The sequence below is a fragment of the Gymnoscopelus braueri genome (assembly GCF_963280865.1).
Source record: "Gymnoscopelus braueri genome assembly, chromosome: 14".
NCBI lineage: Eukaryota > Metazoa > Chordata > Actinopteri > Myctophiformes > Myctophidae > Gymnoscopelus > Gymnoscopelus braueri.
The window spans coordinates 13,327,372-13,399,460 of NC_137619.1; the positions used below are offsets into that span (position 1 = coordinate 13,327,372).

General features: G+C 40.9%; 1 protein-coding gene and 1 long non-coding RNA gene across 2 annotated transcripts; one reads left to right on the forward strand and one right to left on the reverse strand.

Annotated features, from left to right (window-relative positions):
• The first annotated feature begins 19,213 nt into the window (after positions 1-19,213).
• On the forward strand, positions 19,214-33,977 carry plek (pleckstrin). Its single transcript, XM_080448974.1, has 9 exons — positions 19,214-19,343; positions 21,068-21,223; positions 22,669-22,850; positions 24,037-24,128; positions 28,753-28,937; positions 29,779-29,883; positions 30,380-30,463; positions 31,481-31,553; positions 32,565-33,977. Exons 1-9 carry the CDS (start codon positions 19,302-19,304, stop codon positions 32,702-32,704), a joined length of 1,059 nt encoding a protein of 352 aa, XP_080305100.1. The 5' UTR covers positions 19,214-19,301; the 3' UTR covers positions 32,705-33,977.
• LOC308100075 lies at positions 26,225-27,032 on the reverse strand. The gene is made up of 3 exons (XR_013934403.1): positions 26,969-27,032; positions 26,525-26,614; positions 26,225-26,330 (listed from the first exon to the last, which is right to left on the reverse strand). It is a non-coding gene; the product is annotated as an uncharacterized lncRNA (long non-coding RNA).
• Positions 33,978-72,089: the final 38,112 nt, after the last annotated feature.

Below are 72,089 nucleotides of genomic sequence, written 5' to 3' on the forward strand. Positions count from 1 at the left end.
AAACATATGTGAGGAACAGAAAGACAATTCAACATTTCTACACCGACAGAATGTGGACACAATGGCCTCGCCGGGAGCCAGCCCAGATACACTGGTGTCAGGCACGGCACGATTTGAAGGCGCTTTAAAGGACATGATGTGCCCTCGTCGGTTGTTACCCCAAAGGCCAGACCATCAAACAGGCTTTCTGTGAAATCCACGGCATTAAAGACAAGCCCGGAGGTACTGAGGTTGATCGGCCGGGCCACACACATGAGGCGGGCCTTGTCAAGGCTGCAGTACAATGACTAGTGGACGTTTTCTTTAATAGCCCCCCGGCTGTATCTGGAATCAACTGTGTTTCAAGGGTTTAGAGACCAGACACTTGAGGCTATACCCGCTCAGACCTTCAGAAGTCACTGTTGATGTGATGTCGTTCTTATAGGCTACTACACAGTAAAATCGTGAGTTTGAATTTAACTCAAACCCCTCAAACCCTCAAATGGTCCCTTTCAGGTCCGTCTGAGTTAAAGTAACACTCAGGATTTGTTTGTATACGTGCGTGTCGCACAGTTACATCTGTGGTATCTGAGAACCACAGACTTAAAGGTTTCTATTCCTTTTGTAGTTGCCAACAACGCCATATTGCAGTTAAGTTTGTTGTCCCAGAGATGAGAATGAATGGTTGTAGAATGAAGGAGTCATCACTAGTTAGTGAGGTTTCGTTGCTTCCAGTTTATTCAGACAGTACAGACAGTACAGAACAGCCAACCATCTCCACAGCCCAACGGCCTGGAGTGGCACACACAGTTAGATACACTTCAGTATGGTTCTTTATAGCAGTGGTCACATTTTGAATAAGGGGGTGGGGGTCAGCCTCCAAAAGTGAGACCCACCCAGACAAACAATAGATCCCCCTCTGAGTTCCCTGATTCAATTTGCACCTGTATGAGGCAGGAAGGGGGAAATGGGGAACACATGCATAGAACCCAGGTAAACAACAGAAGGCAAAGCTAAGTGTATGTACCCCCACACCCCTCTCAGACAACCCGGCACCTCTCTCTGACTCAATCCACTTCTTCTGTCTGTATCCTACTTGTACTGTAGACTTGTGAACAAATGTGTATGAAATGTTATTAAATATACTTCATTCCCCCCATGAGAGACATGAAACGTCTCTCACAAACATGTATATTTCAAAAGAACCACAAAGAATCCGCCCCCCATGAAAAGCGACCGGAACACCAACCAGGAAAAAAAGTTAACATTCAGGAAAACTAAAACAGCAAACAACATCACACAGCACAATGCACATACAAAAACCAAGATGACATAGTACAGCGACACGGTGAATTACATCAAATAGACACCCCCAAAACTAATTAGCGTGCAGGATCCCTCTGTTAGCCTTTTAAACTCCAGGATAAAACATCACACAGCCCCCACCCAGTGGAAGCTGACAGCACACAGTCGAATCACGCCCACCAAGCGATAACACCACCCCCCAAGATCAATGTCCCCCTCGCCCAGTCACCAAAATATACTCAAAGATAGCCTAATTCCTATCCCTAAGTTTTACACCGTACCATCAAGCATATTTGACAACTACCACGAAAGTGCCCACACGGAAAAAAGAAGGCAGCGTACCCCCCAATGAAACAATAATCCACAAAGTAAACTCACATTAAACACAGGAGACCAGAAAGTAAAAATATACCCTCGCATCACTCCCCATGGCAGCCATAGCCCCATAGTTTAACCCACGCTTATCACAAAAACATAACCCCAGGTCCCATATGCGCAGTGTCCCGTTCGATAATGTCTCTCTTGCAGTCCCCCCAATGTCATCTTCTCACCCAGCCGTGCTCCAGCGCCGTACCCAGATTTTCCAACAGATAGCTGCATGTTTACAACAGAGCGCTCCACTTGCGATCGCTGAAGATGTGTTACCACACTCTCCACGAAGAACCCCATCATCGCAAGTCCTCCACTCTGCCGGCACCCGCTGTCCTCTCCCCACAACATACCCGCTACGAAGAACCCCTTCCATTCACAGGTCCCCCGCACCGCCGTCTGCACCGCAGCGCGCCCTTCTAGCGATCGCAGAAGATATGTTGAGCAGCCAGATGAGTCGTCCAGCCGTCCTAGATCTGCTCATGAGGTCCTCTCCCTGTAGATTCTCGAAAAGTTGTCGTCATGTCGTCCCGATGTCCCGCCGCACGTTCTTTCGACGCCTGGCTCAGTATCCCTGGAGACTTGCGTCCCCAAAAAAACAAACCAACACGACTGCCGACTTCGACGCCATAATGTGGTATCTGAGAACCACAGACTTAAAGGTTTCTATTCCTTTTGTAGTTGCCAACAACGCCATATTGCAGTTAAGTTTGTTGTCCCAGAGATGAGAATGAATGGTTGTAGAATGAAGGAGTCATCACTAGTTAGTGAGGTTTCGTTGCTTCCAGTTTATTCAGACAGTACAGACAGTACAGAACAGCCAACCATCTCCACAGCCCAACGGCCTGGAGTGGCACACACAGTTAGATACACTTCAGTATGGTTCTTTATAGCAGTGGTCACATTTTGAATAAGGGGGTGGGGGTCAGCCTCCAAAAGTGAGACCCACCCAGACAAACAATAGATCCCCCTCTGAGTTCCCTGATTCAATTTGCACCTGTATGAGGCAGGAAGGGGGAAATGGGGAACACATGCATAGAACCCAGGTAAACAACAGAAGGCAAAGCTAAGTGTATGTACCCCCACACCCCTCTCAGACAACCCGGCACCTCTCTCTGACTCAATCCACTTCTTCTGTCTGTATCCTACTTGTACTGTAGACTTGTGAACAAATGTGTATGAAATGTTATTAAATATACTTCACATCAGCTATTGGAATCATGCAATAATAACACAACAACCAATTTGTGCAAAGCAGTGCATTCTTTCTGCCACTATTTTAAGGTGTCTAAAATAACTTGTCCAGAAAGGCCTGAGCGAGTCCCCTCCTCCTCCCCAAACTAAATAAAAAGCCAGCAGCAAAACAGGTGTGAGGCAACGGATAAGAGAACCTATCCACTTAAGTTCCAATAGAGAAAAGAGATTACATTAGCATAGGCCTCTCGTAAAACTAAAACTCTTGAACGGAGGGGTTATCGGCGTTGGCTGGAGATTAGAAGAACGTTCATGAGAGTAAATAAAGTTAGCTTGTTGCTGGAGGCAGATGGCACCATGAGAGAGGATGTGGTTAAGGTGGTTGATGAAAGAGAAACTGGCTTTGAAGCTAAGAGCACCTCTTCCATCTCTCCTCTCTGCTTGGAGGGCTGTCCTCCACTGAATATATTCTTAGCTGACTGACAAAAGTCGTAGGAATTTGTCGACTAATTGATTAGTTGATCGTCTATTTTCGCTATTCATTGTACGATGAAGTATATACATTAGGGCTTATTAATACCTACCAAATTAAGAAAGATCTATGACATACTGCACTGATCTATGACATACTGTATCTACAGTATGACGTGACTCCAAATTTGGGCAAGGTTTCAGGCCGCTTTTACAGCAGTTATGGAGAACTTTTATCATTTTAAGTCATTTCCATTTACTCATTAAAAAAAGCAACTGATATAATCTGGATATGGACTAGTATGTAAATATCCCACGTTGTCCCTTATCTGTTGCCCTATTAAACCACTTAAAACCTATCATACTTTGTTAACTGGGGTCCCCATGCATTTGGCCTCCTTATTTTCCTCTACACAAGGGGTTCCCAAGCAAGTACTCCAGTACTTTAACTTGAGTACAAATTTTGTCGGAGCAACTTTCACTCGTAATTGAGTAATATTTGACCAGGAGTATCCATACTTTGACTCAAAGTACTTTGTCCAGCACTGGGGTTTACAGGTGCAAGTAAAAGTGGGTCCAATTTACCCGCGGCATGCGCCATTATCCTGGCCTGTTGTTAATTTAGACTTTGAACTTTATGTCTTTGACCGTTCTCTCTCATTTTATTTTAAACCCTCCCCCCTGGCTGGTGAATGCAGACGATTAGGTGGAATTTCAGATTAACTTTCACTTTTTTTCCCCCTGTGACCTTAGCTTGGCCAGCTCAAACTTCAACTGTAATAATAACAGGTAAAACTACAGATAAAGGTCAGGTAGATTAAAAAAGGTGTCTTTGAAAAGACACCTTTGAAGAAACATTGTACACCTAAATATCATGTACTGTTCATATCTACTTTCACATACGCTATCTATCTGTACATAATATATCTTATTTGTTCTTTAACCTGTTTTCTATTTCTTTCCCTCATTAGACAATACAGTTTGACTTTTGGACTCGTTTTCATAGACCTGGTTGCTTGTTGCTCTTGAAAAATCTGGCAACGCTGCTGGTGTCAAAACAGTTGTCCACTATGCAAATAATGGCCTTTATAAGCGGACGTTAATTTGGCTGGACATGATATTTAAAAACAACAATTTGCCTGTGGCTTTTCATGGCGAGATGGAGATAAAATATTGAACTTTAATTTCATTAAAATGAAATATCTCTCATTTATCTGGTGTACCGTGTTTCAAACGAGGGGATTAGCTCAGTGCGGACTGCTTTTAAGAACCTGACGGAAGATTTGTGGTCATGGCTGCCAATCTACCCCATGCAGGGCCTAAGAAGCTATCTGCGTTCCCCACGTGTTTTCTGGTTTCCAGAAGGATACGCAAGGCATACACAGACACAGCACATGCTTACGTACATTGGAGAGAAAAGCTAGTGTTATTGACCTCTCTCGAACAGCCCATACAGCCTAGTTGAAACACTGGCTTCGAATGCTATCCAGTATGTCGCCTACTTCGCCCATTCAATGGTCTAATAAAAGGTGATAATGTCCCATTCAATGCATTGATAGCATCCGAATCAGGTGGTTGAAAGATTCAGAATGCTATACACGCAGAGAATACGTCTATAACAATACTCAAACGCAGTAAAACTGAACTCCTGTGAGGAGCATAATTATCACCGCGGACGGTGGATGGAACCCTTGTATGTCCAAAATCGTTACTTTCAAGAAATGGAAAAAAAATAACCTGTGTTCCAGTGGATTCAGTGCAGCTATTATTTAGTCATAAGCCCTTGTTAACACTCATAGCGTATTGTGCTATACATTTTTGCTTCTTTTGTGTGACACTGTTGTATGGCAAAGTAGGGCATTAACTTTTTTTTCTTTTAAAGGAAAACATTTAAAGTTTAAATATGAATATACAAGGTTTCAGCCAGACGGCAACAATATATATATGTTGTTTTGCTTTCTTGTCATTCAGGGGTCCAGGGGTCCTTGAGGGGGTTCCCCAGCAAAATGTGTTAGAATACTGTTCTGTATGTAGCATCACGATCCTATATTTACTATATCATTGAAATGCACGTCCGGGGTTGGTCAGCACTTGATCACTCCACTTGCCTCCAAACTCAAACTTACCACAGACTATTGATCAGTGCTCTGGCTAATACTTAGGCTTCTTTCCCCAGTGATCAGACTCTCAGCTTTAGAGAGGAGGGAGGGGAGGGGAGGAGGGGCAGGGCTCCTCCCCTCCCTCCCTGGCAGGGCTTCGCATAACGTTTATGCCGGACTTCGCATGATGTGTGTGCAGAGGGAGGAGAGGAGAGGAGAGGAAAAGGGAGGGGCGAGGCGAGGGTACATTTAGATGTGAGGGCCCAAACCTCTAGTCAGTTCAACCACTTTAATCCAATTGTATACGTCGGCAGATCTACTGGCTCGCCACATGTCGCGATGTGACACTTTGTGAGCTTGTAGATCTGCTATTCTATGTAAACATTTAGAAGATTTTTTAATATATATATTTTGGGGGCCCCCTAAAACTAAATATTTTGAGCTGGGGGTCCGTGGCCAAATACATGTTAATTTGGGAGTCCTTGACATGAATAAAGTTTGAGAACCACTGCTGTACAGGCTTGTTTGTATACATAGTTTATTTCTACGCCTCTTGACCTTTCTTGACCTTCCACTCTGGTATGGCCACTGATTGCTCATATTCAACATGCATGAATCATCATCATATGAATCTGTTATAGCTGTTCAAACCACCTCAGCTGTTTATGAGCTGAGAAGCGGGCGCAGGAGCTCTTAATTGATCCCTTTGAACTTCAAAGGGTTTGTGCACTGAGTTGTGCACTGAGTTGATCGGGCCTTAAACGTGTCAAACTTAATTGCTCTCTCTAATCAATTAATGCATCAAAGACAGCCATCACTTTGATGTCTGTCAGAGGGGGGGTGTTTGTACACACAGACCAGAAATCTTACATAGTTTCCCTTTAAGTACAGCACTTAATTACTTTACACCACTGGGATCATCATCATCATATGAATCTGCTCAATCTACCTCAGCTGTTTGTGAGCTCCTGCTGAGAAGCATGGACTAAAAACTGTGTGTGCGTGCGTGCATGCGTGCGTGCGTGCATGTGTATGCTGTCTCTGCCTATTGTCCATGCAGCAGAAATGATAAATAACATTGCAGGGGGTCATACATGGGAGGAGTGTGTGGGCGCATACTGGGAATGGAAGATGGAAGAGAGATGTACCATGGAAAAGACATCAACTGTCCCCCTTAAGCACAGTGCCGTTCTCAGCAGAATTATTGATGTTTGCACATGAGGTGCAAAGGCGCTTAGGGAGGTGAAGATGTCTCCATTCTTACACTGTTAAACAAGAGTTGAGAGCAACAAAGGTCTCAGTGAGAGAGCAGTCTATTCACTATTTATTACAGTCTGTATTAATGTAGGTGTTTGGCAAAGAGGGACCTATCGTTGCTGTCGGGCAGAAACCTCATACCGTATGTTCATATTTAAACTTGGCTGTGAGTCGACTCGTGGCCTACTTCATCATACAAGAGTGTCACACTAAAGTAGTGAAAATAGCTGATCTACAAGCTCACAACATGTCATATCTTGATGCGTTGTGAGCTTATAGATCAGCTATTATCACTTTAAATAGGCTAATAATAATAATAAAATGTAATGTTGTTTTTTTTTTACATTCAAGGTTTCCACCCGAGAGCTACGATATAAAAAGAGACAAGCCAACATGAAGCAACAACAGACAGATGCAACCACTATTTTATGTTGTATCCCTTTGAATTTATTTTTTTTGGTTTAGTTTTTTCTCAGTTCCACCACATTGCCAATTCCTCCCACATGTACTGTGGTCCCTGCCATTGCCAACCCCCTCTGTTGGCCTGTAGAGCGAGGAGGAGACATGTCTCCTCCTCAGAAACAATCACCGGCAGATTCTTTTCACCCGGAGAGAGTATACTAGCGCGTGCAGAGGTTCATTCGGGCCAAGCCGCTGGCACTGCATGCTGCCGGGAAGCGAACACATGTATGTACGCCACTGTGGTGGTAGATGGAAGAGTGTTTCACCTCTATTATGACCCCATCACTGATTTCAGAATGTTAATCCACAGGATGCACAAATGGATACGAAAACCGAACCCTTTGGGTTGTTGTCAAACTGGGCAGCACATGAAAGTGTGTATGGTTCACAGGATTGCGAACAGTGAGGTACCCAAGTATCTAGTCGACTATTTTGTGAAGGTCAGGGACACCCATAGGTTTAACACCAGAGGGAGCGCTACAGACTTTGTACCATGCCAGTTTAACAGCTGTCATGTGGAATGGGCTTCCTAAAAGTCTTAAATCCATGGTCTCAAAGGACAATTTTAAATCTTCACACAGAAGATGGCTGAATGATAGCAGGACCTCGTCACAGGACGTCATCACAGAGCAGAATGCGCAATCTGCGCATGCCCGGGGTAGAACGAACCCGGAAGTGCCCTTCACTCTGTTGTTGTGTTTGGGAGTTAGATAGGCATAATGCTGCTATTATAGGCATAATAGGCATAATGCTGCTATTGTATACAAATAAAAGACGAACAGATCCAACTTCCGACAAATCATTTTTATTGAGTAAACAAGATATTACAAACTACATAATTTAATCTACTTTCATTAAACCCGGTGAAGACCATTTCTTTTATGAATGTAGATTTGACCAGAGCTGCTGCGGGTAATAGCGCCCTCTATAGGCTCACCCCTCCACTGCGCGCGCATATCCTCTCATGTTTACAAACAGGAAACCTGTCTATATACATAATATGCTTGTTCTTTCCCTGGGAAACTCCAAAATTTAAAAATTTCAGGAAATGAAAAAAAGTGGAGTTAGGAGGTTTTTTTCATCATTGATAAGAACAGCTGAATGGACCGCCAAGCTCACAATGAGGCTGGAAGTCAAAAGGGGGTGGAGCCTGGAGTCAGCAAAACCAGCTAACTGGTTTAGCAGAAGTTTTGTCAGAAGCGCTTTTTAATGCTTTTCATTGGTTCAATATGTTTTTTTACCAACACAGACGTAAAGGGTGTTCAATGGCCCTGATTTATGGAAAAAAAATGCAAAAGCGTCAAAATGGAGTTAGCTGGTTCCTGCCGGACAGCAACGATATATAGTTGTTGTGCCGGTGGGGTAACAGAAACCCTAAGGAGCTTATACGAGAACCTCACTGTTTACATTACATACAATTTGAAGGTATTCATATTAAAAACTAAAAAACAAACGAAAAGACAAAAAAAGAAATAAAAGCAGATGATAAAACAAGACAGGATAACAAAACATATAAGTACATACTGAGCAGAAAAGACAAAAAACATTGTTTTTGTTTTTGTTTTTGTTTTTTTCCTTGGACAATGCAAAGACATAATGATACTATACTCATGTGAAAAATGAAAATGAAAAGAGGTTTTAGAATAGGCCTATCCATAACGTGACAATATTATGGATGTCTATCCTCTAATTACCCACTTGGGTATTCAATGTATGTATTAGACTACTTTTGTAGGTAGGTAGGGAGGGTGTGGTAGCCACTAGATGGAAATGGGCATTCCATAACATGGGCATTCCCCTGGTGGAGGGTCAAAAAGGGTGGGTCACTAATACAATTGACCTGAGGAAGGCCAAAATTGTTTGGCTGAAACGTTCCTATGATGTACTGCCACTTTTTCTACAGTAAAAAACATCTTTTGGAACTAAGCTGTTGTGCGTTTTTTTTTCCGTTTTTTTAACACAGACACGTGCGTGTGTGTGACTGTGTTTGTGCGTGCGTGCGTTCGTGCGTGTGTGTATTTACATGCATGTTGGGGGCAGTGAAGACTTCCTGTTTCATAAGTTTCATCATGCTTTCAGTGCCTCTCTCCCTAAAGCCTAGTGAAGTACATCTCTTCTTTCTACTGGCACCATGTACCTCAGCAGACTGCACACTCTAGCTCCCTTATCAGAAGACCAAGACACACAGGGCTAGTTTCAAATTTCGAAAAGAAATTGTGAAAAATGTGGAATGTTTTTATTTTTTTCATTTTATTTCCCAACACCACGTATCTTCTCTTATGTTCTATGCCAGTGGTCCTCCAAGTTCGGCTCCGGAAACCTCCCAGGGGTCCTTGAGGGGGTTCCCCAGCTAAATGAGTTAATATAGCATCAAAATCGGTTTAACCACTTTAACGTTATTTTATACTTAGGATATTTGAAAATAGGCCATCTACAAGAGCTTGTAGATCTGCTATTTTCAAATGTCAACATCACAAATCTTCTCCTATGGGGGTCCCTGGCACAAAATCTTTTCAATCTTTTCCGTGGCCAATATGGGGGGTTCCTTGATGTGAAACTGTTTGGGAATCAATGCTGCATTTGGTTTGCCCATGTAGCCTAAGTTGTTTTCCAATCAAATGTCATGGAGAGCCGCGCGGTCTGCATAGTGACAGCTAATGAACGTCGGTCATCCAAGACGCATCAATAAACCCATCAACATCCTCCGCCATGGATGTTTATCAGCATGAAAGCAAATGAATCACATGGAAGTATTATGGTCTACATTCTGTCTCTGCCTTTGAAAAGGTGACATTGTCGTGGAGGACTGTCGTGGAGGGCATCTCTGTGATCTATGTTTATAAGCATGAGATCATCATCATTGCAAGGTGACTTCTTTTTCTTTCTTTTTTTTTCTCACAAGGTGACTTTTAAATGACATTTCCATTTTCATAAAATCTGTAGGAATACCAAACGGGCAGAGTGGGTTATCGATCATCATAATATGCATTTGTCCACACGTTGTACACTAACCACTTGAACCCGCACCATCCATATTCTGGGGGGGGAACATCAGCCAAAGAAACAGCAGAGCTTGTAGATCGGCTATTTTTGGCAAAGAGATTTGGCGTAGACCAGGGGTCTTCAACAGGGGGTCCTCAGAGATACTTTAGGGTGGCCGCCAAATCTTTGTGTGATAGGAACTTTATTCATGTTTTTTAACATTAACCACTTGAACTCTCGCATCCCTATTCTGAGGAGAACATTATCCGAAAAATAGCAGATCTACATACAAGCTCACAACGCGTTGCAGTTGTGAGCTTGTAGATTGTCTATTTTCTGCGAAGAGGTTTGGTGTACAGGAAAAAAAAAGAGCAGACCAAGTACAGAGCCATAGGTCAAGTTTACAAAGTATTGAGGGTTTAAGTGGTTAGATGTATGATATGAAAACACACATTTAACATGAATCCAATATGTAGTGGTGGGGGAGGGGGGGTCCCTGCTTCCTCTCTTTCTCAGCTAAGGGGTCCTTGGCCTGAAAAACATTGAAGACCCCTAGTGTAGACCAAAAAAAAAGCGGTCTAAGCACAGAGCCGGTTTACTATGTCTAGAGGGTTTAAGTGGCTATTGGCTAAAGGCTTCATTGGTTTCAATTGGATCACAAGTTCTTACAACGTTGCACTGGTAGAACCCTGACACTCATGCCTGCTGTAGCTCTTCCCTAGAGATGTCTGTTTTATGCTCCATGGGCTTAGCCTGACACTCAGCCTGAATTAGCATTTCCTTTCACTCCATTAGTTGTGTTATCATTGAATCGCAGCAAAGACATGTTTTTTAATGGCCATATACGTGGTAGCGATAGGCCTGTTATAACAAAATCGCCCGATCACAATTATTTGATACAATCGCAATAATTGGCATAATGGTCAATCACTTCTATGTTGAAAAATGTTCATACATTTTTTTAACATTTTCAAAAAAATATTTTTGGGAGAGCCCGCTGATCCAACCAGCTTCCCACTTGGCGCATCGCGCACTCGGGTCCTCTGCGATAAGCACGCCAGGTTTGAAGTCGGTCTGGCCTATATGGGCATTCCCATATATGGGCATATCTGTCAGATCGGCGGTTCTGGACAACTAGATCTCCATATATATACACATATATATATGGGCATATTGTTTGGACCGGCAGTTCTTAACAACCACCGATGAACTAACTCCCTTGGACCTCGGAGAAGCACGCGCCAAGTCGATCGGTTCTCGAGTTACGTGAATTACAGACACACAAGACGTACAGAGACCATTTACCATTTATAGTATAGGATTATGTGGTCAAATTGGACTTGTTGGTCTCTTGGCCAGAGCTTCATTGTAGAAGAGACATCGATATCAATCATTTCCACCTGGTTAACCACAGAAGCCTGGTTAACCCTTGCATCCCCATACAGGGCATGTCATAATAGGGGAAAATAGATTGGCTATTTTCGGGCGAAGAGATTTGGCATAGGAGGAAAATTAAGGAGGGGGGCAAGTACATGACTCCAGGGGGACCCCAGTCAACCAAGTATATAGGGATTACGTTGTTATATAAAGGAGGAAAACAATGATAGATTTTCAATCTGACAGATACTGGTCATTAGTGTCATCTCATCTTTCTTGTTCATATATCTTGTCCCTTGAAGAACACTAGTTTTAACACATTTTTTGCTCATTTGTCATAATAATAAAATAAATAGTAATCATTAATCATAATCACTTTGTTCTGTCCGGTTATTTGTTTTTGTACAAATGGGAGCTGCAGCCTAGCACCAGCCACCACAGTACAGTGCAGACCACCCTTCACCTATTTCAGCTTTCATCGTTTCCGTGTGTTTGTAGGACCCTCTAGTGGTGTGTTTGCAACATTACACACATGCAGACATGGGGAAAGGACACGTTAGACCCACATCAACTGCTTTATACTCAAGTTATATTAACTATAATACATTGTTGACCTGAGTACCCAGGGCTCTATCCTTGTCAACCTCCCTTTTCCACTCTACACCAAAGCTCGTCACTGAAAATCTACAAGCTCACTGCTTGTAGATCTGCTACTATCACAGATAATTGGCCTATTAAGACAGGACCAGAACAGGGATCCAAGTGATTAAAAGTACACAAGTGTCATTATGTTTTGAATAAGAACAATTGATCAAAGTGGACTGGCATGTATTATTCATCGGGCGGCAAACATACTGAAAAATTAATTGGCTCAAATCTCCAAAGCACTCTTGTTCCACACAGAATAGATCTTGTAGTGCAGGGGTCTTCAACAGGGGGTCCGGGACCCGTAGGGAGTCTGGGACCCCTAGGGGGTCCTCAGAGTTAATACAGGGGGGCCACCAAATCTTTGTGTGATAAAAACTTTATTTTACATTAACACTTGAACCCTAGTAGTCCATGAGCCAGAGCCCCAAAATTGAGCAATTATTATCGAAAGAGTGGGCAAAACCAAACCTATATTAAATTGTTCAGAGGGTCAATACGAGTAAATAAATGTATGATAACCTCACCACAGGAGCAGCTTTTTCATGGTTATCACACATTTTGTCATTTTCCCCATACGTACATGACAGGTGAAAAAATGACAAAATTTAAAAAAGAGTTATCATAATGAAACTTCCTGAGTTGATTACTTACATGAAGACAATGATTTATCGTATTACAAGTTTTCTGAAATTGTATATTTAAATATGCAAATTAGGCATTAGGAAAATATGCCCACATTTGCATAACTTTCCAGAATCAACATTGGAACATTGGACAAAGCCAGAGTCAACATACTTATTTCATTTTGTTAAGATGTTGGAGTCAAAGGTTTTTAACGAGGGAATATTCAATATCTGGCTCAATTTTGGGGCTCTGGCTCATGGACTAAATGCCTAATTTGCATATTTAAATATACAATTTCAGAAAACTTGTAATACGATAAATCATTGTCTTCATGTAAGTAATCAACTCAGGAAGTTTCATTATGATAACTCTTTTTTAAATTTTGTCATTTTTTCACCTGTCATGTACGTATGGGGAAAATGACAAAATGTGTGATAACCATGAAAAAGCTGCTCCTGTGGTGAGGTTATCATACATTTATTTACTCGTATTGACCCTCTGAACAATTTAATATAGGTTTGGTTTTGCCCACTCTTTCGATAATAATTGCTCAATTTTGGGGCTCTGGCTCATGGACTCATCCCTTTTATGAGGGGAATATTTGCCAAAAATGGCAGATCTACAAGCTCGTTGTGAGCTTGTAGATCGGCTATTTTGGGCAAAGAGGTTTGGTGTTGGGGAGAGGAAAAAGAGCAGGCCAAGTTCAAGTTTTCTAAGTATTGAGGGTTTAAGTGGTTAACTGTCTGAAAATACACATTAATCCAACACAACGCAACACAGGTCTATGAAGCTATGAAAAAGTTTAATCTGCAACACAATTTAAACAATACGTAGTGGGGGTCCCTGCTTCATCCATCTCAACTAGGGGTCCATGGGCTGAAAAACGTTGAAGACCCCTGTTGTAGTGCATCGTCCCTCTCAGCTAAGTTACCTCCAAATGTCCTCTTTCAGCCTCAGTTAACTCAGCTAACCCTTTTATTGTTTCCCTTCTTCAGGTCTGGTCCCAGTTTGGAGCACATTTTTAATTCAATATAGTTTTTCAATCCACAGCCCTGTCTATCTCAACCACCTGTTCATTCCGGCACACGACACACAAGCCTCCTTCTGTGGCAACAATACACCACACCTACAATTGTTGCCTTCTGTGGCAACAATACACCACACCTACTTTTGATACATTAAATGTATCAAAAGAAAAGAAAGAGTCCGCACTAAAGGTTTAAGGCGCCAGCAACTAGGAAGATGTGCATAACACTACCATTTGTTTGCACAATAAATGGAAACATAGAAATAAATTGTGGCTGGCCCTGCGGTCAAGTTTAGAACTACACAAAATAGCAAGCTAGTGTGCAGGAAAATGTTTATTGATTGCTTGGCAACAGTCCAGTCCCAGTCGCGGAACTATTTGTGTTGGCAGAGCCGACCAACGATAAAATAAACAAACAAATCATAATCTGTTGCTGCTTATTATACAGTGAACCAATAAATGGTGCTTGTAGAAGTGTTGCATAAAATCAATATCACACTTGAGATTGTGCTGTTGTACTGTATACACAATCAGCACGGCTGATATACAGTACAGCAGCCTCCGACCGAACAGCACTCATGTGATTATTATTGTCGATTTGTATGTATTTATTATTATTATTATTATTTAATTTCATCTTTATTTATACAGGGAAAGCCAGTTGAGGGCAAGCTCTCTTTTTCAGCGATGCCCTGATTACAGGAACAACAACAAACTCAATTATATATACACAATTTATAAAAGACGACAGATATGACATAGTCCATAGGACACAAGTACAGACATATGTCAGTGTTATTCAGTTATTCAGTTCTATGAGTAAAACCCATTAAGACCTGAGGCCAATTCTACAAATGCCCTCTAAATCAGTATTTCTCACACTTTCCAGATTTTTCAAAGATGTTCAAGAATAGCAGATGTACAAGCTTGCAGAGCTGTGAGCTTGTACATCTATTATTTTTGAGCCAATGCAAAACATTTAAATGACACAGAAGCTTTCCCCGTTTTAATGGATTATACCATACCGTACATACACTGATGTACGGCCCATTTATTGAGCATAATACTGAAATGCAGTATTCCCTAGATGAGTCTTAACAGTAGGAATATTTAAAACCAAGTCATCTTGTGTGCACGGGTATTGGTGCTTTCAAACTCTAAGTAAACTGGTGAGATAATCAGGCAGTTTATTAATCAAGGCTTTGTTGATAAACGCTTAATATTGCTTATAATATCCAGAATCCTTGACATTATAACACCGACTGTCTCTGTATCTGGTGAGAAAGTCAAGAAAACAACCTGCATTTTTCTTCCCACGCACACCCCTCATGTAGCAGCGCACACACACACACACACACACACGCTAGAATTAGAACATGTGCATGTGTATGGCGTGGGAAATAAACTAAATCAATATGCTCTCAAGAGGGGTGTGTGCGGTCATGCAATACAGAGTACAAACTACAACGTGTGAAAACCACTTCCTGTTTCAGTTTAAGAGCTTCAGTGACTTTTTGGGCACAGCACGAGCACGTGCCACATACTGCAGGGACAGACCTAGTCATTTGAGTTTGGGTAGTATTACTGTAGGGCAGGGGTTTTCAACTGATTATGAACCAGGGACCACCAACCTGACTAAGAACCTGGGGACCACTGATCTATTCCTATTCCAAGGTTACCCTAACGGTGCGTTTTAACAGCGGGCGATCAGGATAGTATTTTCCGGAAGTGCATTATATGTCTATGAGAGCCGGCGACTACTGGCGATAGGGCGAAGTGGGCGGGGGGGCGATGAAAGATGGATTTTCTTTATCTTTTGGACGATGTCGCCGGCGATCGCCCGAGAGTCGCCCGCTGTTAAAACGTACTGTCAGTCTGTTCTCTTAACCTTCTATAATATAAACTCCTGTTAACTGATATACTGATGAGCATACTCTGGCACATTTCCTAATAATGATGACTCAAGTTCTCAACCAGACAATCCAGTACACTTTCCCTTCTTGAGATTCTAACTCCCTTTTCTGTGGAACTTATTGACCTCCGACTTCCAAGTAACTGACGACATTGACGACATGACACGTCAATGATTGACGTGTCATCATTTAGTGCACTGTTTCTCAACTAATCTTCACTTTCCTACTGTAACTGCCCCTCGGCCTTGTAAGTTTGATAATGATGAGACAGTGGAGTTTCAAGCAGATGCTGGTTTATTTTCTCCGTAGCACCGTGAAAACTATTGAAAAATGACAAAATATACATGGCCGTCAAGTCACAAAATACAATAGTCATTAAACTGTAGTGAACCTGCACTATGAGTGACGTTGACAATGACGCGTGTCAATCACAGGCTGATAGAACGCACCTGATTGTGACTGACAGACGCTGATCAATCACGGCTGGACATGATTGTGTTGAGTGTGACGGGACACTATAAAACTGTGAACTCAATAGAGACAGGTTGTGTCTGGAGAGCGGAGCTCGTTCAAGTTTAAAGGCGAAGCCAGCGTAGCTTCTGTCTTGCACTCACAGCGGGGGGTGGTTGCTGCTCGCATGCCGGTTAGGGCTGCCGGCAGTGAAGATAGATAGGAGGGCTAGGGACAGGTTGCTGTGCTGGGCAGGGCGAGATATTAGTATAGCGGTGACGAAATAGGAGTGCTTCATCCCGCTCTCCAGTTGTGCGAGTGGTCTTCTAAAGCCAACGGAGGCTGCTCACGGCGTTGGACGGGCAGACGCAACTCACACAAAACTGTCAATCAAAGTCTGCTGACCCAGCGCCAAAGCCCAGACCCGTTGGGGGGTCTCCTATCCTTGGAAAGTTAAGTAGTAGTTTTAGAGTTTCTAGTAAATGTGTTGATTATGTCTAGGTGTTTATGAATTCATGCTCGAGCTGTTTTAAATGGGACAATCTTTAGTTATCTGCTGATTTAATGAATTGTAATGAGATTTGCCTATGTTATGGTTACCTATTAGCCCCTTTCGGGACCCTGTTTACCTTTTTTGTATTTGGGAAGGCGGTATACCAGGGTCCCTTGTTGGTTAGAACATGCTCTCTCGTACCGGCGGCTACCACTGTCTGGTCTCGGGCCTACAGCTCGTCGCTTAGAAGTTGCAGAGATTTCTCAAAGGTACCAACAAGAGCAATACTAACACGCGAGAAAGCGGGGATCGGCGATGCCGTTTAACATTTTTAATAATTTAGTAAACCTTAAGCTCCTTTCTCACACTCTGCTCCACTGCCCATGTTCCGCCTCCCCGCGGTGACTGACAAGCTGCGCGTTCTACGTTACTGCCTCTGATTGGCGAGCTCCTACATGCTTGCATGACAATCACAACGCCGGGAGGCGGGACATGGGAAGTGGAGCTGCAGGAGCAGAGTGTGAGAAAGGAGCTTAAGGTTTACTAAATTATTAAAAATGTTAAACGGCATCGCCGATCCCCGCTTTTTGATGCCGCTTTCTCGCGTGTTAGTATTGCTCTTGTTGGTACCTTTGAGAAATCTCTGCAACTTCTAAGCGACGAGCTGTAGGCCCGAGACCAGACAGTGGTAGCCGCCGGTACGAGAGAGCGTGTTCTAACCAACAAGGGACCCTGGTATACCGCCTTCCCAAATACAAAAAAGGTAAACAGGGTCCCGAAAGGGGCTAGGTTACCTATCAGTATTTTATTGTTTCTGCTTTAGTATAGTTAAATAAAGTGTCCTATTAATGTCCATTGGAAGTTCTGCCTCCGTTATTAATGCTTACAGTAGAAATATTCTGTGGGCGGACTCTTTACATTTCTCATACCTGAGACGAGGTTTATTACACATTAAACAAACAGTAGCCCAAAATAAGCTTAAACTTGACAACAAACAAATAATATACTTCTTAAATGGGGCAAATAAGTCGTCTTAGGACAATAAAACATTAGACATGAAATTAACCTTTGTAAACAAAGCCTATGCCTTAAGAAGACATAATACATCTGATGCATTCATCCTGGTTGGCATTGAAGTGGTTACATTAAAGCAACAAAAAACGACCTTTTAAGCTTAGACTAAACACACTCTCTTGGTACTAAATATTCAGCTTACAAACCTCATTCCGCCTTCCAAGGGGTGTTAAAACATGAATTAGAACTTATTTATTCTCCAACAAAAGTTTGTTTGGAACTACCTGTCGCCATCTTGGTTTTATAGAAACTCTCGCGAGATTTCCACAACGTGACTATGTAGTGACTGAATGTACAAAAGAAATGGGGAAACATTGCCACCCATGGACCTTTTTTTGTGAACCACACGTACACAAAACTCAAAACGTATCAATAAAACACAACCCATCATGGCATCACAAAGGTAGATCAACAACTATCAATCAATAAAGATGAACAACTATAACTGTATAGCAAGTATCGAAAACCCTTTGGTTGGTGGTCATTTACACCTACATTACTAAATGCATAGTCAGGGACCACATGCACTACCTTCACGGACCACCAGTTGACAACCCTGTAAAAGAACTAAGAATTGTGGCAGACCTGTAGTTTTCTGGAAGTTATTCCAGGTATAATATATGTATACCGTATAGCATTAGGGGTACCTATTGTCAGAGTACTTAGTGCAGTACCCAGTATGGGCACTTGGAGGCCAGTCAATGACCTCAACATCAGAATTATGATGTAATTTTGATGAGCGAGCGAGCGAGCGCGGACACACACACACACACACACACACACACACACACACACACACACACACACACACACACACACACACACACACACACACACACACACACACACACACACACACACACACACACACACACACACACACACACACTTTATAGAAGGATGCCCTGTAGCTAATAGATGGAGAACAAGTTATGAGTCATAAGTTTTGACTTAAGTATTTGAGTTGAGTAACAGCTTTCAGTAGAAGTAAACCTTCCCAGTCTGCTGCCAACTTCTCCTACTACTGTAACATCATCAGTACTGCATGGCTGCTCTTGACCTTTTCCTTGGTTGCAATACACTGATGACTCAAGACACTACTGATTTTATACCGTAACTGACCTTGTTCCACCCATTTGCTGTTCTGACATATCAGATGAAATCATGATTTATTTTATTTATAAATTTATTTTGGCTTTTTAACCCTTTTTCTCGTTATGCCAATTAATTCCTCCCCACACACATTTCTGTGTTGTCACTGCTGTTGTATCCTACTGACTCACCTGCCAGTGAGGAGCCCCCACCAGGAGGACGACAACAAGTGAACTGCATACTGTACAAAAATGTTTTGCGTACAGTAAGGTATTTGCTCACACAAACCAGGCCAACTAAATATAAGTGCAGAATGAGTGATAGCCAACATGTATTTATACTGCAGACAAGAGGAAGCTGGGCTCAACCGCCCACATTGTGTCATATCATACCCCCACAGCACAACAGCAACTTCCCCTTAAACCACTGCATGTGTGTTTGCTGTATGTACCCGCTTGTGTTACAGTATCCAGACGACCTGAACCATGGAACCAAAACAGATCAAAGAGGGATACTTAGTCAAAAAGGTAAGACAAATAAGTGTATAATTATTATATCCGATCTTGGGTCACTAATATAAGGACTCTCTGACCTTTCCTGGAGGTGCTTGGGCTTGCCAGTGAACAATACGGATGTGGTCTCATGCTCAAACTGATCAAAAATGTATTTTAACAGGATGACAGTTCTTCAGAGCTGGATGCTAGGGTCTTGGGTATACGGTTGACTGAATCAACAGCAGGTTGATCAGTTTGCGCTCTTGCTTTGCCCTTAATTGCCAATACACTACCGTATATATCAATGTGTCTTTTTGACGACTTAACTAAGTGAACCGTGAACCTTCTAACTTATTTCACAGGTTGTGGTTTTGTTTCCGTACGTTTTAAGTCATGGAATTGGTTCTGGGTTACAGTAGTGATTCATAAGTAAGTAAGTACAGTACAGTAGGTTACAATGGTTACAGTAAGTCAGTTAGTAAGTAAGTACAGTACAGTACAGTAGGTTACACTGGGTTGCACTTTTTGTCAATAAGAGCAAAAAAAAAAAGAAGCTTTTTGAGACTGATTCCAGGTTGAAACCATACTGTGTGCATCACACTATGTATGTTACACTAAACCAGCAGTTCTCAAACTTTTTCGTGTCAAGGACCCCCAAATTGATATATATTTGGCTGCAGACCCCCATCTGCCATTGTAGATCTGCTATTTTCATTCGTTTGGGTCCAGGGCAAACGTCTAATTTATCTTTTGGGTCTTGAGCTAAAACGTTTGGGAACCACAACCATAAAGTAATGATAAAATAAATGTAGATAAAGAAGATAATCCAAACAGAGAGCAAAAAAGAGTGGTGGATTCAGAGAGTGGGTGGATGAAGGGGAAACTATTACAGGTTGGATACCCAGATCATATGGGAGGGGGATGACCTCATCAGCGAGGGATGACACATTGTTACTGTCGGTGGAAACCTCATACGTATGTCCAAAACTGTTACTTTTCAGGATTAAATTTTTTTTTAATTGCATAACAAAATAGCATATAAGCTCATGCGACACATTTTGAGCTTGTAGATCTTCTATTTTTGCTACATTTGTGTGACACTGTAGTATGATAAAGAAGGGGATTCATTTATGGGAGGGGGGAGGCAAAACTTGATTGAGTCCAAGTGAAATGGAGAGAGAGAGAGAGAGAGAATGGAACAAAAGACAGTAGCTCACAAACAGCAGATGTACAAGCTCGCAGCACGGCACAAAGTGACACATTGTGAGCTTGTCGATCTGCTATTTTTTAACAGCCAACATATAAATGGATAAAGTGGTTAAAATGATTGTGACGTTACTTTTTACTTCAATATAAATATTTGAAAACTTGAGTTACTGGATACTTTGTAGATTTTGATTATTATTAACAAAAACATACATTAACCACTTCAGCCCTATGTATACTTAGGCTATACATTTTAATATATAGTCTGGGTACTATAACACACGTGGATACATACAGTATAACGCAAACACACATGCAGTGGTTTAAGGGGAAGTTGCTGTTGTGCTGTGGGGGTATGAGTACTTTTACTTTCAGTACATTTTGATGCGAATACTTTCGTGCTTTTACTCAAGTACATTTTGAACACCAGACTTTTATTTGTAACAGAGTATTTCTACATGAGTGGTATTGGTACTTTTACTTAAGTACACAATGTGAGTACTTTTTCCATCACTTTCTGTTAACCATCTGTGCGATTAATCCCCCCTCAGGGTACAGTGCTGAACTCCTGGAAAGCCGTGTGGGTGGTGCTCTCAGAAGATGGGGTGGAATTCTTTAAAAAGAAGACCGACAACTCTCCCAAAGGAATGATCCCACTGAAGGGTGCAACCCTCACCAGTCCATGCCAAGCTTTCGGCAAGCGAACGGTAAGAAAAAATTCTCAATGGTTTATGTGGATGATGCGTATTTGTGGAAGCCAAGGACAGGGAAATCTGAATAGAGTAGATACAGTACCGCAGGGGTCATCAAGCAGGGGGTCCGGGACCCTTAGGAGGTCCTCAGAGTTACTACAGGGGGCCGCCAGATCTTTGTGTGATAGTTTTTTCTTTTTGTATTGCATTAACCACTTGAACCCTACAGCATCCCTAATCTGAGGAGAACTTTAGCCAAAAATAGCAGATCTACAAGCTCACAACGCCTCACGGCATGAGGCGTTGTGAGCTTGTAGATCTGCTATTTTCAGTAAAGAGGTTTGGTGTAAAGGGAAAGAAGAACAGACCAAGTGCAAAGTGAAAGGTCAAGTTCACTGAGTATTGACAACACAACTATAGATTGATCAAGCAATCTATGAAACCTATGAAAAAGTTTAATCTGCAACACAATTTTATACAATATGTAGTGGGGGGGTCCCTGTTTCATCTTTCTCTCAGCTAAGGGGTCCTTGGCCTGAAAAACAATGAAGACCCCTGCTGTATTGTATGGCAGAACGCATTGACAGTAAAATACAGTTGCATGTAAATCCTTTACTTTTCTCAAACGAGGAGAAGAATTCACATTTCTTGGTTTGTTTTTCATCATATCTTTGTGAAACCTCAAGGCAAACCCTAAATAAGGCGACTTATAAAACATCTGCTTTTGCAATACCATCAGATGTTACATCCTACTAGGATGGGGATTGTAAATTTTCTTTTATCGATTTCGATCCTCTTATCGATCCTGCTTATCATTCCAATTCCTTATCGACCCTTTTCTACTGTTGGTACCGGTTGTACGAATTGGTACTTGGTATCTGGGGCACTCTATCACTTTTATTTAATTTCCACAGACAATCAAAGGTAGAGCATGTTGTCCACTGATGCGCAACATTGAAGCGATATGAACATGCAATAGCCGTCAAGCTTAACAAAGCAATGTTGTTATTTCCAGTGGTGGAAAAAGTATTATTCACATTTTTTACTTAGTAAAAGTTTGTAGAAATACTCTGTTACAATTAAAAGTCCGGAATTCACAATTTACTTGAGTAAAAGTACAACAGTATTGGTATCAAAAGTAAAAGTACTCATTATGCAGAAAGTCGTGAGTCGTCAGAAGTTGTGAGCTTGTTGATCGGCTATTTTCAAATGGCTGAAATGTATATAGGGCTGAAGTGGGCAATATATGTTTCGTAATAATAAGCAGAATGTACAAAGTAACTAGTAAACAAAGTTTTCAAATAATTGCAGTGGAGTAAAAGTACATTATTTGCCTCTGAGATGTGGTGGAGTAGAAGTAAAAGTACAGAAAATCGGAAAGACTCCAGTAAAGTAAAAAATACCTCAAAATTGTACTGAAGTACATTACTTAAGTTACTTTCCACCACTGGTTATTTCAGATGGTGTTCAAAATAACCACGGAGAAGAAACAGGATCATTTCTTCCAAGCCACGCACGTGGAAGAGAGAGAGTCCTGGGTCAAAGACGTCAAGCGGGCGTTGACCTGCCTGGCGGGGGGCAAGAAGTTTGCCAGGAAGTCCACGAGGCGCTCCATCCGTCTGCCTGACACAGTCAACCTGAGGTACTGTAGGTTCTGTCAAATGTTCCTTGGCTGAGGAAGCAATATATCATTTTTTTACTTGTTGTTTTTTCTTAAATGAACGCCCTACTCGATCATACTACAGCGTATTATACAGCCATTTTTTTATTTGAATCCTGAAAAGTAACAGTTTTGGACATGAGGTTTCCACTGAACAGAGACGATAAAGCGTTGGACAGAAACCTCGTATCTCCATATTTCAACTTTTTCTGTTTTTCCGTAAATTAATGCCCTTCTTCATTATACAAGAGTGTCGCACAAAAGTAGTTGTCACGTTCTGAGCTTGTAGATCTGCAATTTTCACTATTTTGAAACATAATAATAAAAACTGAACGGTTTTGGACATACAAGGTTTCCACCTGACAGCAACAATATACTGTATAATACAGATGAATGAAGTGTGGCTACTTTAAAAGTGCCTCATAATAAACTGCCAGTTATGCAAGTCTCTAAAAGTTGCAACGTACGCTCACGCTAATTATCAGATTTATTAATTTATAATTTATATAGTAGTATATCATATTCATGTTTAGGCAGGTGCTGGATCCTTAGTTCGATAAATGTGTATTCCAAAATAAAATAAAAAAACCAGCACAGAGTGTGGTAAAATGCACAATAATTATTACCACTCTCGTCTTGATTTGTACATGATGTGTTTTGTCAGGACAGCCAAACTTTCATCCAATGTGTAAATGTCACCGTGGATTTATTGTTTATTATGGATCCCCATTAGCTGCCGCCTTAACGACAGCTCGTCTTCCTGGGGTCCAGACATTAATATTCATTAATCACAATATAAACATATTGAAAACAACAGAAAAACCAACAGGAATACAGCGTATTTAAAATGGCACTGTCAATCCGTTATGTAAGTTAAGAATAATGTATAAAAAGTTATAATATAGAATGTTTAAGTTTCCTTTTAAAACAAACTTTTCCTTTGATGCTACGCACATCGCCTGGAATACGATTCCGGTGTGCAATTGACCTACAAAATACATAGCCCTCTTCATTGAATTAGACTTAGGCAGAGGTAAAGTTATCAATCCACCTCCAGCCCCACGAGTGGAATATGTATGAGTATCAGGGCAGTAAGTTATCTTATTATTAAAAATGTAGGAGTTTGAGTGATAATGACTGGAGTTTGAGTGCTGCTTTTCTTCCTCAGCGAGCTGTACCTACTGATGAAAGACCAGGATAACGGAGTTAAAGAACTAAAACTGGAGAAGGAGAAGAAAGTCTACAATCACTGTTTCACTGGTACTACACACACTGCGCAAAAAACAAGGTTTCCGGTTATGAAAACAGATGAAAATTAGATGTAAATTCAGTGAAAATTCCTGTATTTACATGAGCTAAACCACTCGGAAAACTCAAAGTTTTCTGAGTCAGTAAAGACTGGTATCGTACCAAATTAAGTATGCGTGACCCCCTGCTGGGGCTGCTGCCAGAAAATCACACCTTCAGCCCTAACCTGGATTTCCACAATTTGGGAGGGGGGAGATCTCCCCCCTCCTCCCTATCTAGAGTAATGCTACTGAGCATGTGCAATAAGCCACCTATGATTGGCTGTGACCTATACTAGGTGGGCAATCATCCCTCCCTTATTTTGGGGGTCACATTGTGAGGGGGGGGGGGGGGATGGGGGCTCACAAGGTGACCCCCCTCCTAGGGATCTAGGGGGGTGGTGCCCCCCCTTATTTTATTTATATATATATATATATATATATATATATATATATATATATATATATATATATTTATTTATTTATTTATTTAGTTATATACACACACACACACACACACACACACACACACACACATATATACATACATGATTCTGAAAACAAATAGGCAACAATCTCAGTCAGGTAAATTGTGTTTATTGATAAATAAATAAACAGTATACAGTATACTTTGGCTATTCAAAAATAGCAGATCTACAAGCTCATAGTGTGGTACTGAGTGCAGCGCTGTGAGAATGCCCGACTTGCGGTTGGAGTTAGAACAGAGGCCTTGATAGGGTACAACCAAAAAGGTGTATTTATTTTGATTGTTCACCGACAATACAAACAATACATGAACACAGGAAGCTCGCCACACAGGTGACATGGTGGTGTCCAGCTCTCATCCTACCACCCTCTGCCCTTCTAACTTGGTCCAGCCCAATTACTCTGGCCACAGGCACAACTTACAGGGACATGTTAAGCTTTCAATAATCACCCAGCATTCCCTATATTGCACTACTCAAACATATTGCTCTCTTATCACACTCATACCCATTACACATTGCACTTGCCCTTCATGATTATAATTCAATAAATACTTAAAATCATTGTGCAAAATTCAACTGTGCAAAACCTCAGTAACAGAGGACCTCAGAACAGAGAGCTGTTACATTTCCTCTCTCCTCTCTCCAAGCTCTTCAATCCTCATGGTGCTGGCCAGGCTATGGGAGAATCTCAGTCACAACAGTCCTCTCCTCTCCAAGTTCTTCAATCTTCTGGACTTGAACAGGACACTCTCACACTTTCCCCCTCTCAGGCTATGGGAGGAGGAATGCATATAAATACACATATATTACCCCTCTCCTCAAGACCATGGGGACACTCGCACCTCCCCCCCCCCCCCTCTCTCCAAGCTCCTCAATCAACATGGGCTTGGTAGAGGCTCTGGGAAACATCTTCACACTTGGTTGTAGTTCTCGTTCACTTTAGTTCATAGAGTCAATGTCCATTAAAATAATATTAGGCACGTGCTGCTGGTGAGCGGGGGAACCAGGCTAACTGCCCACTCATCTGTCCTGCTGACATCCAGTAGGCCTATGTGCAATTTGCTCAGATGTGCTCACCCATTGTTCAATGTCATAATTGTGTGGCGATAAAAGCAGCCTGGGCTCTGTGGAGTGGTGGCTCCCCACCCTGGTCTCCTCAGCTCCTTCTCGACACTGCTCTCGACACACGGACTCTCTCCCCATGTGCTGGTCTTTGGCTGCCCGACGAGAGGATTCTTTCTCCATGGGCTGGTCTCTGGCTGCCCATGTCTGGAGTGGACCACAGACCTCCACATCTCGGCACGCTCCTCCAGCCTTCCCTCTGGCTTCGCTGCTGCCATGGCCCCTGGTCAGCTGATGAGCCCACTCTGTCCTCTGGCACCTCCGGCTTGTCTCCCTCCTCTGAACTTCTTAGCATGGCCTTTCTCCATCAGTCTCCAGACATGCAGTCCTGGTGGTCATCAACTGTAAAACATAGAATAGCAATTAAATTATGTATTAAATTACCATTAGTACAGGAACACAGAATGTAAAACAAAAAACATCTTACAAACAGTTCCATATAACTTACCCTCAATCTTCTCTGTCGGCTCTTCATTGAGGCATTCATCTTTTTCTTCTGGTCATTATTCTCTGGCTGGTCCAGGCGATGGCTTCTTTTCAGAGACTCAAGTGAGTCCTGCAAGCAGCTAAAATACAAGGAAAATACAATTAGGATCTATTTAGTTGTTTATCTACACAAACAACACAATTCCACATCTACACTGCTCTAAAAGAGAACTTACATGTGACTGCAATTTTAACTGGCCCCTGTAAAAGTCTACGCTGGTGGAAGATGTACTTATATATTTTACTTAAGTAAAAGTAGCATATATTTTCTTACCCGTTATAACGACACGGTCTACGTCAGGGAAAGCAATGCCGACCTGATCCAACATGGGTCATCGCTGCAAGATTATGTGGAGAATTGATACTGAAAATAGAAAAGCAGCATGTTAGTTGATTCCAGAGCAGACACACTGCCACCAGTTGCAGAGTGCAGACTGCAGCCACCCCCATTTGGAACTCACACCTCCACCCCCGTCCTGTTCAAAGCCTATATCAAACCCCACCTTCCCCCTCCCCCTAATTCAAATCTCCCTTAGTCTTAGCTTAATGTTTTCTTTTTAGCCTTTTTAAGAATTTCTCTCCTGATAAAGTTGTTTGTTTTGTTTTGTTTTGTTGTAAAGCGACTTTGGGTACTAAGAAAAGCGCTATATAAATGTTATGCATTGTTATTATTTAGCTGGGGTAAATTACACAGTGATACAAACAAACAATTCATTACCTTTCTTGTGAATCAAGTCTCAGGGCATTGTTTTCAGAGTTGTGTAAACGGCTCACAGTCTCCTGCAAACAGAATGATTCACAAAGTTAGTTGGGACTATAAAAGCATAAAGGCCTTCTCTCCTTGGGTGGACACACACAGCATGCATGAATCAGTGGAATTCTCAGTCCTTAGTTCTGAAGTAGCCTAAAAACTAAGTAAAACCCAAAGGAAATGTATGTATTAACTCAAAGATAACAAAGGGGAAACTGTAAACTTAATACATGTAACAGAGGATTTTTTCTTTCAAAAAACAAATAATCTGACAACTCTGCAGACATGTAATTGATAAATGCAAATTCAGTTAGTTTGCAAAAACAAACAAATTTCACGACATAAAGTGTTCCAGGTTTCCTGCTACAGTAATCCATGGCATATAATATTATGCTCTTGTGATACTAGTGCAATACAATATAATGTATCCTACTAACAATTTATAAATACGTCATGTAGGCTTGAAGCTTACCTTAATTCAAGTATGTTGAGTCAGTCAGCTAGTCAAGTCAAGTCAACTGATTTTCATCTGGCTGCAGTGGATGGCAGTTAAGATTTCAAAAATGTGATAACCTGATTGGCCAAACTGAGAAGGAAAGTCATTGGTTGTGAATGGCTGTGCTGTAGAGAGACACTGCAGCATTCACATGATAATTAGCAACTTTGGTCAAAGCTGTCTGGAATGGGAAATGTTGTTATACTTTATAACATCTCAGAGGCAACTATTGCACTTTTTACTACAATGTAATGAATTAAAAACTTTAGTTAAGATACTTAGATTTAGATTAAGAGTATACATAAAAAAACATAGATTAACAAATTAAGCCCTACATTATACAAAGCATTGCAATGTGATTTTTTTCAAAAGACCATAGTTAAGATTTAGACAAGTTAAATTACTTTTTAGATTTAGATTATTTAAAAAACATAGATTAACAAAGATATTGAAAAAAATATATATTGTTTTGTTCCATTTTTGCAACGTAAACCTGCCAAACCTGTGTTTTATTGCTGATTAAGCTCATTTGGGGAGAGAGAGAGAGAGAGAGAGAGAGAGAGACTCTTTATATGGCAACATTCCAACAGCAATACACATCTTCATGTTCATTAAAGACAAAACTAAGTGAACCCAAAAAAAAGAGGACCCAGCACAGCGAAGGAACCCAAAGTCAACACTCTGCACCAATGTTTTAAACCTGAAAATCTCTTGCTTGATAAAACACCCTCTTCCTGTTAACCTGTCCTCATCACCCCTCATCCCGACATCTACATTACTATTGTATTCTTGGGAACAGATATGGGAAATGTTCTTATTCACTTAGATTATACAAAAAAAAAGATTAACAAATTAAGCCCTTAACAAAAATATTTTTGCTTTGGCAATGGGGAGAGGGAGAGGGAGAGAGAGACCCCCTCTTTAAACAAAGAGTGAATTTGGATGTCAAAGGAAATGGCCAGTCTCCTGCTGGGTCTTTGTCTGGCAGAGGAACGGTAAATCACTGATTTCCAAATGTATATAGACAAATTTCACAGTAAACATTTTCAACTGTAAATTTCCAATGACATACAAAAACACCAGCAAACTGCGGGTTTACTGAGCAACTGCAATTGCCAGAATTTGCCCATTAATGCCTCTTTTCATGCAGTGACACCACTTCTCCCTTTTCTATTCAAAGCACTTGTTTGTGGTCAAAATCATTTACAAATCACTTCTCTTCCCCCCCCCCCCCCTCCCCACCTTGCACACACAGGTGCCACAGTGGTGGAGTGGCTGATTTCGAAGGGGAAAGCGAGGAACAAGCCAGAGGCCCTCATGTTGGCTACAGGCCTCATGAACGAGGGCTTCCTCCTGCCGGCGGGGGACCTGTCCAAGCAAGGAGCAGAGGGAGGAGCAGAGTCTGTCCTATTAGATGAGCCAGATGCTCTTTACTTCTTTGTAAGCATGAGCTGAAATCTATTACCAATAACATCTATCAACCGGAAACGTAATTTAACGACACATGAAGTCTCTGCAATTCATCACAGGGAATGTAACTTCAAATCATGACATAGAGGGATGTGTACCACTAACATTTATCACAGGGTACATCCTTTTAACAATGTAAAATTAGTGTACCACTGACGTTTATGAGGGAATGTAACTTCATCACACAAAATGAGTATATACAGTACCACTAACTTTTATTACAGGGATAAACAATTGTACATTGTATGTAAAGTATGTACGTATGTATGTACGACAATGTGAAAAAACCCAGGAGGGCCCTGTTCAGACTGACCCAAATCCAGTCCCAAAATCTGATTAGTGGCCTATCCAGATTGTTTAAATTTTTTTCCCCCAATCATTTATTCTTGGAATTTTCCGGTTTACATTTAGACAACAGACTACAACAACAGACTACAACAACAGACTACAACAGACTCAGACCTACATACAAAACAGTGTACGTACAGAAAATCATAAGCGTAAGACAGAGAACAAAAGCAATAAAACAAAAGGTAAAAATAAAAAAGATCAAGTGGTAAAGCTTCAGAAGTACTGTAGGGGAGTATAGATCGCTTTTAAGCAGTCTGAACAGAAAAGGGAAACCCACATGGAAAGAAGTTTTGCTAATCAGATTTGAATCACATGCCTTAGCCTTGTTCAGACTCCAAAGAAAACAATCCGACTCCAATCTGGGTAGGAAATCAGATCAGAGTTGGGCTGCAAGTCTGAACAGCTACCTGTAGGGCCTATAAGTGCAGAAGGTCACATGGCTGTCTATCTGGTGTCACAGGCGGACAGTGGGTTTTTCTGCGAGGGTTACTCCAGTGACGAGGACGTGCTTCTGAAGGAGGAGTTCAGAGGAAACATCGTAAAACAGGGCTGTTTACTCAAACAGGTGAGACAGAGCAAAACCACCGTCAAACTATCGTTCTATGAAGTTGGATTTCTGTCTCACACTTCTAGCGACACGTCAAAGTGTGTAAGAATGGAAGGGAAGCTTTAGCCATGTTCAACCTCTTTTAACCCATTTAAACCTGTGGCCGATTCTACAAATGCCTTCTAAATCAGTAGTTCTCACACTTTCAAGATTTTTCAGAAATGTTCAAAAATGGCAGATGTACAATCTCACAGTGTGGCACAAAGTGACGTGCTGTCAGCTTGTATGTCTGCTATTCTAAAATTACACGTATCCTTTCCCGTTTTTTACTGAGTTGACAGCTGTGCACGCTTACACAAGAGTTAAACTATTTGGTTTCGGTTCCTCAACCTTTGTAGCAGCAATAACAACACATGTCGACAGCGCCAAATTTGAGGTCATAAGTCATAACCCTTCCACAAACCATGGCCTGAAAATGCTAAAATATAACAAACTGCTATCTGGCACCTCACAGGGACATAAGAGGAAGAACTGGAAGGTGCGGAAGTTCATACTGAGAGATGACCCCGCGTACATGCATTATTATGATCCTGCAAAGGTAAAAATACATGTCTTTGCAAATGCTGGAAATATGCTGTTTCGCAATTAAATATGCTGTATGCAATGAAATGTTCTGTATGCTATGAGATATACTGTATGCAATGACATGTCTTTGCTGTCGGGTGGAAACCTCCAAATATGTCCAAAACAGTTAGTTTTCAGGATTCAAATTCAAAAATAGCAAAAGCTCAAAGCTCAAAACATGTATGCTTCGCGTCGCGTTTTCGAGCTTGTAGATCTGCTACTTTTGATACTTTTGTGTGACGCTATAGTATGATCAAGTAGGTCGTTAATTTATTAAAAAAAATCACACAAAGGTAAAATATGGAGATAAGAGGTTTCTGCCCGACAGCAACGACATGCTGTATGCAATAAAATATGCTGTATTTTAAATTTGCTCGGGTGGCGCAGTGGTAAAGTCACTGCCCACCACCACGAAGGTTCTGAGCCCGAATCCACCGTGGTGCATCCGGCTTTGTCGAGCGTCTACACGAACACAATTGGCCCGTGTTCGGGGGAGGGAAGCCGGGCGGGGAGGGTGATATCGGTGATTGCATGTACTCCTATGGGCTGGGGCGGCACCTGTCAGTGGGGAGTGTTGGGCGGGAGGAGTAGGACGAAGGCTCTACGTCCTCCTGGTGGGGGCTCCTGACTGGCAGGTGAGTCAGTGAGGAGTAGTCAGTAGGATACAACAGCAGTGACAACACCCAAATGTGTGTGTGGAGGAATTAATTGGCATAACGACTAAATTGGGGAGAAAAAGGGGTAAAAAGAAATTGGCTACTCTAAATTTTAGGGGGGGGGGAAGGGGAAAAATGCTGTATTTAATGAAATATACTGTATCTGATGAAATGTGCTGTATGCAATTAAATGTGCTGTATGCAATGACATACTGTATGCAATGAAATATGTTACTGTATATGCAATGTCTGAAAGAGATGGCTTCAGTACATTTCCTCTTTCTCTCTCTCCCACACTTTCTTTCTCTCTCAAACCTCTCTCTCTCTGGTCTCAGGGTGAGGAGTACCCTCTGGGCTCCATCCATCTCCGTGGCTCTGTGATCACAGCAGTGGAGTTTGTTCCAGATGGTGAGTGATTCTGTTGCTACGAGATACTGCACATACCCAGCTACCATGTCCTCCCACTGTGACAGACAGACCGTGACCAGGAAATACTATAGCCTACAGTATGACAAGTGGTTCATATCAGATCCCTAAACGTCTTGGTAAAACTGTAAAAGGGATATTTCACTTTCAAACATGTTTTAACGTCTACTCAGGTTTTTGTGAGCACCCCAGACTGTTTTTAATTTGCTTGATTCAGTATATAGTTATTTAATATAAATGTTATCAGACACGACCCCTTCCTATATAAACCCATTGTAACTTTAAACTTAGATTCATTGAAAACACCTGTCCATGGTTCTGGGGACTGATATTGTCATTCTAATGCATGGGGAGACCATGTTTTTTCAATTACTTTTTCATTTTTTTCTCCATAGTTTTATAGAAAATTTAATAAATATATATAATAAAATAAACGAAAAAAAATATTGAAAAAACACGGCCCCCTCACAAATAAGGACAATATCAGTCACCAGAACCAAGGACGGCTTTCAATTAATCTAACATGGTTAAAATGGAGCTTGAAGTTACAATGGGTTTATATAAGAAGGGGGCATGTCTGATAAAATATCAAATATCTAAACTGAATCAAGCAACTTAAAAACTGTCTGGGGTGTTCACAAAAGCCATGTTAAAATTACCCAAACATGTTTGAGAGTGAAATATCCCTTTAAGGTCAGTTCTATAATGCATTATAAGCAAATTGCATAACAACTTGTAAAAGACACTTTATAACTGACTAAGATATGGTAGTTATATGTTGTTCCACTGAGCTAATAATGCATCCAGAACATATAATACTTCATAAACGTTGTTATAAGTTGTTAGGCATAATTATAAACATTCATAAAGAGTGTTACAAAGCCTTATACAGTAAGTGCAGTATAACGCATTATAAATACGATTATAATGCATCCAACCTTTAAGTAAAGTGTAACCAACGTCTTCAACGCAGTCCCTTTTATCTGTTCCCAGCTAAGAAGTACGACGTCGATGGCAATCTCTTCGAGATCATAACCTCAGATGAGAGACACTACTTCGTCCAGGCCGCAACAACCGAGGAGAGGAAGCAGTGGATCCAGGCGATACAGGCTGTGTCGAAAAGCGGGAAGTAGCTCACATGCAGTGAGATGCCAGCCATATAATGTTGTGCGGTACGCACAAACAAAACGGCTCGATTAAATGTAGGGCAACAGATAAGGGGAAACTTTTGATATTTTCATATCGTCGCTGTCGGGTGGAAACCTCATTCTGTCCAAAACAAAACAAAAATTGTCATATTGAGACACGTTTTGAGTTTGCAGATCGGCTATTTTTACTACTTTTGTGTGACACTGTGGTAAGACAAAGTAGGGCATTAATTTATGAAAAAACAGATACGAGTTTTCTGCCCGACAGCAACGATATAGTCCATAATTATGTAAACACTAGCAGTTTATTTATTTCATATACTTATATATGAAAATCACTTAATGTTTTTGAAAAGTTTTTGAAAAGGTGACCCTCTACATGTAGCAGAATAGAAGTGCACAGTGACATCACCAGTGGAGGAGGCTGATAGATGTACACTGTATTGACAGTAAGAGGTCAAATACTGGCCTATCAATGAACATACAGTAGTAAATGTCTAGTCTAGCATTTAAAATCAGATATATTTGCAATGCTCTGGAAGCCTCTCTGCTGTAAAAAAAAAAAAAAAAAAAAAGGAGAAGATGAAATTAAATGCATATTTATGACATAAGTGTGCTTATATTTGTTTATAGGGAGTTTAGGTGAGTTAACCAGGCTGGACTCCTGACCTCACAAAACTGCTCAACTGAATGTTGGGGGCGGGGCAGATTTACCTGTTCAAAGACCCTTTTCCAGAATTTATAAAACAATGTATTTTTCTAGATTATTTAATGCTATTATTATGTTAATTATTAAGTACATATTTTCCCCTTTCACATCTTTTTGAGCATTTAAAATTATCTGTTGCCCTGCCTTTAAAGTTGATGTACATTACATGAACATTTAATAAACTTTCACTTTTTCACTTCAAAGTGGGTGAAGTTAACTGTAGAATATTTTGTTTAATAATAAACTTTTGAGTGATAATTTTTCTCCAATTAATCCGTTCATGAAACAAACGATCAAAAAAAATGCCCTACTTCATCATGCAAGGCAAAACTACTTTCACTATTTAAAAATATTTACAAAATAATAATAAAAAAGGGAAAGGTTTCAACACGACAGCAACGATATGAGCAACAGTGCTACAGACAGTACGAGGCAGGAAGCGTGTGAAGAGAAGTTAAGCAACGTGGCTTTCATTATGTCCTCCATATTCATCAGTTTTTGCTATTAAACATAATCATTGAAGCACACGCGTATCCACAGTTCCTGTGACTAAACTAGAATCATATCCTGGCTTTGACTTCTGCTGTCACTTTGTGGGTTTTTCACAGTGTTTCCATTTGTGTCTGCATTTAATACTGACACTCATGTTTGTCTAAAATGAGCATGGACTGCAGAGGTGTCGATATTTACCAGTGACAGTCGGGTGGAAGGAAATCTTGTCTCCAAAACTGTCACACAAGCTGCTATCTATATACTTTTCTATAAAAATAGAAGATCTACAAGCTCGCAACGCGTTGTGAGCTTGTACTGTAGATCGTCTATTTTCTGCCACTTTTGTGTGACACGAGTATAAGGCATTAATTTACAAAAAAAAAAAAAACATAAAAAGTTGAAACACAGTATGGATATAGGAGGTTTCTGCCCGACAGCAGTTAAGGCAGTTTGTCTAAAATGAACATGGACATGCAGAGGTGTCACAGCCATATTGCAACATTTCATTCTGTCACATCCACAGTACAGAATATACATTTAACTCTTGTCTTGAGTGTAAAGATTGACCAGATTTAAAGGTCCAAGTCCCTTTTTCACACCCACTTTCAATGGGCATGTCATCATTGGCAAACATTTTCAAATAATGTAAAGAAAAAATCTAATTGTATTATTTGTTTCCTGCAGGGGGTCGCCAGCTAAATTGCTCTGAGAGCGTATAAATGGAACCAAATGGACCCTTACGTTTGGTACCCTAAATTAAAATTGCCTAATGGGTTGGTGGTGGGCGGATGCCACAAACATAACATCTGGACTTGCGAGGGGCACCCTTGCTCCGATCCACACCAAACCTGGCAAAAACTCTGTTTTAGGGGGGTCTACCATGACACAAACACTGCTCAGGAGACTGCCATGAGAATAGTCACACCAAACCAAAATTGCACACATATGGGGCACTATAGCAGTGTTACAGCAGTGTTTAACACTTTTAATTGGCCATAACTCGTGACCATTGCTCTGATCAGATCAATACAGGACTGCAGAGTAGCTAGATATGACATTAATTAGGGTGTTAAATGTACATTTGTACTTATATCATCACATTGCTTGTGAAATGGTTTAACATAATCAATCAGGAATGTGTTTGAGTGTTTTTTGGCTGTTTCAACACAAGAGGGCAGTATAGGTCAAACTATGCTTTGATTGATTGAATTGATTGATTGAAATTTTTATTAGGCAAAAGAATGTAAAACAACACAGTTACATGTCCTACACAGCTTACTGTCCTTTTCATTCATGACATAAGCCCATGCTGTAGGTACCACAGTTAAATACACAATAGACACATTTCTCTAATGTGGTACGTGGTGAGGAGTAGGTCAGACCAATACAAACGTGCTGCATAAATATGCTGTTGAATTACATTCAATTAGAGCTCCCTAGAGGGATTCACTCTAAAGCTAATCAATCGCTAAACACAAATCAGTGGTGGACAGTAACTAACTAAGTAGGCTACATTTACTTGAGTACTGTTAGTAGGCAAGTACATTTTTTGAGAAGCTGCACTTTACTTGAGTATTTGTATTTTTTGGATACCAAATGACTTTCACTCCACTACGTTTCAAACAGAAAGAAAATAAAAAAAGTACTGTACTCAAGTAAATGCACTTTGTTACGGTCCACCACTGGGGGCCCATTAAAAACATTTTGCCCCCCATACAAGAGTTGTGTTATGTTTTGAATCGATGAATCAATCACTATTTCGGGCATTATAGGTGAAAAGAAAAAAAAGAAAATCTAAAATAGTGAAAATGGCCAATCTGCAAGCTTACAATGCATTGTGACATTGTAGATCTGCTATAGCCTACTCACTATGTTTGCATAGTGGTTAATCGATTAGTTAATCGAAAAAATGGAAATATGAAGAAAAAAAATACGCTTCACGATTATTCGATTGATGGACAAAGTCATGTTAGAATAATCTCTAAGAAAGTGATGGATAGTTGCAGCCCTAAACTGCACAGTGACAGACGGTCAGGCCTGGATTAACGAACGCACAAGCTCATGGGGCAGCAGCCCGAGGGGCTAGAATTTCAACAGGGCACCTACAGTATGCACTCTTTGCTGCGCTATGCGCTTGTATATCGGCTATTTTTTAAGAGCCAAAGTATAAAATATGGCTAAAGTGGTTAAAATTATTGTGACACTATATTAATTAATTTAGCTGGGGACCCCCTGGCATCCCCCCCCCCCCCAAGGACCCCACTTTGAGAACCAATGTTCTACAACAGTGGGACACAACTTTGTTGCATTGATCATGTATTACTCTACAACAGTGGGACACAACCTCGTTGCATTGATCATGAGGGACATTGCCAAAAACAACCTTTGCAAGAAGAGCCACAACAACTCCCAGGCTGCCCTCACAATCCAGTAGCCTTGAATTACTGGTTATCAAAGTGACGCACACGGAAATTTCCCGAGGGAGGGCGGAAGCTGGTGCGCGCCCGAGATACTGTACAGACGCCTCAGAGCTGGAGGAGGCGTCTACCTTTATATGTCTATGGAGTTGCTCACATAGATATAGAAACCTAGATACCTCATTGGCCTCTGCAGTTCATTGGAGCGACCTGTATCGCAATACCTTGTATTGCTTCCACCTTCCCTCGGGAAGTTTCCGTGTGCGTCACAGAAGGGGACGTTCGGTAGGCCTCTGATTGGCCTACCGAACGTCCCCTTCTGTGACGCACACTTACAGCGCGTCACTTCATGCCGTGCTGCAAGCTTGTATATCTGCTATTTTTGAAGAATCTTGAAAGTGGAAAATGTTGAATCATAAATTTTATTTAAAGGTAGGGTAAGTGATATTTTGGGGTTAAAACAAAAAGTATTTTGTTAAAAGGTTAAAGCACTATATTCTGATAGTAATCATTGCTACAGAGTGTTTGTTCAGTGACAGGAGTCTCCCCGTCTCTCCAGCTCTTTAATAAACAGAAAATAAATGTTCCGGTAGGTGTCAAAATCTCAGCCAATGAGGAGAAAGTACCCATTTTTAAGCTTCATTGTCTCCGCCAGGCCGAAAGGCATGGCGAGAGAGTATGTTTTGCCCCCTGTCCGTCCGTCCGTGTGTCCGTCCGTGTGTCCGTCCGTCCGTGTGTCCGTGTGTCCGTCATTCTGTCATTTTGTGTACAGCTAATCTCCGGCACCGTTGGCTTGATCGCAGCGAAACTGTGCACACACACTCCCTGGATGCCAGAGCAGGACCTCTGCCCCAAATTTTTCAAATTAGCCTTTTATAGCACCACCAGGAGGCCGCTTTTTGCAAAACACATTTCTTGACAGTACTCCTACAGATATTATCCAAACATCACGCAAATCAGTACACAGTATCTCTATAGTCATGTGATCAACACAGATCTGTCCAATTTTCCATATTTCATCCTGATTGGCTAAGGTTGGCTTCCAAAGTGCAGGATTGCTCCGTTTTCAACAAAATGCCTCAAATCATGAACGCAGCTTGCGATTTCCGTGAGATTTCAAACGCACATTCCCACTAGGGCCTAGTGACTAGGCCGAGGAAGAAATGCCACTTGAAAATGTTCAAATCAGCCTCATGGTGGCGCTATAAATGGACGATTTGTGTTTTTAACTATAACTGCACCGATCTGCATGAAACTTTGCACGCACACTCCCTAGAGGCCAAGGAAAAACAACTGACCTGCATTTTTCACATTTGCCTTTCATAGCGCCACCAGGAGGCCGACTTATGTAAAACACATTTTTTGATATTAAGCCTTCAGAATGTATCCAAATTTCACGCACATCTGTACACTTGATCTCTATAGTCATGTGATCACGATGGATCTTTTAAAATTTTCATATTCCATCCTGATTGGCTAACATTGACATCTAAAGTTTGCAGGAGTGGCCCATTTTGAACAAAATGCCACAAATCATGAATGCAGCGTCCGATTGTGGTGACACTTTGCACGCACATTCGCACTACATTGAAGAACAAATGCCACCCTTTTAACATTGCCCTATTATAGCGCCACCAGGAGGCCAATTTTGCAACATTTTTCTTTTTTATATTACTCCTACAAATTCAAACATCATGCAAATCGGTACACATATAGTCAAGTGATCAAGATGGTTCCGTCCAATTTTTCATATTCCATCCTGATTGGCTAATTCCGAACATTGCTGCCCCACAATAACCTACCTGACCTGGCGGAGACCTGTGCTCCGAGGAGCACTTTTTCTAGTTTTTATAGTGTTCCAGTTCCAATTTTGCCTGCTCATTTCTTAGTGTCATCACTTCCAATTTCACTTGTTTAATCTATATCCTGATTGAATTCTCTATCCTGATTGGATAAAATTGGAAATGAAACTGAAACTGAAACGAAAATGCATTTTCTGTTTTATAAAGAGCTGGAGAGACAAGGAGACTCCTTTTACTGAACAAACACTCTATAGCAATGAGTACTATCAGAATATAGACCCATTTTGCAATTATTTGAATAATTGCAAATCACTTACCCTACCTTTAACAAAAATCTTCTGGGGGTCCCTCCCTGGCACAAAACCTTTTCAGATGGGGGTCTGCGGCCAAATATATCAATTAGGGCATCCTAGGCACAAAAAAAGTTTGAGAACTAATCGAATGTACTTATATTTTGATTGGTTTAATATTTATAAAACTCAGATACACTTAACTACTTTTACTTTCAATGTTTTTCAAAAATAGCTGATCTACAAGGTCACAATGAATCACAATTATTTTAGTTCATTATAAGTCTCCTTCAAGGTCCCCGAGTCTCTCTGTCTTAACCCATTAAGACATGAGGCAGATTATAAAAATGTCTTCTAAATCCTAGGCTGCCTAGCGAGTCTGATATCATGTCTAGAGGGGCGGGTTCAAAATCTCCGTCAGCCCCCGCCCCGCCCCCGCCCCGCCCACGCCCCTCCTCCTCCCCAATGTGCAGCATTGAGAGCCCTGACGTCACAACATTTGGAGTGACGCCCACTGCACTCTGGTTGGCTGGGGAAATGAAACACTTCCTATTCCAGGAAGGTCAACAGGCTGGTCAAAAAATAAAAGCCTGGAGATCGAGGCTATCTAAATCCTAACAGGATTATTTTCCTGAAAAACCTATACATAATATGTATTTTATTATCGTTTCTGTCGGGTGAAAACCTCATGTCCAAAACTGTTACTTTTCAGGATTCAAAAACGGCAAAATTAGCCAATCTCCTAGCTCAAAATGCATTTCGAGCTTGTAGATCTGTTTGATGCCTTGTGTGACACTGTAGTGTGATCAAGTACACAAAAACACAAAAATTCACGAACATTTGTCCAAGTGTTTAGCTTCACTTTGAATTGTTTGGATTCATGGCTTTGAGATCCCATTTAACACATTTTATCACACAGGGATGTTTTGACAGAGGAGTTGAGTTATTAACACAGTCTTGTGTTTTTAAATGCAACGGCAATAAACAGCTATCTATCTATCTGTTTTAGCTCTTACTCTGTTACGCAGTGTTACTCAATCAGACCGATGGAGTAAATAAGGAATGGTTTATGCAACAATGACATTCATCAAAAGTAAGAACGAAACAAACGAGCTCTCGCTTCACCTTGGCAAACCAATGTCAGTCAACCTCTTCTCCCTGCTGGCCTCCAAACTTGTGGAACAAACTCCCCCATTGCAGTCAGAACTGCAGACTCACTCCCAATTGTCCACCTTAGTCTGAACACTATCACTCCCTGGCACTTCTCTCCCTGCTGTGCTGTGCCCCTTCCATTTTTCATGGGCTCATCCCACGGTATGTTAACCTAAATGCATCCCCCAGTCATATTAATACTCACCTTCATCAAGACACGTTGTACTATACCGCCTCCCCCATGACAGCCGGGGCGCCTGATGGAGGGGAAGGGAACTGGTTGGAATAACGTGTTCCTTCCACGCGCTACGTCCAACCAGGGAAACTCCCCCCTGTCAGGTGACAAGAAGGTCAGTTGGCTCTCATGCCTGAAGGAAGCATGAGCTCGGCCCTGGCCTCCCTACTGTGGGGTGACAGGTGTAATACTGGTGTAGGGCTGGTGCAGTGCCCAGGATCACTTAGGAAATTGGCACCGGGTGAAAGAAAATGGGTTACAAAAATCGCGGGATAAAAATTAAGAAAAAAAAAAAAAAACACGTTGTACTGCACTGGGCTGGCCGAGTACAGTAGGTGGAATTTCATCCATTCTCAACTCAAGTCTATTAATCATCAGCCGTGGAAAGTAAACTAAGTACATACTCAAGTACTATACTTATACTAAGTACAATTTTGAGGTATTTTTTACTTTACTGGAGTATTTCCAATTATTTATTATGTATTTCCACTACATCTCGGAGGCAAATATTGTACTTTTACTCCACTACAATTATTTGAAAACTACTTTGTTACTTTGTAGATTTTTTAAATTATTATTACAAAACACAAATTAACCACTTCAGCCCAATATATACTTTGACTATTTGAAAATAGCTCACAGCGCCTTGCTTTGCGAAACGTTGTGAGCTTGTAGATCAGCTATTTTCAAAGGATTTCTATACATTTGAAAACTTGTGAAATGGCACCTTCTGCATAATAATATACTTTTGGTACTTGAAGTATATTTTGATGCCAATACTCAAGCTGTGGTGCAGCCAGAACGCTAGTATAGGCTGGGCCTAGGCACTAAAATGACGTGCATGGGTGCCCGACCCGTGCACGGAGCCTCAGGTCTTAATGGGTTACACCTTAATGGGGAAGTTTAAACTCTCAGGGCTGTTGATAGAGCATTCCTGAAAGTTTTAACTTCCATAAAACAAAGCCATGTTGTTATACGGCATCTTTGGAGATCTCATCAACGTACAGTACAGTACAGATGTACATGTGGACATACAAGACACGTATCTACACATGGAACCATTCCCACATCATCTACTATTGTCCCTTATCTTCTCCACCAGCCGTTCACAGTAAACAGATTCAGTCTGAGAGAAAACAAAAGGTCAATTGAAGGACATTGAAGGAGTAGTTTGAAGAATTCAATCTTCCCTGCAGTCGGTGTAGGAGCCGAGAGCGCAGGGAGACAATACAATTACAATTTACTCACAGGATCCAACAGACAATGCTTTGTAAATACAAATAGCCAATCTGTGGTAATTTAGGCTTCTTCGCTTAATAACTGCCAATAGCCATTCTGTGGTAATTTAGGCTTCTACCTGTTGATGTGTATTCACCCCCAATCACCTACAGTAAATTAAACATTCACTTGCTCTTCACGTTCCCCCTTTCCCCCTATTGCATCTCCTCCCCCGATATCTCCCTCCTTTAGGCCTACTTTTTGCTTTACAGTACAAACACATACACAAACATGCGCGTTATGATTTCCTTTAGCTCCTCTGCTCGCACAAAGAAAAGCGCGTAGAACTGTGACGGGCTCAAGATCTTTGGCTTATACTAATAAATATAAGCCAAAAATCATTCATAAATGAATGTGCCATATTGTCGCTGTCGGGCAGAAACATTTCAACTTCATCATACAAGAGTGTTGCACAATAGCAGATCTACAAGCTCACAATGCCTCGCACTTACTGTCGATCAGTAGTTCAGACTTTTTATACGTAAAAATGTATACCTATTTGGCCGTGGACCCCTATCTGAAAAGGTTTTGTGCCAGGGACCCCCGGAAGTTTACAAACATTTTCAATATTTTTCAAATTTCAAAAATAGCAGTATAAACTCACAGCGCGGCACGATAGTATACTTTAAGTTCCTGTTACAAAAAAAAAACTATGACAAAAAATTGTCTTTTAGTATTAATATTATATACTTAAAACCCACTTGACCCACTTGCAGAATCCTCACGGCCCACTAGTCGGCCCCGTCCCAAAGGTTGAGAATCCCTGGTCTTTAAGGGTTTAAGTGGTTAAACATGATAAGAACTAATTAACCATTATGAATGACCCAAAGTCAATCCTAGCTAACAGACTATAATATATAATCCGTGCTCTCAGGCAGCCAGACTACGTGTGATTTGCATCATGCTTATTTTCTAATTGAATGCATGGCCGAATTTCATTTATACACGGTGCTTTGTTTGCAGTGTCATCGACATCTCATATTTTATGCCCTCAACTCATCCATTGGAGTCCAGAGCGGCTTATCACCGTTGCCTGCAAACAACATCGAACCAAACGCAATTAATTTGTGCAGGGGTGACATTTTGCAGATGGGCCCATGTATTATACCATCTGCAGTCTGTACTCTCCACCGTGCACTTAGCCTACAATGAAATGGTCAGAGTTTTATGGAATCAATCTGTTTACAACCAGAGGCTTAGGTTACAAGCCTTTCAGCTCCTCTTGAGAAGTGGCCCTGTCCTTTTTATTTCTCAGCCATTAACCCATTAAGACCTGAGGCCTTAGAATGTCTTCTAAATCAGTTACACAGTTTTCTGAAAAAACGTATGTTGCTATATCAGTGGTGCTCAAACATTTTCATGTCAAGGACCCTCAAAATAATATGGATTTGGACGCGGACCCCCATCTCCAAATATTTTGTCAGGGACACCCAGAAGCAAAGATTGGAGTAAAAATGTTTCAAACATATACAGATTCAAAGATCTGCAATCATTTTCTTGATGCCCTACAGCTGCCTCTATTAATTAGTAGCTTCATCACTGCTCCACCTGATGCCAAAAGGGGAAATGTATACTGTCTCTGTCCTACTCATCCCATGCACTGGTGTAGTGGATTTGAGCCCCTAGACCAGGGGTATTCAACTAGATTAGGCAGGGGGACACAATTGTAAAATGACTTGAAGTCGGGGGCCACAAAACCGTGTTAGTGGTTAACCGTTTGACTGTTTGTTGTGTGTGCTATATAGGACACAACAATGGACATATTATGTCCATTATGGTAACTTAATAGGGCCTGCTTCATACTGCACTCATGGCTTTTGATGTTTGATAGGATCATTTCTGTGCCAGTCCTTTATAATGCACAGGCTTTGATTTGGATATTGAGAAAATAGGAAGTAGATATGTCAGTGTTCTGTGCGCGGGTCCCTCGTCTTTGTGAGAAGAGAATTGGAGCCAGGTTGGCAAGGTGAAGTGTTTACATGTTCGTATGAAGGAAAGGTTCTGGCTTTTTTTGTTTTTGAGCATCCGGCTGATAAGAGCACAAGCTCTTATGACGCATTTCATTAATAGTGGACAGTTAGACCATCATTCAGCCCAGGGCACTATTGAGGATGAATGAATCATACTGTGTAAAACCTACAAGTGGATGGAGATGTAGAAGATGGAAGATCAAACAAAAAGATCGAACAAAATCCACTCAAAACTAACCAATTCATTGATTTGAAAACCACTCAAAGCCACTCAGAAATAGCTACAAATGGATGCCATGTGATGGATGAAATGGACTCAAAACTCATCTGTTGTGCTTTTTTATGTTGATATGCCACTGAAATGTAGTGATATAGCTACTTGAAAAAACAGCCGAACTACTTGAAAGATTATTCAGAAAGTAGAGAGAAGTAGACAACATTTCTGGCTGTTTGGTTTCATTGTACCCATGAAAAGGTTTTTAATACTTCTACTTTTGAAACTTAAATACATCTTAACACTTTTTCTTAGTGCATACGATGAGCTACCTGAACACTTTACAAGTGATTTTCTTAGGGGTGACTTTAACTTTTACTGGAGTAAACATATCTTTCAGGTAAGATACAGTATCTGTACCTTTGCACCAAAAAATTAATAAAATGATAGCATAATAAGTGAACCCTTTAACACATTGAATGCCAAAAACGGTCCGGACCGTTTTTGAGGGTCCAAACGAGAAGTGCCGAAAACGGTCCGGACCGTTTTTGACCCAATTCTATTTTTATACATGTGGGCCACGTGGGGCGCTAAAACGAAACTTTGACATCACCCAAGGAGTTTCTGAGAAGAAGAGGCTGGATGAGGCTCCATGTCAAAAATCCTTCCGGTCGGCGTTTTCAATGTTATCTCCTTGACTAAAAGCTTAATATCTCCATTTCTTTTTAATGTGGTGGAAACGAGCCGTTTCCGATCGGCGATCACGCTGCAATGGAGGATCGCGTTGGAAATATTATTGTTCCAGGCGTTAGTCGGGACCCTCCGCCGTCTCGCACGCACGCTTTGTTTACATGCACTTCCGCGTCGGGGCTTCTGCAGCACGAAACGTATAACGCAAGTGGATGGAAGAAATGCAGGCACTCAACGTATAATATTTTAATAAACCTCTGGCACCCAATGTGTTAACCAACCAGTTATAAATTCCTCAATGGTCTCGTTTAACTATGAACATTTTTTTTCATGTGTGTTGTCACGGTCTTGTGGCCCACAACTTCAAGTAATTTGTGGCCCCCTGCCTAATCTAGCTACCCCAGACGTGCTACAACAACACGCAGCACAGCAGATCTACAGTAGTATATTAGGAAACATACCGCCCAGAGTGGTGGATGGTCTCCACAATTTACTCACCAAAGATAAAGATTACATTTACCCGCATTTGGGTTCTTGTACCAGTGTCTTGACTGCAAATAAAGTAGGTGGTGGGTGTTACTGTAATTAACCTGAGTCACCCTGAGTGAGTCCCAAACCTTTCTAAACAGTAGCCTACGTTTTATTCTTATCGGGCTATTGGTTGGATTAACTATTAACGAGCTTCGGTTAACGGTTATGAAAAACATTCAAAATGGTCATTCTGTACAACCAACCATCTAATAATAGTTTTGTACTGTTATTTTTACATTGGAATGTGTTCCAGGGGCCACAAGAAAGCTCAGCTGGGGCCGGATTTGGCCCGCGGGCCGCCAGTTGAATATCACTGCCCTAGACTCTGTTGTGGTCTGGTGGGCAGGTACTTCACCACCTGAGTGCTTCCCCATGTTTAGATGGGTGTCTAATATAAGAATTGCATATGTTGCACTGAGATATAAGATTGTGTAAGGGGGCCATGCCAGTGCTCAGAATGTCATTTGATACATTTGGGATATACGTGATTCAGAGGGAGGAAAAAAGAGCAGACTTGAACTTGAGCATTAACATGAATCCAACATATTATGATGTGTAAACAAACAGACAAACAAAAAACATGATTGAACATTGATGATAGTGCCGTCAAACAAGTCTATGAAGATGATCTATATGAAAAAGTTTAACCTGCAACCCAATTGTATACAATATGTAGTGGGGGTCCCTGCTTCATCTCTCTCGGCTAAGGGGTCCTTGGGCTGAAAAACGTTGAAGACCCCTGGTAGCTATATCTTATTACATGAAATACTTGTGCAGGGCATATTGCTGCAGCTACTGGGTGTGGGCTCTTCCAGGCTTAGTGCTCTGCGACTGTGACAAACCTGTCATGTTCTCTGTTTGACCAGAGCAGATCCATCCCCTCCGGGAAATGCACTACATTTTTCCTACAGTATGTGCAGTGGTGGAGGAAGTACTCATATTGTTTTACTTAAGTCAAAGTATCAATACCACAATGTAGAAATTACTCTGTTACCATTAACAAGTCCTGTATAAATTTTTTTACTTGATTAACAGAACAAAAGTATTGGCAATTTGGCATCAAAATATACTATACCAAAAGTAAAAGTGTACTCCTTATTCAGAACGTCCCCACTTCGCAAGTTTTCAGATAATAGTAAAAAGTAATATTTGCCTCTGAGATGTAGTGGAGTAGAAGCATAAAGTATTAAGAAATGGAAATATAAATATAAAAATAACTATAAATTATACTTAGGTGCAGTACATGCCTACAGTATGTGAACAAAGTGCTCCCAGAAGGAAACCAATGAATAAAATAACTTTTTGAATTAGGCGAGTCCCAGGAGACCAATTATATACTATCTGTTTCATACACCTCTCACTAAAGAAAACTAGTCTAATTGGCAAAGTGTCAATTTGCCTCGTAGATTAACCGTAGAATTGTGTGACATGTGAAAATGTGACGTAACTCTTCACAGTAGGGTGACCAGATGAGAATAGATGAAAAGACGAGGGCGTGAGCTCCAGTAATTACATTCAGTGTCACTCAGTTGCAAGATGTGTGAAAGTTGAAAGTCAATTATAAAACTAAATTATACAGTCAATTTTATTCATTATAAAGTCAACTGTCGACTGATAAAGAAACACAATGACTGATGTTGTATGTAACAATGAGTAAGTATCTGTTATATCAGATTCATTTAAATTTTATGCATGAGTTTTGCGGTGCATTCTTCATCTAGAAAACAAAAAGAGAAAAATAACATGCATGCATGTATTTGTTTATCAATTCACCGTCCTAGTGTAAATATGGTCAAATTATCATGTTGTTAAAATTATATTGCCAGTAATAATTCCTTTCTGTAGTTTTCTTTGTAGAGTCCAACAGATGCCAGATTTTTGGGTCCGTTCCCGATTTTCCAATGCTGATGGTAGAGTTTTTTTCCAGTTCAGACAGATACAGAGATCTCCATACATTGCCATAAAAGGCAGACAGACACAGAACCAAGTACAAAGCCAAAGGTCAAGTTTACTTAAGTATAAATGTCTGAAAATATGCATTCAGCCTAGAAGATATCTACGGCATCTATGAAAACGTTTAATCTGCAACAATTTGATACAATATGTAGTGGATCTCTCTCTCTCTCTCTCTCTCTCTCTCTCTCTCTCTCTCTCTCTCTCTCTCTCTCTCTCTCTCTCTCTCTCTCTCTCTCTCTCTCTCTCTCTCTCTCTCAAGGGGTCCTTGACCTGAAAAACGCTGAGGACCCCTGGTCTATGCTGTCTGTACTGTACGTATGGCCATAGGAAGGGTTGTATAAATCGCAGAGTGGGTGGTCTGGGTCAGGTGTGATTGTGAGTGCTCTGTAAGGGTCAGGGATGAGTTGACACAATAACGGTACACAGACATGTAACACATCTATCAAACCATCCAGGGGTGGCCAAGGTCAACGCAGCCTGGCCTTCCATTAAACCATTAAGACCTGAGGCTGATTCTACAAATGCCTTCTAAATCAGTGGTTCTCAAACTTTTGTGTGCCGCGGACCCCCATCTGAAAATGTTTTGTGCCAGGGAGTAGGGACCCCCCAGAAGAGAAGATTTGTGTTAAAAAATTCAAAGTTATTCAAGATTATTTTTTCTTTTTCTCACAAATAGCAGATGTACAAGCCCGCAGCTTGTAGATCTGCTATTTTTGAATAGCCAAAGCTAAAATCTAAAATGACACAGACGCTTTCTCGGTTTTAATGGATTATCCTGTACAACAAAGATGGGATGGTGGATGATGGTAGGTACCTTAAAGAGATATTTCACTTTAAAACACTCCTGGGGTCATTTTAACCCATTCAATCCAGGGAACGCATCTCTGTCATTTTAGATTTATTTTTGCTATTCAAAAATAGCAGATATATAGATATATACAGATATATCTTGAAAATTCGCGCAAATCTTGGAATATGTATTTTTTAAAGCGAACATTTGTAAAATATCTTATTCCAGGGACTCCCCAGAAGCAAAGATTTGAGTTACAAATGTTCGCTTTAAAAATATATATATTCAAAGATTGCCATGCTATGAGCTTGTAAATCTGCTATTTTTTAATAGCCAAAGAAATCTAAAACGACAGAGATGTGTTCCCGGTTTGAATGGGTTAACATCTACCCGGGCTTTTGTGTGCATATATTTGATATTTGTGAGATATTTGATATTACGTTTTGCGGCGCACCCCCCTCCTGTATAAAAAAAACGTTTTTTAATGTTTAAGAAAAGAAAAAAAAAGGAATTGAAAAAACACAGCCCCTCACGCATCAGAAGTACATATCATTCAACCAGAAACAAAGATGTTTGTTTTCAATGAGTACAACATGGTTAAAATTAAGTTTGAAGTTTTATATACTGTAGGAAGGGGGCATCGGGCATGTCTGATAAATGAATAATTATGAAATCTAAAAAAATTGAAGCAAGGAATTTAAAAACTGTTTGGGGTGAACACAAAAGCCGCATTAGACATTACATTGAGCCCATACTGTAAGTGTATGGGCTGAGGGCTCTGTAAGTTAAATAACCCATTAAAAGGAGTAGTTCACCCAAAATAATTCTTATTTTCAATCAATCACACACCCCATGCAGCCTTGAATTAATGTTTTATTTTTTGGCGCATTCCTAAGCCAATAATTTCAAATGTTTAGCCATAATCTAGTCAAGCTTCATCAAGTCAAGTGTTTATCACACACACAGCTGAATATTTTTTCACTGCTAAATTAAGTAGTATTACACAAGAGGGTGTGCTGTACCATCCTTATTGGCACGAACAGTGATGCAAGCACCACTGAAGTGCCAATAATGACAGTAAAGCACACCCCGAGTGTATTATTAATTCATATTGTGGTGCAATTTGCTCTCAAAGAATCAACCGAGTGTAACCTCTTGATATCCTGGAAATGCGTGACAGAGATAACTAGAAAAATGCACTCTTCTGAGCAATAGAAAACTCTTATATCCATATAATAACCTAGGGTCCCTCAAACTCTGGAAGTCAATCATAGCTAATCGGAATGGAATATGTAAAATCTGACTGACACATCAGGTGCGTGTGTGTGTGTGTGTGTGTGTGTGTGTGTGTGTGTGTGTGTGTGTGTGTGTGTGTGTGTGTGTGTGTGTTGTTTATTAGGATCCCCATTAGCTTTTGTCATGACAAAAGCTAATCTTCCTGGGGTCCGACACAGAGAAGCATTTTAACAAAAACAGTAATTACATCAACTTTAAAACACTATAATACAAAAAAAGAAAATAAATAAAGACAATAAAAGTAGTACAATTAAAACTAAACCAAAATCACATACAACACATGAAACCACGTGCCTCTGGGAATTAGTACAGGCTTGTTTGCATATGGTGTTATTTAAACTTTTTCTTAGGTGAATTTTGTGTTGGTATTATGCAATTGTGTGTGTGTGTGTGTGGCAGTGTGTGGCAGTGTGTGTGTGTGTGTGTGTGTGTGTGTGTGCGTGCGTGCGTGCGTGCGTGCGTGCGTGCGTGCGTGCGTGCGTGCGTGCGTGCGTGTGTGCGTGCGTGTGGTAGACTGTGATCTCAAATTGAGTTTCTGTTCCGTCTATAATGGATATATGATGTACTGTATTAGTAGCTTGGCATTGGCCAGACTGATAACGTGGATTCACTTTCACGTTCCCCCCCGGTATCAGTCTGGACTTTGGCCCATAGGGAGCGAGTATGAGAAATCAGAAATTTATTTTGATGCTTTTCACTGTTGAACGGACAGCAGTTGAAACGCAGTCACTGAATATTTTCTAATTTCTCATTCTCGCTCCCTATGGGCCGAAGTCCAGACTGATACCGGGGAGGAATGCGAGAGTGAATCCACGTTATCAGTCTGGCCAATGCCAGGCTACTGTATTAGCATGATGATGATAATCAACATGGCAATGTTGTGTTCCCATACGGCATTAAGAACACAGCTGCTTGCCATATAGCTCATACATATACATTTACATTATGATTGGGACACAGTGCTCTTTACCCTCCGCCTTGCCGGTGCAGTTAACGAACCCGTTCATTCTTTACCAGTGGTGGAAGAACTACTCACATTTTGTACCTGCTTAAGTAAAAGTACCAATACCACAATGTAGAAATACTCTGTATTCCGGTATTCAAAGTCCGGCATTAAAAATTTACTTCAGTAAAAGTACAAAAGTATTCGCATTAAAATATACTTAAGTACTGAAAGTAAACATTTTTCAAAATGCATATAATCTTTTGAAAATACCAGATCTACAAGCTCACAACGCATCGCAATGTGAGCTTGAAGATTGGCCATTTTCAAATAGCCAAAGTATATATTAAAGGTAGGGTAAGTGATATTTTTGGGTTAAAACAAAAAGTTTTTTTTTTAAAGGTTAAAGCACCATATTCTGATAGTAATCATTGCTATAGAGTGTTTGTTCAGTAACAGGAGTCTCCCCGTCTCTCCAGCTCTTTAATAAACAGAAAATACATTTTCTGGTAGGTGTCAAAATCTCAGCCAATCAGGAGAAAGTACCCATTTTTAAGCTTCATTTTTATAGTGTTCCAGTTCTAATTTTGCCTGCTCATTTCTTAGTGTCATCACTTCCAATTTCACTTGTTTAATCTATATCCTGATTGAGTTCTCTATCCTGATTGGATAAAATTGGAAATGAAACTGAAACTGAAACGAAAAAGCATTTTCTGTTTTATAAAGAGCTGGAGAGACATGGAGACTCCTTATATGGACAGGACACTCTATAGTAACGAGCACTATCAGAAAATAGACCCATTTTGGAATTATTTGAATAATTGCAAATCACTTACCCTACCTTTAAGGCTGAAGTGGTTAATGTATGTTTTGTAATGATAATCAAAATCTACAAAGCAACTAAAGTTTTCAAATAATTGTAGTGGAGTAAAAAGTACAATATTTCCCTCTGAAATGTAGTGGAGTAGAAAAACTTAAAAGTGTACTTAAGTACAGTACTTGAGTAAATGTACATACTGTAGATACTTTACACCACTGTTCTTTACACACCAATTTCAGCGCAATACAGCTTCATCTACCATACAGTGGGGTTGGAGCTGACACTTCCTCTTTAAAAAAATGTTGTTGAATAATTGCAATTATCTCAAATAATTGCAATTAGGCAATTATGTAATAATTGTGACAGGCCTATAGTAGGCCAAGGAAGACGCTCCACCCAACCCCTGGTTATCCCTGGGGAGAATATGCAGCCACTTAGTGATGGACTGTGTTAGTAGCAGAGGTTTCTTACCCATCACCGTAGGCTTTATGACAAGGTCGGTTGGCCATCATTGGCTATGAGACGAGAACAGCACTGCACTGTTTGTATCTACAAATCCTTACTTAAGATATTGCCTAATTATCTTAACAGCCTATTAGAACCTAGCCTCGTCCCCAGCCTCACTCATCTGCGAAGAGCTAAACGACCTGGACACGACCTAAAGCAGAGAGTGTCTTGGAAGTCCTGAGTTGACAGGATTTCCGTCGAACGCGTTTCCCACGGAAACAATCTTTTTTGACCAATCACAACACTCCTTTCATTCACGGAGAATGTTAACAGATTTGTAAAGCATCAACGTCATTTCCTTGGGCGGTACTTCTGCCAAATTCAACCACTTCCGCCAAGACAACCAACAGCCCAGGTCTTGCCCAGCGTGATTAGAACCTAAAGTTGGCCATCACCACACCCGCTCTCAAGATTACTTTGTTTTCGAAAATTAGAAAGACGGCCTTTTGTTACTATGCCCCTCACATGTGGAACTGTCTACAATCAGTTCTAAAACCGGGGAACTTGATCGCTTTAAAATACTTGTGAGGAATACTCTGAGATCTAACTGTAGGCTACTTGTACATTCTGAAACGTTTATTATCCTGTAATATATGTGTTTAAATTGTATGCTCTGTCCACTGTAATCAGGGCATCATTGGAAAAGAGAGCTGTCTCTCAATTGACCTTCCTGAATGAATAAGGTGAAGGTGAAAGAAAGAGGCGACGTACCAGAACAGTGCATTACTCTGAGCTGAGGACATCTCAGGGACACCATGTATTTACCTTGTCTGTCTGGTCCAGTGAGTCACAGCCCACCAGATGACCACTTTAACCAAGGAAGTGATGTAACATAAATATCACTGCTGTCGGGCAGAAACCTGCCATCTCCATGTTTTAATTAATTTTCTCGTAAATTAACGCTGTACTTGATCGCACTACACCGTCACACAAAAGCATCAAAAGCAGCAGATCTACAAGCTCAAAACGCGGCGCGAAGCGACGCACTTTGAGGTTGTAGATCTGCTACTTTTGAAACCTGAGACATATGAGGTTTCCATCCAACTATTTACAAGGTGCATAGCCACACAAAAAAAACGGTGTGCTTCTCGGAGTGCAGATCTCCGCCAGGTCGGGTTGGCTACCATAGGGTCCGGCAAACTCTGGAAGTCAATCATAGCCAATCGGAATGGAATATGTCAAATCTGACTGACATCTTAATCACATGACTCCAGAGATAATGTGTACCGATGTGTGAGATTTTTGGACAAAAATGACATTGTTTCCCCGATTATGCTCATTGTCATTCAGATGAAACAAAAAAATAATCTTCGACCTTTGGCCGCCCGGCCTGGCGGAGATTTAAAAAAAACTAAATTTACAGTGTATAGTATAATGTGTGTGTGTGTGTGTGTCTGTGTGTGTGTGTGTGTGTGGTAGACTGTGATCTCAAATTGAGTTTATGTTCCGTCTATAATGGATGTATGATGTAATGTATAGCGCATGATGATGATAATAATAATCAACATGGCATGTTGTGTTCCCATACATGGCATTAAGAACATGGCTGCTTGCCAGAGTAATAGCTCATACATTATACAGTACATTTACCAATTTATTATGATTGGGACACACAGTGCTCTTTACCCTCCGCCTTGCCGCTGCAACGAACCTGTGTTGTGGTGGAAGAACTACTCACATCCGGTATTCAAAATGTACTTCAGTAAAAGTACAAAAGTATTCACATTAAAATATACTTAAGTACTGAAAGTAAACATACTATTTTTGCAGAATGATCCATTTCACAAGTTTTCAAAATGCATAAAAACAATCTTTTAAAATACCAGATCTACAAGCTCACAACGTGTCGCGATGTGAGCTTGTAGATCGGCTATTTCCAAATAGCTGAAGTATTACATTAAGGTTGAAATGGTACGTTTTATAATGAGTAAAAAGTACAATATTTCCCTCTGAGATGTAGTGGAGTGGAAGTATTGAAAATTGGAAACACTCCCGTAAAGTAAAAAATAAAAAAAAGTGTACTTAAGTACAGTTCTTGAGTAAATGTACAAAGATAATTTACACCGCTGTTCTTTACCCACCAATTTCAGTGCAATCCAGCTTCATCTACCATACAGTACATAGGGTTGGAGCTGGACTCCCTGACAGTAATGTCTGATAGGAGGATGCTGTCCAAGCTCCATGCCATCATGGACAATAATGTCTCCCATACATTATCCATGATTAACTGCTCAACAGAAGGAGCACGTACGTTCAGTGAGAGACTCATTATACCAACAAACATGCACCACCGAGAGGTGGTCATTCTTAACGATATGCTAGTATGTTAAAGAGTTACAGATGCATTTAATCGAGGGGATTGAAACTTACGAAAAAACACAAAAAGTTAAAATATGGACAGCAACGATAAGCTATGTTAAAGGGTTACAGATGTGCAAACTGACATGTTTTAATTGATTTGATCATTATGTTTATTTTTGTTTTATTATTATGTATTGCCTTGGTGATTTGCTGATGAGTGGCTGTGGTTCTTAATTTCCCCTTGGGGATTAATAAAGTATTTCTATTCTATTCTTTATACTGAATGCCACCATGTTTGTCCCGGGACCCAAACTAGTGAAAATAATGGAATTTCTCCATTTTTTTCAATGTATTCATGAAATTCATTTGAAAAGTTTTTTTTTAAAAATATATTATATATTTAAAAAAAAAAGAATATTTACTTGCGAGGCCATAAAAATGGGTCCGTGACCCACTGTTTGGGAAACATGGATGTGATTGATGAAGGTCATATCATGACTCATGGGTGGCTGAACTGATGCTGGTAAAGATTGAACAACAGGAACTTGATGTCTAGCTATAGATGTGTTTTTCTCACGCCTCCATTTCCCCCTCTCTCGGGGTCCAAGGTTGATGAGACGGCAGCTTTGACAGACTGTCACCAACATGCAGCGGTCTTCAAGGGGAGGGAGGGAGGGTTGGGTCAACCTGACAGCTTTATTGATTTCAGGACTGTTAGGGGAACGAAATTAATGCTCTTTTGAAAAGGTTCTTTTTGGCAAACATATTATATATGAACTGGTTCTCTTATCGCGCGCGCACACACACACACACACACACACACACACACACACACACACACACACACACACACACACACACACACACACACACACACACACACACACACACACACACACACACACACACACACACACACACACACACACACACACACACACGTTGTTAGCGCTGATCCCATAGAAAACAATGGATTCACATGAGCACATGTTTGGAACTATTTCTAGCTACATGAACCATGTGACGTGTATGTCTTCTGACCCAGAAATTGGGTGGGAGTCTCAGGGAGTGCCCTGGAATGGTTCAAGTCCTATCTCTCTGGTAGATGTTTCTCTGTTGCAGTAGGCCCTCATGTGTCTAAGTCTGTCCCCCTTTCCTGTGGGGTCCCCCAAGGCTCGGTACTTGGTCCAATTTTATTTGCACTGTATTTGCTCCCACTAGGACACATTATAAATTATTTTAAAGGCATCTCCTACGGTCCTACCACCTTTACGCGGATGATATCCAGCTGTATTGCTCGTTTAGCCCTGACTGCCCTGATAATTTTAATTATAATATTACTATTTTAAACAAGTCTCTGTCTGCCATTAAGGCCTGGTTAGCAAACAACTTTCTGCAGTTAAATGAGGCCAAAACCGAGGTGCTCATTGTGGCCTCTGATGGCGTTGCATCCAAGCCAAGGTGGCTGATTGTATTGGGTCCCTCAAAAGTAATGTGAGCCCCAACCTCAGGAACCTTGGGGTCATTTTTGATCAGGCCATGCACCTTGACACGCACATTCAGTGACCCGCACCTGTTTTTTCCACCTCAGGAATATTGCGAAGCTCAGGTCGATTGTTTCGCGTTCTGACCTAGAAATGATCATACATGCCTTCTTTTCCTCTCGCCTTGACTACTGCAATTCGGTTCTCACCTGCCTCAATAAGACGTCAATAGACCGCCTGCAATTCATTCAAAACACTGCTGCAAGACTGTTAACGAGATCAAGCAGAAGGTGTCACATTACTCCAGTTTTGGCATCTTTGCACTGGCTTCCTATAATTTTTAGAGTTCAGTTTAAGGTCCTGGTGCTCACTTTTAGAGCTCTGCACAGCAGGACCCTGAGGTCAGCGGACCAGGGTCTATTGGTCATTCCTCGTACCAGGTTAATCAACAAAGGTGACAGAGCCTTTCAGTCTGTAGCACCTAGACTCTGGAATGCCCTTCCTCGTGGCTGCAGCGTCTGCGGATATTTTTAAGAATCAGCTAAAAACACTACTGTTTCAACATGCTTTTGGGTAATGTCATTAAGCTTCTCCTCCAATGGTGAAATATGTCTGCTGTATTGTTTTTCTCTGAGATGCATCGTGTTTTTGTTTCTGTTTCTATCATTTGAATGTGTTTTGCTGTTTTTATTTCTGCTGTATGTAAAGCACTTTGTGAGTCCTCTCTGTGAAAAGTGCTATACAAATAAAATGTACTTACTTACTTAATTACCCCCTCAATCCTCAATGACAGCCAAATACAAATCATTTTGGGGTTCATTGACACGAAAAAGTTTGAGAATTACTGATTTAGAAGGCATTTGTTGAATCGGCTTCAGGTCTTAATGGGTTAACCTCACTGATTCTTCTGAAAACAGAACTTAACCCCCCCCCCCCCCCTTCCTCAGACCAGGTGAGTGGTGCAAGCATGGAATTGGCTACGTCAACTCCTCACAGCCCCAAAGGCATGAGGCCAGAACTATTTGAACTATTTTAAGGGGGATTTATTCAATACAGATTTCCCTCTTTTTTATGTACTCTTTTTTGGGCGGTGTAGCCGCCCCTATAAGTGGGGTTGGGACACCTCATTAGCTGTATTGTGATTGGCTCATTAGTACACCCCTAGCTGTACTGTGATTGGCTGACTCTATTGGCTGACTCTATTCAGCACTGTGATTGGCTAGCGAGACACATGATGACATTAATAACCTATAAATAGGATTATGCACTTCAAAAAATATATATATTTTTTAAGTGAGCTTCCATCACTATGATGACCACTGTGATGACCACACCGCCCACTTCACACTGGGTGTGATTTTTGTATTGTCAGTTGTGTTGCAGTATCATTTAGCATCACATGCTGTATATGAACAATGCCCTTTTTTATGAAAGTTGACATTATGCTGTCCATTGACATTAGGCTGTGAAATTATTCTGAATTCACCCTTCCTATGGTGCTGTATGTACTGTACCGATGCACACATTAATCACAATGATGAGAAATTGACATTTTCTTCATTTAATCTGGTGAAAGAACATATTATGTCATTGGTCCCTATAGTGAGGACTAATTGTGTCTGAAAGCCGAAAGCATTATTCATGACCACGCATTGATTTGTTGTCACAACACAGCATCTTTGGCTTTCCGAGGCTGTTGGCTATCGGTGTGGGAAAGTGCAACAGACATTGCATTAAATTGGCAATCAGAGAGGCCATGCTGCTCTTAACACCCTGGGTTGTGTTGCACACAACCATTCGTCTCCCAAGTTTGCCATTTCCCTTTACTGCCACTAAAAGCATTTAGCCTGTTCTTGAGAGGCTTCTGATGCCCTTTTAACAGCAAAATATCCTCTAACCCAGTGGTTCCCAAACGTTTTAGCTCCCAAAAGACCCAAAAGACCCAAAAGTTTGCATGGGACCCAAACTAGCAAACATAGCAGATCTACAAGCTCACAACGCGACGCAAACTGCTATTACTCACGTAACTTCTTAAACTTAAAAAAAAAAAAAATGTATTTATGTATTTCATTTTATGGAATACTTTTGAAAAATGTTGGTCAGTTGATGAAAAATTTGTGAAAATCTTATTTTTTAAAGTGAACATTTGTAACTCAGATTTTTGCTTCTGGGGGGTCCCTGGAACTAAATATTTTGAGATGGGGTCGGCGGCCAAATACATATCATTTTGGGGGTCCTTGACATAAAAAAGATTGAGCACCACCGATTTAGAAGACATTTGTAGTTCCCGGATTGAGTGGGTTAATGGGTTAAACATACCACTGGCGGATGTGTGCAGCATTTCACTTGATCTGAACAAAAGCCACAGGTGTCTATAAAAATAATAGACAGGAAGAGAGTGCAGAGGAAAAAACTGTTGCTGTGGTAACCGTTGAACTCATCCTGATGTGCGAATGCTGTCGTCTGGGATGTCGGGGGGAAACCTTGTATGTCCAAAACTGTGACTTCAGGAAACGGAAAGATAACCATGTGTTCCAATGGATCCAATGTAGTTATTGTATTATTTAGTCAGAGGCTCTTGTTAATACTTTTCTTAGGTTCAATATTTATAAAACCCACAGACAGACTTCACCTAACCACTTTCACTTGCACTTAATTTATATGGCTTTTTTTTCCTTCAAAAATTGCAGATCTACAAGCTCACAACGCGTCAGCTATTCTTGCTACATTTGTGTGACACTGTAGTATTACGAAGTAGGGCATTCATTTACGAAAAAAAAAACCTAAGTAGAATATGATACTAGGTTACTACCCGACAGCAAAAAAATCTGAGACTGACTGAACTCATGAACTAATCCTTATTTCCGTGGACCTTATATCACCATTTCTATTGATTCCCTTGCTGGCCTGGCCTTTGGCCTTTGTGCCCTAAAAAAATATTGATAATAGAAAGGCCATGTGGCCTAAAATGATTAAATTCCAGGTCTGGAACTGACCTTGATTACCGGTTCCTTTCACTTCACTCTGCTGCAATATGTACATTATGCAAAATCAATGAGGAGCCGGCGATTATCACCCTATATCACGATGAACATATGGCTGAAGAATGTCAGCCTTATGTTATTCGTTAAAAAAAAATTCACCAGGGACAAAATAGCAATAAAATAATGGCTGTGAGTCTCTTCTTAAAACACACTTTTATAGTCTAACCTTCCCTCGCCATTAGTTTTATTATGTTTGTTGCTGTTAATTGTTAACGTTTATGTTTAGATGCCTTTATTTTTATTGCTTTATTTCATTTATGGTTTTATTGATGGTGCCATTGTTGACTTTATGAATCCCGTTACATGTCGTTTCTACCCTGTACAGCCTAGAAAAAAGCCTAGTTCAGACCAAATATTAGCAAAAAGCATAGTTCAGACCAGTGTGACAATTAAGTTGATCCTTGAGAGAGTATAGAGAGAGAAATGCCTCATAATTACTATGATCCACAAATATATTGTCCATTTTATATATTATATATTTTATCTTATCTTAAATTATTTTCCTACTATATGCATTATGGATGTCCTTCTTATGAATTTTTGACAGGTGACTATGGACTGAACTGACTGACCTATTGAACAGACTAAGGGTTTTATTGCTCGAGCAGTGTTTTATATTTTATATTTATCCTTTTTTCCCTTTGTTGCTGATGCTGTTGTTATGGATGTACCAAACAACATTTCGCTGTATGTTGATCATGCAATGACAAATAAACATCTTATAATAATCTTATATTGCACAATTTACACATTTTGCTATCGACAAACAAAATTACTTGTGACTTAAATAAATGTGCTTTAATTTGTACAAATATCTCAGAGGAGGGCTGTGGACATTTTCACGCTTATCAGTGATATTTTTTTAAGGCAAGCTTCCATTTCAGCATGCTAACTTTCCAGGAAGAAAAAGGCTGTAGTTTTGCTTAGAATCTGCATCGATGATGTCTCTGGTAGGGAGGTTTCTGAACTGTCCATAGCCCACCAATGCGATGCAGAGTGAGTTGATGGAAATAGTGCCATCTTATTATGAGCATTAGTGATGACTAATGAAGATAAAGTTGAAAATGGGTGAAGTGCTCCTTTATAACACTTAATTAAAAAGGGGGTAATTCTGAGCTTTCATATGAAAATGTAAAAACTCTGATACAATGAAGGTACTTTGTGACACATCACACAGACCCCAGAAATGTAGTTGAAAACACAGAAAAAGACCTTGAAGACCTATAAGATGTGTTCATTGCATCAGCCATTTAAGTAAAACACATGTGCACACAGAAACACACTGTTAAATTAACACTGATAGCTTGCCTCCAGGTCATTGTTCTGATGCTGCCCAATGTACCAGTGATGTTATCGTCGGTATCTAACCTTTCTATTGAATGCAGGCTGTTCCAATTCAACAAAGCCCTTTAATGGCATGAATGGGCCTGTGGATAATACCGTACACCATTACTTATGTAAGGAGAGATGTTCTGTAATGTCCTTCTATGTCTAGACATTAAGGAGATAAGTATAATTCTTATTGTTCTCATAACACTAGCTATTAATGCCATCAGTAGCCTCATGTTTGGTAGGTGTATCATGGGCATATTGGATATGGATGGGTTTATTTATTTATTTGGAGGAAATATATTTTTTTAGCACACAAGATGCTCAGTGACACTTTATATTAAAACTGGAGTAGATGGATGGTATAATCTTCAGAAATACTGTATAATGAGTCACGACTTGAGGCACATAATGAGAAATCGCGGTACCAGGAAATTAAATGCTTCTGAAGATGTCGTTGCTGTCGGGCGGAAACCTTGTATGTCCAAAACACAACATCCTTCATGCTCCACCGGCTTCGGATGCTGTCAATGCACTAAATGGGACATTATCACGTTTAATCAGACCATTGATTGGTCTAAGTAGGTGAGATTTATTTAGTCACGCGCTCTTGTTAATACCTTTATTGGTTCAATATTTATAAAACCCCCAGACAGACTTAAGCACTTTCACGTTCAACTTGAAAATAGCCGATCTTCAAGCGATGCAACGCCTTGTGAGCTTGTAGATCGGCTAGTGTTGCTGCTTTTGTGTAACAATGTAGTGTGGCAAAGTAGGGAATACATTTACGCGGGGGGAAAACAACAACATGAAAAGTTGAAATATGGAGATACTTTACGAGGTTTTCTGCCCGACAACAACGATGTGTTTGAGTTTGTTTGTTTGTGGCTGCTTCTCCAGGAAAGAAGAGGTGCTGAAAAGGTATAGCAGCGCCCATTAGACGTCCTGTGCTAACTGACACGCTGCCCACAGGGGGCCAGACAACAGAGACTAATGTCTGTAATAAAGCAGGGGCTCATGATCTCGGTAGATTAAAACAGATCCCAGTGTCGAACAACAACCTTGTAAAAGTATTAGCATGAGAAGTGGCAATCCCCAGGTAGCCGTCAACAGATTAAATACCATTCTAAGGCAGCAGTGGTTCTCAAAGTGGGGTTTCCAGGGGGTTTGTAGCAAAAAATTAGTTAATATAGCAGTTTAACCAATTCAGCCCTATAATATATACATCAGCGATGAAAATAGCCAATCTACACATTTTGATCTCGTAGTTATGTATACATTTTAATTATTATTATTTTTTATTTTTTCAATTCAGGACCTTCTAGCTGTGAGGCGACAGCACTACCGACTGTGCCACTGTGCCACAAATAATGTATTTATTTCCACATAAGAGATACATACAAATAATATACAAATACAAATATTTACAAGGTGCTGCAAACCCTGGACAAACACCCAAAGACCCTTCAAGGGTATAAGTAACAGTCATATTTGCCATTGTTGCCAGCTACCAATAATATAAGTTGTTGGAAGCCTCTTACGACCAACAGTCTCACTGAGACTTTTCAAAAGCTCCCAATCAAGGTTGTATCGATTAACGTGTGGACACAGACAGTAAGTAGACTGTCATAATGAGGAAGACGACTGTGTGTTGATTGTCGAAACGTTGATCAATAAAACCTTGATTGGGAGCTTTTGAAAAGTCTCAGTGTGCAGACTTCTATTTTTTGTCTGTGTGTCTGAAACAAGCCCTGTAGTGTGATGCAAACAACGAGGTGCATTAGATAACAACCCGAAACTGTCCGAGTTGCATGCAATACTGCAACAGCAAAGTTATAATAGCCTGAAATATGCCCCGAGCAAGAATGGCGTGAATAACTACTATAACCACACACACAACAGCTCAGGGGTAGAGTGGCCGGATGGGAACCCAAGGTCCCCAGTTCGATCCCAGGCTCCCCCAGAGTTAGTGTCGAAGTGTCCTTGAGCAAGACGCTGAACCCCTAATTGCTCCCGATGAGCAGGTTGGTGCCTTGCATGGTTTCCTCCGCCATCGGTGTATGAATGTGTGTGTGAATGGGTGAATGTAATGCACAATCTATGTAAAGTGCTTTGGATAAAAGCGCTATATAAATGCACCATTTATAAATGCACCATTCCCGGAGACACATTGAAATTTCTCTTTTGGGTTTCGAGCTAAAATGTTTGAGGATCTACATCTGCATAGGCTACACAGAAGAACACATCACCATATTAACACACCTTCATCTCAACACAATGCTGTTCTGCACTTGCTTTTTGCATGCCCCTCTTAAAGGTAGGGTAAGTGATTTGCAATTATTCAAATAATTGCAAAATGGGTCTATGTTCTGATAGTGCTCGTTACTATAGAGTGTCCTGTCCATATAAGGAGTCTCCATGTCTCTCCAGCTCTTTATAAAACAGAAAATGCATTTTCGTTTCAGTTTCAGTTTCATTTTCAATTTTATCCAATCAGGATAGAGAACTCAATCAGGATATAGATTAAACAAGAGAAATTGGAAGTGATGACACTAAGAAATGAGCAGGCAAAATTAGAACTGGAACACTATAAAAATGAAGCTTAAAATGGGTACTTTCTCCTGATTGGCTGAGATTTTGACACCTACCAGAAAATGTATTTTCTGTTTATTAAAGAGATGGAGAGACGGGGAGACTCCTGTTACTGAACAAACACTCTATAGCAATGATTACTATCAGAATATAGTGCTTTAACCTTTAAAAAAAATACTTTTTGTTTTTACCCAAAAATATCACTTACCCTACCTTTAAGTCCTAAAGATAAACTGGCAGGATTAACATGCACTTAAAAAGGTATCCTGGTGGTTTATTTCTTGTGTCAGTAAAATTGAATGTTTAAGATATTCCTTCAGTTGTCAGTAGGACCTTTGGGACTCTTGTTATTGACATGAATGACTAAGCCTTTTGACAAGAAATGCAAAATTAATAACAGCGACAATTCATGCAAAGGCTCTGGCTAGGGCCCCCCATGAGCACTTCCGGGCGATAATCCATCCCCAACAGTCACATTATCTCAGACAATAATTTAGTTTTTCTATAAATACATAACGCTGAGGCGGCAAAAATATATACATACAAAAAGTAAAAAGCCATCATCTTACCATTACGCAGACAGAAATAGACCAAAGTGGTGCAGTATGTCTCTCCGGAAGCCATGCAATTAGTGGCCGCCAAACGGGCACACACTCCGAACAGCCATGGGACGAAGAGGCGCTGCATCGGTCTACCTTTAAATTAAAAAAGGTACTGTGAGTCATATTTGGGTTAAAACTATAAGATTTTTGTGGAAAAAGTTAAAGCTCTATATTCTGTTAGTAATCATTGCTATAGTGTGTATAGTGTGTATAGTAACAGTGGTCTCACAGTCTCTCCAGCTCTTTAGTAAACAGAAAATAAATGTTCAGGGGGGTTGCCAATTCCATCCAATCAGGAGAGAGTGCTCATTTATCAATTTCATAGTGTTCCAGTTCCAACTCCAAGTTTGTCTGCTTAATTTGTGTCATCACTTCCAATTTCACTCGTTTATCCTATATGAGTTCTGTCTCCTGATTGGTTAAAATGGTATCCTGGTCTGAAAATGTATTTGCTGTTTATAAAGACGCTGGAGAGACAGGTAGCATGCCTCATGGGGTAGAGCGGCAGCTTGGGAACCGGAAGGTTCCCTGTTTGATCCCGGGCTCCCCCAGAGTCAGTGTCGAAGAATCCTTGAGCAAGACACTGAACCCCTACTGTAACTGCTCCCGATGAGCAGGTTGGTGCCTTGCATGGTTTCCTCAGCCATCGGTGTGTGAATTGGTAAATGTAATGCACACTGGATAAAGGAGCTATATAATTGCACCATTTACCACCATTTATGTGTGCATCTCACAGCATTAGTGTAGCCTATGTCACATGCCAACTCTCAATGATTGTTCAAGCTCAGTTATGGCTCAGAGAACGATGTGTTCTGTGCCACTTTAAGACTAAAGATGAGAACAATGTGTTATGTGCCACTTGGACGTGGTATTGATACTTTTACAAATATCAGTACTTCTTCCACCACTGGTCCAGCACAGGTATGCTTCCTCTTAAGGCCCACGCATGCTACCAAATGAGGTGGTCACCCTATCACCTTTTAGGTGATAGAGAGAGCGCTCTCTATGATAGAGAGAGCTCTCTCTATCACCACCGCGGTGATAAGGTGATAAGGTGATAAGGTGACCACCAAAAATGGTAGCATGCGCCCCCCTTTAGTGTATGTGAGATTGGTGGGGCTATGGGGTGCTGAGTATAATGATCATTACAGTGTTCTGATGTGAAAGGAAATGTTTGTAAAAGGAAATGTTTAAAAAAAAAATCATAATACCTCATAATCTAAAATTTGTAATCATAATACCAATAAAACCTCATAATTGCACTTAATGTTGATAGGGCAGACTGACGCAAGAAACATAAAAACAGGGCCACTTCGAGATAAAAAGGTTGCCGACCCCTGTGTTAGATCTGATAAAAATGACTTAAGTTAAAAGAAAGATTATCTAAATACAACTCAGTGGGTTTGTCTTATTACTGTTTTGTGTAATGGTGGTGGTGGCCTTTTCAAGTCATTTAAGGTGACTGAATTAACAATGTTAACACCCAGGTTGCATAGAGGGAAATACTAGCCGACCTACAGCCATGGAGGACCTCTGGTGGGTTTTAAGTGGTTAAAACAGATGGGGGGGGAGACCAGTTGTTGTAGAAGTGTGTGTTATCGTTGTCAGCCGACAGTTCGGGTGCTGAATGGTATACAGAAAACCTGTGGGTTGATCTTTCTGTTGTGAGCAATACCTAAAGTAAACCCTTCTTATTTGTTTGTTCTAAATGTGAGTGGTACCAGATCATGGCCGCTCCCTCTAGTGTTGTGGCTGTGGGTGTCACTCACTTTGGAGAAGTTTTTTGACAGCTATGAGGGTATTGAGGGCACTATCATTGAGTCAGGTTAAGGACCTTCCAATCCTCCCTCTTCTCCCTGGCTTTAATTCTGCAGAAGAAATGCAAAGATTGTCAGTATACTCTGTAAGTAAAGGAATAACTGACTCTTGCCTTGGTCACTCTTATTGGTCACATGGTCACTCAGCTCAGTGAGTGGCCATGTGGTTAGTGTCCAAAGAACTATAGCTGTTATACCAAAGACTACACAGTACCAATATAACATACCAAAGACTACAAAGTGCAAAAATAAGATACCAAAGGCTACAAAGTACCAATGCAAGATACCAAGACTCTGTTCAATTCAAATGTTTACTTGTTAACCACTAAGACCCTATATTGTCACGTGCAAGTCAGTGTGGAACCCGAGTGCAGGACAGACAGGCCAATTCAGGCAAAGCAGTTCAGATGAAACAGTTTATTATGACAAAAAAAACTAACAAGGAGAACAAAAAGTACAACATAAATTAGGAAGGCACTGGGAAGTTTCACTGGAAGATGTTAGGCTACAAGGAGTCTACAAACACTATACTCACAGGGAACTACACACCAACACCTTCCCAATGAACAGGGGAGTTTCAATAGACAGAGGACTGACTAGAGGCAGGTGCACTCAACAGACAATCAACACTGGCATGGGCTAGAACTAAACAAGACACAGGTGAGCAATACTATCTGCTAATGACAGGACTGCAGACAAAACATATAGCAGCAACTAAGGAAGACAGGAAACCCTAGAAGTTCACTACAAAATAAAGGTATCCTACACAAGTGTTAAGTGTAAGGTACACAAGTCTAAAGTAAAACCCAAAGTAAAACTAAGAAACAAGGAAGACAACAACAAAACGACAAGGAGAGGGACCATGACACGGATCAAGACATTATACCTAATTGACCGGGGTCTCCCAGGGCTCCATACATGGTCATCTCTTTTTTTTCCCCTCTCCACCCAATCTCTGCACCGAAAATAGACAATTTACAAGCTCACATCGCGTTGTGTTGCGAGCTTGTAGCCTCTAAATCTACTTTTTTCGCAGAATGTTTCCCTATTATGCCATGTCCAGAATAAGGACACTATGGATTCATGTGATACAGTAAAGTAGTACAGTAGTAGCAGTTTACCAGACAGAGAAGGGGTCCATTCTTCATCTTCATTCTATAATCTTCCTCACCCGGCCATGACGAGGGGCCTCTCCCCTTATCAATCCTGTCCTGTCTCTTCATTCTGGAGCTGTAGACCTTTGGTTCTCAAAGTGTTGTAGACCATTGGTTATCAAAGTGACCCCCAGGGGTCCTTGGTGGGGGGTCATTATCATACCATACAATGTCTGTCAATCAATGTAGTAAACTAATAATATCTGCACTCTCTTCTGAAAGGAGTTTCCATAGAACCTTTCCATAGAACCCCTAACTGCCCCCGATGAGCAGGTATGTGTGTGAATGGGTGAATGTAAGGCCGCCCCGCAGGAGGTTGGGGACGTAGAATGAACGAATGATGGAAAAAATTTAATGAAAATAAAAACATCTGTCACATTATTCATCTAAATAAAAACTACACCTTTTTTGTTTTTATTATCATCATCATCGCGAATCAGCCTCTGCCGCTGTTTCCTGTTTAGTGTTTACTTTACGCACAGGGGAGGGCGCATGAAGCTATCCTCATTGAGTGAACAGGTTTACAACATGGCACAGAAACACATTTCTGATGTCTTTGGTGGGCCCAAATCAAAGAAAAGCACAGAAGCAACTAGCGTTGATACATCACCACCTGGATGGATAAATGAAGAGCCTCAGCCAGGGTCTATCGAGTTGTTGACATGAGGGAATTCATAACCATCACCCCAGAGCGCAAGAGCACGTTTGGAATATATTGTAAGGTAATAGCTTTTATTTGAGGGGTACTGGTACTCTGCCCCCCGACAACCGCCCCCTGCCCCCCCCCCCCCCCCCCGGTCTAAAGTACTTCCCGCGGCTATGCTGGTTCTCAAAGTGGGGTCCGGGGACCCCCAGAGGTCCACTTACCCTACCTTTAAGTCCTAAAGATAAACTGGCAGGATTAACATGCACTTAAAAAGGTATCCTGGTGGTTTATTTCTTGTGTCAGTAAAATTGAATGTTTAAGATATTCCTTCAGTTGTCAGTAGGACCTTTGGGACTCTTGTTATTGACATGAATGACTAAGCCTTTTGACAAGAAATGCAAAGTTAATAACAGCGACAATTCATGCAAAGGCTCTGGCTAGGGCCCCCCATGAGCACTTCCGGGCGATAATCCATCCCCAACAGTCACATTATCTCAGACAATAATTTAGTTTTTCTATAAATACATAACGCTGAGGCGGCAAAAATATATACATACAAAAAGTAAAAAGCCATCATCTTACCATTACGCAGACAGAAATAGACCAAAGTGGTGCAGTATGTCTCTCCGGAAGCCATGCAATTAGTGGCCGCCAAACGGGCACACACTCCGAACAGCCATGGGACGAAGAGGCGCTGCATCGGTCTACCTTTAAATTAAAAAAGGTACTGCGAGTCATATTTGGGTTAAAACTATAAGATTTTTGTGGAAAAAGTTAAAGCTCTACAGTATATTCTGTTAGTAATCATTGCTATAGTGTGTATAGTGTGTATAGTAACAGTGGTCTCACAGTCTCTCCAGCTCTTTAGTAAACAGAAAATAAATGTTCAGGGGGGTTGCCAATTCCATCCAATCAGGAGAGAGTGCTCATTTATCAATTTCATAGTGTTCCAGTTCCAACTCCAAGTTTGTCTGCTTAATTTGTGTCATCACTTCCAATTTCACTCGTTTATCCTATATGAGTTCTGTCTCCTGATTGGTTAAAATGGTATCCTGGTCTGAAAATGTATTTGCTGTTTATAAAGACGCTGGAGAGACAGGTAGCATGCCTCATGGGGTAGAGCGGCAGCTTGGGAACCGGAAGGTTCCCCGTTTGATCCCGGGCTCCCCCAGAGTCAGTGTCGAAGAATCCTTGAGCAAGACACTGAACCCCTACTGTAACTGCTCCCGATGAGCAGGTTGGTGCCTTGCATGGTTTCCTCAGCCATCGGTGTGTGAATTGGTAAATGTAATGCACACTGGATAAAGGAGCTATATAATTGCACCATTTACCACCATTTATGTGTGCATCTCACAGCATTAGTGTAGCCTATGTCACATGCCAACTCTCAATGATTGTTCAAGCTCAGTTATGGCTCAGAGAACGATGTGTTCTGTGCCACTTTAAGACTAAAGATGAGAACAATGTGTTATGTGCCACTTGGACGTGGTATTGATACTTTTACAAATATCAGTACTTCTTCCACCACTGGTCCAGCACAGGTATGCTTCCTCTTAAGGCCCACGCATGCTACCAAATGAGGTGGTCACCCTATCACCTTTTAGGTGATAGAGAGAGCGCTCTCTATGATAGAGAGAGCTCTCTCTATCACCACCGCGGTGATAAGGTGATAAGGTGACCACCAAAAATGGTAGCATGCGCCCCCCTTTAGTGTATGTGAGATTGGTGGGGCTATGGGGTGCTGAGTATAATGATCATTACAGTGTTCTGATGTGAAAGGAAATGTTTAAAAAAAAAATCATAATACCTCATAATCTAACATTTTTAATCATAATACCAATAAAACCTCATAATTGCACTTAATGTTGATAGGGCAGACTGACGCAAGAAACATAAAAACAGGGCCACTTCGAGATAAAAAGGTTGCCGACCCCTGTGTTAGATCTGATAAAAATGACTTAAAGGGATACTTCACTTTAGGGCCGGGGACACATTTAAAAAAAATATTAAAAATAAATGAAAAAAGTTATGGAAAATTCATGGCCCCCTCACGCATTAGAGTGTCCTACTAATGTGTGAGGGGGCCATGAATTTTCCATAACTTTTTTCATTTATTTTTAATATTTTTTTTAAATGTGTCCCCGGCCCGAGAGTGAAGTATCCCTTTAAGTTAAAAGAAAGATTATCTAAATACAACTCAGCGGGTTTGTCTTATTACTGTTTTGTGTAATGGTGGTGGTGGCCTTTTCAAGTCATTTAAGGTGACTGAATTAACAATGTTAACACCCAGGTTGCATAGAGGGAAATACTAGCCAACCTACAGCCATGGAGGACCTCTGGTGGGTTTTAAGTGGTTAAAACAGATGGGGGGGGGGAGACCAGTTGTTGTAGAAGTGTGTGTTATCGTTGTCAGCCGACAGTTCGGGTGCTGAATGGTATACAGAAAACCTGTGGGTTGATCTTTCTGTTGTGAGCAATACCTAAAGTAAACCCTTCTTATTTGTTTGTTCTAAATGTGAGTGGTACCAGATCATGGCCGCTCCCTCTAGTGTTGTGGCTGTGGGTGTCACTCACTTTGGAGAAGTTTTTTGACAGCTATGAGGGTATTGAGGGCACTATCATTGAGTCAGGTTAAGGACCTCCCAATCCTCCCTCTTCTCCCTGGCTTTAATTCTGCAGAAGAAATGCAAAGATTGTCAGTATACTCTGTAAGTAAAGGAATAACTGACTCTTGCCTTGGTCACTCTTATTGGTCACACTCAGCTCAGTGAGTGGCCATGTGGTTAGTGTCCAAAGAACTATAGCTGTTATACCAAAGACTACACAGTACCAATATAACATACCAAAGACTACAAAGTGCAAAAATAAGATACCAAAGGCTACAAAGTACCAATGCAAGATACCAAGACTCTGTTCAATTCAAATGTTTACTTGTTAACCACTAAGACCCTATATTGTCACGTGCAAGTCAGTGTGGAACCCGAGTGCAGGACAGACAGGCCAATTCAGGCAAAGCAGTTCAGATGAAACAGTTTATTATGACAAAAAAACTAACAAGGAGAACAAAAAGTACAACATAAATTAGGAAGGCACTGGGAAGTTTCATTGGAAGATGTTAGGCTACAAGGAGTCTACAAACACTATACTCACAGGGAACTACACACCAACACCTTCCCAATGAACAGGGGAGTTTCAATAGACAGAGGACTGACTAGAGGCAGGTGCACTCAACAGACAATCAACACTGGGATGGGCTAGAACTAAACAAGACACAGGTGAGCAATACTATCTGCTAATGACAGGACTGCAGACAAAACATATAGCAGCAACTAAGGAAGACAGGAAACCCTAGAAGTTCACTACAAAATAAAGGTATCCTACACAAGTGTTAAGTGTAAGGTACACAAGTCTAAAGTAAAACCCAAAGTAAAACTAAGAAACAAGGAAGACAACAACAAAACGACAAGGAGAGGGACCATGACACGGATCAAGACATTATACCTAATTGACCGGGGTCTCCCAGGGCTCCATACATGGTCATCTCTTTTTTTCCCCCTCTCCACCCAATCTCTGCATCGAAAATAGACAATTTACAAGCTCACATCGCGTTGTGTTGCGAGCTTGTAGCCTCTAAATCTCAGAATGTTTCCCTATTATGCCATGTCCAGAATAAGGACACTATGGATTCATGTGATACAGTAAAGTAGTACATTAGTAGCAGTAGGATTACCAGACAGAGAAGGGGTCCATTCTTCATCTTCATTCTATAATCTTCCTCACCCGGCCATGACGAGGAGCCTCTCCCCTTATCAATCCTGTCCTGTCTCTTCATTCTGGAGCTGTAGACCTTTGGTTCTCAAAGTGTTGTAGACCATTGGTTATCAAAGTGACCCCCAGGGGTCCTTGGTGGGGGGTCATTATCATACCATACAATGTCTGTCAATCAATGTAGTAAACTAACAATATCTGCACTCTCTTCTGAAAGGAGTTTCCATAGAACCTTTCCATAGAACCCCTAACTGCCCCCGATGAGCAGGTATGTGTGTGAATGGGTGAATGTAAGGCCGCCCCGCAGGAGGTTGGGGACGTAGAATGAACGAATGATGGAAAATATTTAATGAAAATAAAAACATCTGTCACATTATTCATCTAAATAAAAACTACACCTTTTTTGTTTTTATTATCATCATCATCGCGAATCAGCCTCTGCCGCTGTTTCCTGTTTAGTGTTTACTTTACGCACAGGGGAGGGCGCATGAAGCTATCCTCATTGAGTGAACAGGTTTACAACATGGCACAGAAACACATTTCTGATGCCTTTGGTGGGCCCAAATCAAAGAAAAGCACAGAAGCAACTAGCGTTGATACATCACCACCTGGATGGATAAATGAAGAGCCTCAGCCAGGGTCTATCGAGTTGTTGACATGAGGGAATTCATAACCATCACCCCAGAGCGCAAGAGCACGTTTGGAATATATTGTAAGGTAATAGCTTTTATTTGAGGGGTACTGGTACTCTGCCCCCCGACAACCGCCCCCTGCCCCCCCCCCCCCCCCCCCCCCCCCCTGGTCTAAAGTACTTCCCGCGGCTATGCTGGTTCTCAAAGTGGGGTCCGGGGACCCCCAGAGGTCCTTGAGGGGTGAATAATGAATGAATAATTGAGATTATTATTATTATTTTTTTCTAAATTTTTATCCCACGATTTTGTAACCCATTTTTCACCCAGTGCCAATTGCCTAAGCTTGTAATCCTGGGCGCTATTCTCCCTTGACATGAAAAGGTTTGAGAACCACTGGTCTACGTATGTCACATTGATTGATTGATTGAATATTTTATTAGGCAAAAAATGTAAAACAGCACAGTTACATTTAAAAATACTTTGTCTAACAGGTCCGTTCATAAAAGTCCTTGCGGACTTGTTTCCAATGAGGGCCTTGGTATTCAATTCATAGGCATATATAGTGGCACCACAGTTCAAATATCATTACAAAATAAACAGCAAAAAAAAATAACACTATGTACAACAAAAAAATAAAAAAGAGGGAAAAAAAAAAATAGAACAAAAAGTGGTTGAATCAGGGCCTCAGAGAGGGTCCTGAGGGCCTGAGGGTTGACAAAAGAGGAAACTCTGCCCATAAATGTGGTTCTCTGGTTTACTCTTTTGACCACCTTTGTAGCCATGCTTTCACCTGTCAGGTATTTGTCAAGAACACAACCCAAATAGGTAATCTCTTCTTTGCTAGAGATAATTGTGTCATCGACTTTGACCTTGAAATCATTTACATCCATCTGTCTGAGGGAATGTTTGGTCCCAAAGAGAATGGATTCAGTTTTCCCAAGGTGTAGTGACAGTTTGTTATCGGTAAGCCAAGTACGGATTTTTGAGAGTTCGGAGCTGAGCACCTCCTCAACTTGCAACTTGTCCTCTCCCGAGATCAGGAGTGCCGAGTCATCAGCGAACAGGAACAATTTGCAGTTACAGGCAGCACTCATGTCGTTAATGTATAGAAGAAACAGTAACGGCCCTAGAATGCTGCCCTGAGGAACCCCACAGCTCACCGGGAGGGATGAGGACATGGTTCCGTTGATGTCAACCACTTGTTCTCTTCCCTCCAGGTAAGATCTCATCCAGTTTAGTGATGTGCAGTCAAAACCAATCGCCCTCAGCTTATCAAGTAAAATTGAGTGGTTTACAGTGTCGAACGCTTTTTGGAGGTCCAACATGACCATGGCGCAGTATTTGCCCGCGTCTACCTCACGTTTGATGTAGTCGGTCAGATACAGTAGGCATGTGTCAGTGGAATGGGAGGTTCTGAAGCCCGATTGGAATTCAAACAACAGTTTATGCTCGCTGAGGTAGCTGTTGATTTGTTCTTGAATTAATCGCTCTACAACCTTTGAGATGGAACAAAGGATGGAAACAGGCCTATAGTTGCCAGGTTCTAATTTGCTTCCTTTTTTATGCAGAGGGATTACTCTTGCCAACTTGAAATCCTGTGGGACGTGACACTGGCTGATGGATTGGTTTGTGATTTGGGCTACTATGGGGGCAATAGCAGTAGCTGCGTCTCTGAGGAATCTGGTGGGGATATTGTCAAGGCCGGTGGCCTTGTTTGGCTGGAGGGCGAGTAGTTTTTTCTGCACATCATCAGCATTTACTGGTTTGAATGAAAAGGAGTCTTTTTTAGCCCCTAGTTTAACATAGTGAGCATGGATGTGGTCAGAGCCGTACAAACCTGAATGCTGAGGAAGTTTGCTTACCAACTGGGTTGCAATGGTGGTAAAAAAGCTGTTAAAACAGTTCGCTA

Bases quoted from the DNA above. Each gene is read 5' to 3' on its own strand.
- plek (XM_080448974.1), top strand. From the start codon at position 19,302: ATGGAACCAAAACAGATCAAAGAGGGATACTTAGTCAAAAAG. The intron at 28,938-29,778 runs GTAAGCATGAGC...CTGGTGTCACAG, and splicing joins CAGATGCTCTTTACTTCTTT to GCGGACAGTGGGTTTTTCTG. The intron at 31,554-32,564 runs GTGAGTGATTCT...ATCTGTTCCCAG, and splicing joins AGTGGAGTTTGTTCCAGATG to CTAAGAAGTACGACGTCGAT.